Source organism: Microcaecilia unicolor, unplaced genomic scaffold (genome assembly GCF_901765095.1).
Source record: "Microcaecilia unicolor unplaced genomic scaffold, aMicUni1.1, whole genome shotgun sequence".
Lineage (NCBI taxonomy): Eukaryota > Metazoa > Chordata > Amphibia > Gymnophiona > Siphonopidae > Microcaecilia > Microcaecilia unicolor.
The window spans coordinates 1-53,196 of NW_021962947.1; the positions used below are offsets into that span (position 1 = coordinate 1).

The 53,196-nt window shown below is 42.6% G+C and overlaps 1 protein-coding gene across 1 annotated transcript; it reads left to right on the forward strand.

The window, feature by feature from the left end:
• The first annotated feature begins 1,193 nt into the window (after nucleotides 1-1,193).
• Nucleotides 1,194-44,200, forward strand: LOC115458691 (COP9 signalosome complex subunit 7b-like). The gene is made up of 7 exons (XM_030188518.1): nucleotides 1,194-1,256; nucleotides 8,472-8,643; nucleotides 19,914-19,989; nucleotides 22,437-22,525; nucleotides 33,930-34,132; nucleotides 37,653-37,758; nucleotides 43,012-44,200. The coding sequence occupies exons 2-7, from the start codon at nucleotides 8,482-8,484 to the stop codon at nucleotides 43,165-43,167; spliced, it is 792 nt and encodes a 263-aa protein (XP_030044378.1). The 5' UTR covers nucleotides 1,194-1,256; nucleotides 8,472-8,481; the 3' UTR covers nucleotides 43,168-44,200.
• The last annotated feature ends 8,996 nt before the right edge of the window (nucleotides 44,201-53,196 follow it).

A 53,196-nucleotide genomic window follows, 5' to 3' on the forward strand; every position in this document is an offset into this window, starting at 1 on the left:
AAGCCCCGCGGGGTCCTGCCCCCCCCCAAGCATCCCGCGTGGTCCTGCCCCCCCCCCAAGCATCCCGCGGTGGTGGTCCTTCCCCCCCCCCCCCCCACAGCATCCCGCGGTGGTCCTTCTCCCTCCCCCCCCCACAAGCATCCCGCGGTGGCCCTTCTCCCTCCCCCCCCCACAAGCATCCCGCGGTGGTCCTCTCCCCCCCCCCCCCCACAAGCATCCCGCGGTGGTCCTTCTCCCTCCCCCCCCCCCACAAGCATCCCACGGTGGTCCTTCTCCCTCCCCCCCCCACAAGCATCCCGCGGTGGTCCTTCTCCCTCCCCCCCCCCCACAAGCATCCCGCGGTGGTCCTTCTCCCTCCCCCCCCCCACAAGCATCCCACGGTGGTCCTTCTCCCTCCCCCCCCCACAAGCATCCCGCGGTGGTCCTTCTCCCTCCCCCCCCCCACAAGCATCCCGCGGTGGTCCTTCTCCCTCCCCCCCACAAGCATCCCGCGGTGGTCCTTTGCCCTCCCCCCCACAAGCATCCCGCGGTGGCCCTTCTCCCTCCCCCCCACAAGCATCCCGCGGTGGCCCTTCTCCCTCCCCCCCCACAAGCATCCCGCGGTGGTCCTTCTCCCTCCCCCCCCCCCACAAGCATCCCGCGGTGGTCCTTCTCCCTCCCCCCCCCCCCCCACAAGCATCCCCCGGTGGTCCTTCCCCCCCCCCCCCCCACAAGCATCCCGCGGTGGTCCTTCTCCCTCCCCCCCCCCACAAGCATCCCGCGGTGGTCCTTCTCCCTCCCCCCCCACAAGCATTCCGCGGTGGTCCTTCGCCCTCCCCCCCCCACAAGCATCCCGCGGTGGTCCTTCGCCCCCCCCCCCCCACAAGCATCCCGCGGTGGTCCTTCTCCCCCCCCCCCCCCCCCACAAGCATCCCACAGTGGTTCTCCCCCCCCCCCCCCCCCCCCCCCCCCCCCCCCCCCCCCCCCACTATGTAAGCCACATTGAGCCTGCAAATAGGTGGGAAAATGTGGAGTACAAATGTAACAAATGTGCCTCTAGTGTTCAGCAGGCACTAAAAATGCTAGCACACCTTAGTAAACAGGGCACTAAATGTTTTGTCTCTTGATTTATATCATTTATATCTTCCAAGGCATTCATAGTTCCATTCTCCTCATGTACTGCTTGAAATTAAGACCGTGTTTTTTTCATTTATAGTACTTCACAAGACTCCTACAAACAACAGAGGCTGTATAAGCTTAACGGAATCATATATCAGGTTGGTATATTTACCTTACCTTATCTTTTCATCCGCATTCATTTAAAGCATCAATATTGGTTAATAATTTTATATTCAGGTGCCTAAAATTTCTTATTTGCAGTTCACGCGCTATTTCATTTTTATCTATTTGGTGCCTAAAGCTTCCAATGTGTACTTTTTGTGCCATTTCATTTATTTATTTATTTATTGCATTTGTACCCCACATTATCCCACTTTTTTGCAGGCTCAATGTGGCTTACAGAGTGTTATGATGTAATCATTACATGATCTTAAATACAGTCGATAATAGGCTGAAGGTAGGTGATTTAGATGCAAGGTGCTAGGTAAGGTATTGTGAGAGGTGTTTTTTGATGCACCTGAGTAGTTTGAGGAATGATTTATTAAGGATGGCTTTTGTAGGCTTTGTTGAAGAGATGTGACTTCAAAGGTTTGCAAAAGCTGGTAAGATTGTCCATAGTTTTCAGGGCCAAGGGTAATGCGTTCCATATCTGTGTGCTTTTTATACGCAAGCGTAGTATGGTATGGCTGTTTGTATTAATTCCTTTACAGCTGGGGAAGTTCAGATTAAGGAATTTGCGGGCTGATCTTTTGGCGTTTCTAGGCGGTAGGTCCACTAGGTTTAACATATTAAGTCATTTTTGTTAGCAGTTCTACATCGCCCCCCATGCGTTTTCATCAGAGTAATTGATGATCAATACATAAGTATTGCCATACTGGGAAAGACCAGAGGTCCATCAAGCCCAGCATCCTGTTTCCAACAGTGGCCAGTCCACGTCACAGATACCTGGCAAGATCCCAAAAAAGTACACAACATTTTATACTGCTTATCCCAGAAATAGTGGATTTTCCCCAAGTCCATTTAATAATGGTCTATGGACTTCCTTTAGGAAGATGTCCAACCTTTTTTAAACTCCGCTTAGCTAACTGCCTTTACCACATTCTCTGGCAACGAATTCCAGAGTTTAATTACACATTGCGTGAAGAAAAAATTTCTCTGATTCGTTTAAAATTTACTACATTGTAGCTTCATCGCATGCCACCTATTCCTAGTATTTTTGGAAAGCGTGAACAGACGCTTCACATCTACCCATTCAACTCCACTCATTGTTTTATAGACCTCTATCATATCTCCCCTCAGCTGCCTTTTCTCCAAGCTGAAGAGCCCTAGCCGCTTTAGCCTTTCCTCATAGGGAAGTTGTCCCATCCCCTTTATCATTTTCGTCGCCCTTCTCTGCACCTTTTCTAATTCCACTATATCTTTTTTGAGATACAGCGGCCAGAATTGAACACAATATTCAAGGTGCGGTCACACCATGGTGCGATACAAAGGCATTATAACAGCCTCATTTTTGTTTTCCATTCCTTTCCTAATAATACCTAACATTCTATTTGCTTTCTTAGCCACAGCAGCACACTGAGTGGAAGGTTTCAACGTATCATTGACTACACCTAGATCCTTTTCTTGGTCTGTGACTCCTAACGTGGAGCCTTGCATGACGTAGCTATAATTCGGGTTCCTCTTTCCCACATGCATCACTTTGCACTTGCTCACATTAAACGTCGTCTGCCATTTAGACGCCCAGTCTCCCAGTCTTGTTAGGTCCTCTTGTAATTTTTCACAATCCTCCCGCGATTTAATGACTCTGAATAACTTTGTGTCATCAGCAAATTTAATTCTCACTAGTTACTCCCATCTCTAGGTCATTTTATAAATATGTTAAAAAACAGCGGTCCCAGCACAGACTCCTAGGGAAACCCCACTAACTACCCTTCTCCATTGAGAATACTGACCATTTAACCCTACTCTGTTTTCTATCTTTTTAACCAGTTTTTAATCCACAATAGAACACTACCTCCTATCCCATGACTCTCCAATTTCCTCTGGAGTCTTTCATGAGGTACTTTGTCAAACGCCTTCTGAAAATCCAGATACACAATATCAACCGGCTCCCCTTTATCCACATGTTCACAACCTTCAAAGAAATGAAGTAGATTGGTGAGGTAAGATTTCCCTTCACTAAATCCATGTTGACTTTGTCTCATTAATCCATGCTTTTGAATATGTTCTGTAATTTTGTTCTTAATAGTCTCTAGCATTTTGCCTGGCACCGACGTCAGACTCACCGGTCTATAATTTCCCGGATCTCCTCTGGAGCCTTTTAAAAAAATCAGCATTACATTGGCCACCCTCCAATCTTCCGGTACCACGCTTGATTTTAAGGATAAATTACATATTACTAACAATAGCTCTGCAAGCTAATTTTTCAGTTCTATCAGTACTCTTGGATGAATACCATCCGGTCCAGGAGATTTGCTACTCTTCAGTTTGTAGAACTGCCCCATTACATCGTCAGGTTTACAGAGAATTCATTAAGTGGCTATTTTTTGTCTTTAACTCCATTTTTATGTACTATACCAGTTATTTGTAGACAGTTGTTTTTGTATCATTAATTAGTTGTTGGTCTTTTTGTACTAAAAAATTAAAAAATATAAATGATTGGCTATCACTTGGAAATGGAAAAAATATGTATATTTGATATTATATACATACTGATATACTTTTATGTCTGTTTTATTTATTTAACACATTTATACCCCACATTTTCCCACTAGTTGCAGGCTCAATGTGGCTTACACAATAACATGGGTAGGCTACGGTTCAGTATAATATCATTAAACAATGTCATAGTAAAAAATTAATTGTAAGACAAAGATAATAAAAGATGATCTACACTGGCTACCTGTGAGAGAACGAATCGCATTCAAGATCTGCACTCTGACACATAAAATAATCTACGGCTTAGCTCCGGAATACATGATTCCTCTCATAGATCTCCCACCTAGAAATGCCATCACAACAGCACGCACCTTTTTACAACTACATTATCCATCTTGTAGGGGTGTTAAATACAAGCTTCTTTTTGCCTCTACTTTCCACTACTCCAGCCCGAAGACTTGGAACGCTTTTCCCCTGTACCTAAAATCGCAAGCTGACCACCTTCTTTTCAAGAAGCTGCTGAAAACGTACCTTTTTGAACAAGTGTATTCTATTAGTAATTCTGCTGTTTAGCCATCCTAATTGCTGCTAACGTTTTATCCTTATTCTACTGCTAAATTCATGTGTTGTATCTTTTAACTTTTGTAATTCATGGAAGCCACATTGTGTTTGCATTTGTGGGAAAATGTGGGGTAGAAATGAACCGTAAATAAATAAATAAATAATAATAAAACATTAGGGTCCATAAGTTTTGCTGAACAGTTAAGAAAGAAACTAACGTTTCATTTTATTCATGGTTAATCATTATTTATGTTTTGCCATCTACAATTATAATTTTTTTTGTGAAATGTTCTTATTTGTACTTGTACTCATTTCTCATTAACTACGTAAGGGGGTCTTTTACAGTGGCGTGGTAGTGTTTTTAGTGCGAGCGACTGATTAGCGTTTGCTAAACACTAGAAATGCCTATAGAAATATATAGGCGTCTCTAATGTTTAGCACACGCTACCAATGCTAGCATGCCTTTTTAAAAGGACCCCTAAGTGTTGCTACTAAGCATAGATTTTTATATACATATATAAATATATATCTTTATATAAATATACATATACACTATTGTATATGTATTTTTTTTTTTTACCTGTTGGTGTATTATATGTCCCCTTGTTATTAGCCACATATTTCAATTGAATACATTGTGTATGAATTTACTAATATTTTTATTTTACTAACATCCTCCATTTTAATTTTCTGTGTAGGCCATTTTCAAAGCACTTAGACTTATAAAGTTTTATAGATTACATGTTTTTTTGTCTTCAGATATACAGACCCCTGAAGCAGGCACTGAGGTGTATTTTCAAAGCACTTAGGGCCCTGTTTACTAAGGTTTGCTAGCGTTTTTAGCACGTGCTAAAAACGACCATGTGCTGACTCTAGAGACACCTATAGGAATACATGGTGTCTCTAGTATTTGCACTTGATAATTCTTAGCGTCCATGGTTGTACGTTTGTGAAGCTTGCCGGGTGCCCTTGGCCTGGATTGGCCGCTGTCGTGGACAGGATGCTGGGCTCGATGGACCCTTGGTCTTTTCCCAGTGTGGCATTACTTATGTACTTGTGTATGGACTGATTGGGATCACCAGACGACGCTAAGATTTCTTTGCCTGTGCATCCTGTACCCTCGCCTCTTCCCCCTCTTTCTTATATCTTTCCTGTGTGTATGGTTTACTGTCCTATTTTAAATTGTAGTTCCTCCTCCTTTTCTTCATTGTTTTTATTTAGTCTGTACGCTTCTCTGCTGAGCTTGTCAGAGTGGTCTAGCAAGTACAAATAGTTTCTCTTGGATTTGGTGCAGTATCCGAATATACCAGGGTCTTCGGACTCTCCAGCAGGGCCGGTGTGCAGTTTGCAGGAGAACACTGGAACAGGCGCCATTTTGTCAGAGCTGACTGGCAGTGAGGAACAGCCTGTGATGTTTGCGAGCCCTTGGCCCAGAGGTGGCCACTTGAGAATCACCCAATCACCTCTGAGTGGACCGAGTCCCCTCAGAACTAAGAGTGCTCCCAAGAACTGGACTAGACCACAAGTGGAGATGAACTGAGGCAGCTTTATTTGCAGCAAAAACACAGGGTTAAAAGTGTAGCCAAACGGCACAGAAAGGAAAACAGGCAGCCTAGCTATACAGTCTAACCTAGCTGAAGCAAGGCAAACATGAAACATAGAATGAGGTAAAGTGGAACAGCCTAGCTGTATAGGGAAATCATACATAAGCAGCCTAGCTGCGCATCGCACTACTTGTTCTTACAAGGGAGGGGGGAACACCCCCCTTGGGAAATAGGCTGTGGGCAAGGATATGAAACTTCTCTTGCCAGTTGGACTATTTCATAGTCTCTTTCAGGGTTGCCGGGTTGAAAAAAATTTCCCCACCCAAACGAGCCCAAAACCCACACTAAGTTAAACCCCGCCCCTGACTTCACTAACCTCGCCCCTGACATTGTTAACCCAGCCTCTGTGGGGCTTCTATTGGACCAATAGAAGCCCCAGAAAACCGCCCAATCACCACAATGCAGCTTTTTAAAAGCCGCCCAATTTCCCGCAGCTGGCAAAAATTGCCCGCAGTGGGTCGCGGAAAGCTGCCCAATTGGGCGGGAAACCCGCAGACCTGGCAACCATAGTCTCTTTAGATGAGCAGTTACTTATTTACCCTTCCCCTCACAAAGTACCACCTCATATCACCCAATCAGCAATCCTGCAAGTACATAGGAGTCCTGTGATAGGGTCCTTAGTGTCCTTACCACACTTCTGCTTAGTAACAAACAGCTGGGATGTCATGACAACGGGGGTCTTGTCAGTATGTTTGTAACAAGACGGTTGGGATGTCCTGGTAATGGTCTTTTGTCACTTTCTGGTCAGCCAGAAATTCCTGTCTTGTAACTATCAGTGGAAGCTCACAGAAACAAGCAGACCCAAAAGAAAAGACCAGAAAATCCCAAAACAACCTGCACCGCAGGTGGAGGCAAGAGCAGGACTCACTGCTCACAGAAGACTAGTGATGTCACCTAAGACAAGCAAACAGTCACTGAGGCATCTGAGCCGGATGCTCCCAAGGCAAGCAAAATAAGCAACAAAACCTGAGCCGACGCTCCCAAGGCAAGCAAGGTAAAGAAGCCGATGCTCCCAAGGTACAAGACTCAATGGCCTTGCGCAGCACCCAAGGCCAGGATCAGCCCACGCAGACCCCTCCGCGCTCCAAGCACCGCTCCCTCGTCCAGAAATACCTCACGACGTGGCCTCAGCCGCTGCACCTAAAGCATTCCCCATCATTCAGCCCATACGGTCTCAAACACAGCAGAACGCCACTCGCTGCATACAGGGGTGGGGTGGAAAGGAACTAACACCCCCCCTTGTTTGGCAGGAGTCCTGCAGAGACTTGTGCCTGCATGGCTTACCGAGCAAAAGCCCGTGGGCTAATGTTCAGGGCTTTGTAGGATTGGACCCTTTTGACTCAACTGGGATAAGTACTGTGGCCTGAAACCCAGGAGCAATGCTGGCTAAGGGATTTTACCACAAGGCCTGCAGGCCATGGACTGCCAGAGTCAGGTCTATCAAACGCAAACTTCTGCACCAGAGCAACCTATACCACCTGCTGGAGGAAGAGAAATACTGGTGAGTTCAGGCTGTACCAGCTCTTGTACTGGTGATGTCACTGTAAGACTTTGCTTTCTTTACTGCCATCTGCTGGTAGGGGACACATCACATTGGTCTGGACTGATCTAGTAAGACAAAAAGGAATATTGTTTGAAAGCAGTACCTAGTTATGGGAAGTCATTTTATAGCTATAGTCCCTTGGAAGGGTGTAGATTGCATGGTGTATGCTTCTGAATAAGTCCTTCACAGATGCAGGTAAGAGACTTTATAAGTGTCACAATTTTCCTGGTGTTGAGGAAAGCGGCCAAAGGAGAAATGTGTTTTGGGTGGTTGATTTTGGCATTTGGGAAATGTAAGTCTTTTTGTTTATGACCATCAAATGGAATAGTAAATCCTGCATTGACAGTTTCCTGATGTTTGGGATATTTCTTTAAACATAGCAATATGTTTGTTTATACTGGGTGGGAGACGTATGGAAACATGTGGAAGTACTTGGGGAGGCAGTGGTTGTTTGGCGAAGACCTTGCTTGCTAAATGGTAATTTTGGGTGGACAGTATAACAGACCATGTACCTAGGGTTGAAAGATTTCTTAATCTCAAGACCTAGTTTGCTTAGTTTATTTTGTCTGACATGTTCATTACACCAACCTAGCAAAATCTTCTTTGTAAGTGCCCTACATTTCTGTCTATGTATGACAGCATAATTCAGTTGTGATGGGTCTTTCTTCAAATGCATAAAAGAATGCACCCAATTCAGTATGTTCACAAGATGCTGATTTATTCCTGGGGTAGAGATTGTCCTCCTCTGCTTGGTTTTTCTTTCTGTCCCTACCCTTCACCTTCTCAAAAGTTTCTTAGTGTATGAGGTATTCCTTCCTATAGGGCAATCACATTGACTGCGGACATTTGCAGGCATGGAGCTGCTGTTCCTTAAAAGGATGAGTAGCTGAATTGTGTTTGTTTTGTGTGTGTGTACTGCCTTTTAGAAGAAATGCATTCAAGGTGGAGTACAGCAAGAACAATCTGCAACTCGTGGCTTTTAGATTTTCTCTGTTTTTTCTTTTTAGATAGTGTATAATGGCTGGAGAACAGAAGCCTTCCTCTAACCTACTAGAACAGTTCATTTTACTAGCTAGAGGTACGAAAGGGCCTGGGCTGACCAGTTTAATAAGCCAAGTGCTGGATGCTCCTGGAGTGTATGTCTTTGGGGAGCTGTTGGAGTTACCCAGTGTGCAAGAGGTAAGAAAATTTTCACATCTTTGATATATGGTGCAATACAAACTGTTTACAACAAGCTCCCTGACATATCTCATTATCCAGGGAGAACTGCCATGTAAAGCACACAATGTTTTAACACTGATTGAATCTGCTCCATCAGAATCTAAAGAATTATTTAAGGTGACTTCTCGTTTAACATCGGTGTCTCGGATTAAGGGTAAACTTGATACCGTCTTAATGCATGCTATTTTTTGTCAGGTTTTGCCAAAAAAGTAGCAAATATTGAGAGAGTTGAGGCTCCTGTTCAAGTTGAATGTCCACTGGAGGATATAGGTTTATGGAGGAGTTTAAGTTACACCTCAAAAGGAGCTTATTCTTTCAAAAAAAAAAATTCATTTTGTATTTTGGATCCTTGTCACTCTTCTGTAGTGAAAGCTCTGAAGGATGTAACAATTTGTCAAAACACTAAAGGCCTCTCTTACTAAACTGCGCTAGTGATTTCTGACACAGCAAATGCAATTTGAATGGGCTTTGTTACATTTGCCGCAAGGGAATCACTAGCGCAGCTTAATAAAAGGGGCCATAAGTTAACTAATAAATCTCTTTTGGAGGAAACTACCTGATATCTTGAAGAAAGCTACAGTTAAGCCAAGTCTCAACAAATCCTAGACAGTAGGTTGCCATGGTGCCTAGAAATTGTACCCTGGTGCCTGAGATCTCTTGCCCCCAAATTTTTATTATTTTTGTTCTGCTTCCGAAAGCATTTCCTACCTGCCTGCAGCAGTCCAGCTCACTGTCGTAAGCTTGAGCCACATGATGCAGGAAGCTCGAGTACTGTTGCGGTTTCAAGCCTCACAAGACTTAACTGCAAGAGTACCAAAACTTCCTGTACCACGCGGCTTAAGCTACAGCAGTGACCTGAACTGCTGCAGGTAAGTAGGAAAGTAGCAAGCTGCCCAATGGCACGATGCGAGAGATATTGCATCAAGGCTGGAGGGGGGGGGGTGAGTTTTATGAGACTGAAACTGGGTGAAGGCTGGGGAGGAGTGGGGGGCTATGTGAGAGAGAAGTGAGGACCTATGCCATGATATGTGAAATGGAGTCTTTCTCTCATTGAGTGCTGTTCCAGGAGGGAGTTCCTCACGGCCCTGGATCTCAAGGAGACCTATTTTCATATTCCTATTTGGCCTCCACACCAGTGATTCCTTCGCTTTTCAATTCTAGGGCACCATTACCAGTTCCAAGCAATACTGTTCGGATTAGCTGCTCCCCCACGCACCTTTTCCAAGGTGATGGTGGTGGTAGAGGTGGCTTTTGTTTTAATTCTTCCTTTCTATCCCGGGAAGAATTGCCCCTCTCCCACAATGGACATGTGTCCAAATGGACGAGGGGAGTCTCCCAGAAGGCTTAAAATATATTCCTCTAACATGACCTCTTTCATCTGACTCCTGATATCCGTGAATATCAGTAGATGTGTAAGGGTCCTACCCATAACTAATTTAGGCTCAGGAGGTTAAGCATCCTGCTAGTCATTAGTTAATATATCACCTGAGAATGAAGTCTCCTATCTTGCACCATACCTTCTAACAATTTGTAAGACCAAAACTCCCCCTCTCGTTTGATAGCTTGCCACCTTCTGGAATGGATGATGACAAGCTTGACGAGCTTTGTGTCACCCCTCTCCAGAGGGGGTGACAAGTGGGGAATGTATAATTATAGTACAGCAAGAGGCCCTCACTGGATGCCCACCGGAAGGGTGGAAGGCCAGATTTTAGGACTCAGGCTGTAAAAATACCAGCTTGGTTTAAAAATCTATGACTGGCTGAGCAAGGACGTGCTGTTCCTGCAAGTTAATATGCGTTCTAGTTTAAGATCTATCCACTGGAATAGTGGTGGGCCAAGCTACATAGCTTTGTACAGCTGAAAAGCACTGACTAGGCCTGATAACCTACTAATGGCCTTATAGATGAGTCTTAACAAAATCAGGTACAAATTGAATGTAGCACTTATTAAAATGGAGTTTGTCTTTCTATAAGATGAAACTGAGATCATAAGATAAAAAAAGAGGAAGTGAAACTGATATGCTAAAAATAAGATGTTCTGGCAGAAGAGAAAAACATGTTGACAAAAGAGGAAATTGCACAATAACTTGCACTTGCTAGAACGGAAGCACCTGGCCGGATAGGAAAGTATGATCTCAGAAATTGAGAAATATTAGAAAAAAAGGTACCTCACAATTGACTTGTATTGGGATCTGGGGCTATAAAAGAGATAAGATTTTGACAGAGAGTTGGAGTCCTTCCCCAACACTTCTCGGACGGCAGAGCTCTGTGCAATTGAACCCAGAATCTGTTTGATGTCTGTACTTAATTGAACACTTGGTAAGAATAAAGCCTTCTCTCTGAAATCTATCTCTGTCTTTATTTTCAAGCATTCTTCACCTTTCATTGATACTACAAACTAAGCCACACACACAACTATATAAATTACTGTTGCATTTTAATAGATGTAGATACATAAAGGACCAAGGATTCACTTAGATCCTGATAGACAGAAGGCCATGGTCATGGTCATTACCTTTGAGTTACGCCTTCTGGTGCCTGCACAACAGAAATATTACTGGGATGGAATATCAAAGGAATTTAGTCAGGCGGCCCAACAGATAGTGGAAGCGCAGACCCTTTGTCCCTGGAGAAGGGTATTCCTGGGGCGCAAAGAGGGCCTTTAAAATTTACAGAAGGAGAGAAGACAGATAGCAAGGGTAATTACCTTTATTACATCTTACCACAATAACACAGTAGGATCAGGAATACAAGCAGATAGGTGGACGGCCGGACAGCACTTCGTGTAGCAATTCAGAAGGTCTTCTGGCACGCCCCAAATCTACCCACCTTATATATTCCCGTCTCTCCATTCTAAGTAATGGGGCCCATAAGCTACCATGTTAAGTTGTTTATCCCAAGCTAGCTGACCACAATCTTGCCCAATTGGAAAGTTGACACCCCTTTTTCTTAATCATTTCCTTGCACTTGGCATGACGCATTCATTTCTCAACTTGTTTTTCTAACTTAGATTAGAGAAAATCCCATTTTGCAACAGATACGGTTTCCATCTTAATTCTCAAATTCTCAAATCATCCATTTTGTTTCCATATCTATTGACCTAACTTTTCCAGTTCAAGCCATTCTAGCCTCATTCTAGGCTTGATAACTACACTTGGCCTTTCCATCAGACCTCAGTCTGGGCTAACAACTAGGCCATACTATTCAGCAAGCTCCTAGAGTCAAGTTAGCCATCAGATTTCTGACCTAACCACAAGGAGGGGATCAGGGTGCATCCCTAACTGGACGATTGGCTCATCCGCCACAGGGATGTTTGCAGGCCACTTCCTGGGTCGTAGCTCTTCTACAGCCCTTGGGATGGATCATCGAGTCATCTCATCCCTCTCAGACACTGGAATACCTGGTAGTTCTCTTCTACACTACAGAGGACAACATGTTCTTTTTTTAAATTATTTATTTATATTTTGCAATAATATTCAAGACATACAATCTTTTCAAAACACACCAATAAGTGAAATATAATAAAGAAAAATTATAACAAGGAAAACACTAAATTACAATTGGTGATTTTAGCCCACATTATGGGGATTCAAAGTTAAACCAAAGGGACTTGGCATAATAGGAAACAATTTATTTCCGATCTTTAAACATTACTAAGCATTTACATGGAAAACGAAGCTGAAAACGTGCCTGTAAAGAAAGCACTTCCGTTTTCATTTCTAGAAATTTCTTTCTGCGTTGTTGAGTCCATTTCGATATGTCAGGAAATATAGAAATTTTACCACCAAGAAAATCTACATTTGCTTTCTGAAAATAATTCTTTAACAGCATTTCTTTGTCTTGCAAGAGGACAAATGTCACAAGTAATGTTGATCTCAGTTTTATCTCTTCCCTGGATTGCTCCAGGAAAGCCGTTAAATCTAGCATGGGCGTTTCTCCTTTCGATTGAGGCTCTTGTAAAGTTTCTGTAGTATTTTTCACCGGTAAATAAAATACTTTTTGTATTGGAGGTAACATCTTTTCAGAGTACTTTAATTGTTCCTTCAAAAGTCTGAAGAACATCTCTTTCGGCGAGATCATGGCACACACCGGGAAATTAAGTATCCGTAAGTTCAAATTTCTCATGTTATTCTCTAAATTCTCAATTTTTCTAGAGATCAACAGTTTTTCAGCCACCAATTGCGATTGAGTAGCTTGTATTTTAGAAATATTCTGTTCATTATTCAGTTGTTTAGCGGAAGAAAGTTCCATTTTGCTTTTCATGTCTTTAATCTGAGAAGAATTGTTCAATGATACTGTAATAAAGGATGTACAAACCTTATGAAGGTTTTCTAGAGCAGTCCATATCGCCTCCAGCGATATTTCGGCCGGTCGTTTCAGGGGCTGAAGCGCTTCCGCGCAAAGCAGAGATTCCGCTTGCTGGTCGGCGTCAGTCTCTGGGGCTCGCATTAGCTGGCTCTCCTCCCAATTCTCTCCCATAGCTGCTGTTTCCATCGGAGCCTGCCTCCCCTTCAGGGGCGCTGTACTTCCAGCCTCTGGAAACAATGCTCCGGTAGCTTGTAGGATTGGTGGGGTAGCAGGACCCAGCGGACTGAGCGAAAAATCGCTCTCCAAGCCAGTATTGTCCCTCGTACTGGCAGCGGATATGCCCGCAGGTGTAGACACCAAGAAAGCTGAGATAGATGTTTGCCTCGGTCCTGGGGTCTCTGTCCGAGGCAGAGGAGGTCCCCTCGGTTTCCCCTTTCGCTTAGGCATGCTCTCTCAGAATTATGGGTAAGAAAAAAGAAGATAACGCTGAAATTTGAAAATAGTTCTAGGGAGCAAAAAATCTCTGCTTCCTGTCTATTCGGCCATCTTGGATCTACTCTTCGACCGGACAACGTGTTCTTATTGGACCAGAGACGGCTCAAACGAGGCAAATTTGCCTCTCAATGCAGCCCCCCCCCCCCCCCCAAGTCTGGTATTATGTCCAGGTCTTGGGGTCCTTGGCGGCAGCACTGGAGGTGGTGCCATGGCCACGGGCCCACATGTGACTCCAGCTGTCCCTCTTAAGTCGTTGGTCTCGGAGGACTACAAGCAGCGTCTGCTATGGCAGCCGAGGGCACACCATATTCTGGGCTGGTTGTTGCAGGACTCCAGTGTAATGTGAGCAGCTCTACTAGTGTTTCCTGTGTGAATGGTGGTCATGACTGATGCCAGCCTCCAAGGTAGGGGGTGCACTGTCGCTCGCAGTACGCGCAGAGTCTGTGGTCAGCGACTGAGTCACAGTAACCCATAAACAGATTGGAACTCCGGGCTGTTCACAGGACTGTGGTAGCCTTTCGTGGCCTGGTGGAGGGCATGCCAGTTCACGTACTCTCGGACAATATGATGACGGTCAGCACTCTTCAGGTGCAAGTGGTGGCTCTTGCTTGTTACGAGGCCGTATCTCTAAATCTTTGCTGGCTTTGCACCTGGATGTTGTGGGTTTCCTTCAAGGTGTTTCCCGCATATGAAGTCCACACACACAGTAATTTTACACACATCAATAATTTCACCACATGTACACCTTTACTCACATAAAAATTTCATACAGAATGTTCTCCTATAACTGTTCTGCTGCCTTATTAATCTTCCCGCTGTCTCTTTCCATTGTTCTTCTCAATTGTTCTACTTTCTCAAGGATACTTGACTTTCTTCGCATAACTCCTCAAAATGTAATCTATAACCAAGTTGTTACAAATTGTACTTCCATCTTCCAATATATTGTAAGCCACACTGAACCCGCAAATAGGTGGGAAAATGTGGGATACAAATGCAATAAATAAAAAATAACCCTCTGGTAGTTTGTCCATGTCCAGAGTGGAGTCTTAATGTGGTACTGCCTCCATTTGAACCATTGCGTAAGGCGACGTTTAAAGATCTCGCGCTTAATGTGATAATCTATTGGCTATTTCGTCAGCCCAGGGAATCTCCAAACTGCAGGCGCTCTCTTGCAGAGATCTCTTCCTCTATTTTTTGGAAGCAGGGATTACCATGCGTGTACAGTTCCTTCCTTTCTCCCGAATATGGTTTCCTCTTTTCATCTTAACCAGCTGCTGTTTCTGCCGTCCTTTAGTGAGGACCAGTTTCCATCATTTTTCCGGCTTTTTTTCCAGCTTTTATGCTTACTGGATGATAAGCGGGTCCCCTTTCAGTATTTAGGTTTGACTAATGACTTCCACCGTTTGGATCATCTTTTTGTACTTTTTTTTTGGGGGGGGGGGGGACCTCGCAAAGGAGCAGCAGTATTTAAGGCGACCATTTGCGTGCTGGGTTAAGGAAACTATTGCTTCGGCTTATGTTATCAGTATTGCCATACTGGGGCAGACTGGGTCTGTCAAGCCCGGCATCCTGTTTCCAACAGTGGCCAATCCAGGTCACAAGTTCCTGGCTCTGGTAACCTCGTGGATGGAGGCTCAGTGGTTGCTGCTGAGGAGATCTGTCAGGTAGTGACCCGGTCGTCCGTCCACATGTTTGTCAGACACAATGGCTTGGATGTTGCAGCATGGGAGAGCATGTCTTTTGGGGTATTCCTTCTTGTTGTTCGGGTTTCGGCTTCCCGCCCTGTTTAGGATCTGCTTTGGTACATCCCACATGTCTCGGGATTCATCTGCTGCTGATTCTATGGACTGAAAACTTTTCTTGCTTGATAATTTTCTTTCCTTTAGTCACAAGCAGATGAATCTAGAGTTCCACCCTAGTCTTTTAGCTGTGATAGCTCTCAGGAGCCTTATCTTGAAGAAGTTTTGGCTGCGTTCTATATGTTATTTTTGTGGTTTCATATAGATCGTTCGTGTTTTGAATATTTGGATTCCATATGCATATTTGGGGTTGGTTGTAGGGAGGTAGCTGACCCCCAGTTTGTTTCTGTTTACAAAGCCATCCCCAAACCTTCTGAAGTGGCTGCATCAAATTCCTCCTCCATAACCAAGAGGGAAGATTCCTACTTGAGATTGTAACACAAAATTTGTGGCTAATGGATATATTGGGGATTGTTCGTATAAAATGGGAGGGCAACAGATCATATTTCTTATCTAGTTTTGTACCTGCCTAAAGTGACAGGATTTACTGAGTTAAATCTAAGTTGGGAACAGACAAACCCTCACGTTTTTGAGCATAGGTTAACATGCTAAGCCTAAATTACACTTTGGGTTTCTTTCCACAAAAACAGTAATGTATAATTCTTCTGTCTAGAAATATATTGGGGCTATTTGAAAATATACAACCATTTAGTTAGGACCATTTTAAATAAAGCCAGAAGACCCATCATAAAGTGGTAGCCCTTTCTAATTTTGCAACATCTTAGTTTAATAGTTAATTTAATATACCACCCTTTTTGCGAACAAGTCACAGTGGTTTATAGTTGTGATGTGATCTACAAAAACTTCATTTTTACTTCGTACAGGAAACTGGAGGACTTTGGAAGTTGAATTCCCAAGTAACTTGTCTCCCCTCACCCACTGAAATAGAAAACCCTCTTTCCAATCTTTCCTGGGCTATAGTAATGAGTATGGCCAGGGCCGCAGAGGGTTGGGGGGGCAAAATGGCCCGGGCCCCCTCTCTCCTGCTCCTGCTAGGACTCGAGTGATGGCGTCCCAGCAGGAGAGATGAAAAATTCCAGCGCCGCGGCCAGGCCCCCCTTGGAGGCTGGGGAGGATCCAGAGGAGCACCTCCAGTGCTGCTCTTCTGCCCAACTGAGCGTGCTGCTTTTCCTCTCAGGAAAAGCAGGCAATCGGCAGAAGAGGGCAGCTCTAGAGGAAGGTAGTTTGCAGCAGCGATCTGGGGTGGGGGGAGAGGCTGGCGACGATCCAGGGGGCTGCGGCCCTGCCCTGGGCCCGGTCCAGTATTTCTTGAGCCCTGAGTATGGCCACTATGTTTCCATAGTTAAACTTCTTAAATTCCATTAAAACTGTGAATAAAGAACTCGCTGGATCCATTAAGAATAAAAAGAAAATGTCATCTACTAAAGCTAAACTCTTAACATCCTCCTGCCACATTCTAATACTCTTAATTGTAGAGTTTTCTTATTTTGCGAGAATGGCTCTAAAAATAAGGGAGAAAGGGGACAGTATTGAGACCTTTTAAAGATTGGACTTGAAACCAAAACAGACTTAGGGGTTTAATTACTGCCAACTGTGAGTATAGTGCAAAGGACAAATTATATCCAAAGGTAAGAAGTTTGGAACCTTTTTATAAAGTCAATAAAACCTGAGGTATTTGCAAACTTATCCGCGGCAATGTTAAAGTTGCTAGGAACAATAGGAGGTCACCTGCAAGTTGAGCAGAGAAATCACTACTGGTAGACTTTTCAGACTAGCCTTCACCATAGCAGAATTAGCTACAAGGGTCACCTTGATTGCGGAGGCTTGACAGATGCTAAAGAAGGCAGGGATCCCTGGCACCCTAGAGATTGCAGATATGGTGGTGAAGATGCAGCCAGGGGAGTACCCAAGATGCAGAATGACGAGAGGCAGGAAAAGACTGGAACAGAATTCAGTGGCAGAAATGACACCTCTTCTTAAAGCTAATGTAATAGAGGACAGATGCAATAGGAATTAGACTAAAATAGTTGGACATAAGGATGCTAAGCGATCGTTTTAAGAGGGCTGATATGCTGAATAATTGGTTTATAGGTTGATGGTTAACCGGAATTGATAGTTTGTGTTTTTCTTCAAATGTCCCAACCATTTTTAAATCTTGGGAATGGGGTTGACTCCTGGGTTTGGCAGCCTGAGTATTGAGGTTGCAGACCTGGACATGGGTTAGGGAATGGGAGGGAGAAGGGATTAAGGTGACAGAATAAGATCTGCAGGAGGGAATGTGGGGAGGTAAGAATGTAAGTATGGAGTGTGGGAGGTAAATGAGCTATTGAATGAGACTGGAGAAGTGAGTGTATTAAAATCGACAGATTTTAGTTTAGTTTGTGGGAGTGATTAAGGCCTTTGACACTGAAACTAAAATTCTTTTCTTTTCCACAGAAGAAAAAAGTTGTCTATATATGGAAATAAGATTGGCTAAGGCAGGAGACTCATTTTAGGAGGAGAGGCAAAGATTTCTCTATTATAACTATGTGCCTTAAATGTGGAGTATCAAAAAGGGAAGGGGAGGCAGCATTAATCTAGCATATTAGAGTGTAGATACAGGAGGTTAAAAAGGATTTGACTGAATGGTCATTGGTGGTGAAAGCTCGATATAGATCAATCAAATGGTCATTTACCCTACTTACAATGTACAACAAACCCCTCTCTTCACCAACCTATCTCTGCAGATAGGGCAGCTACAGCAGAGGGAAGTCGTGTGTTGGGAGGGGACTTTAATCTAATCCTGCATTGACAGCTCCCAGTAAAATGAAGGTAGTGGGTGGGGCCCAACCAGTACTGCAAAAGATGATAGACTGTGGTAGTGTGGGTGGCAGACTGGCATGGAGCCTCAACAAACATGGCCACCAGAGGGTTGCAAATAAAACAAAAACGCCTTATTTGTTCAAAATAAAACTTGTTCCCATCAAAGACAAAGTAAGTTGAGAATTGAAATATGTTTGACAATTTAAAACATAATCTTCCTGCACCCTGTTCTGACAACTCCAGAGTCTGTATGACTAGTCTCCACAAGTAACCAAAAGTAGCTTTAACCAGGCTTCCAAGGATTAGTAACTTTCAGGTTACCAAGGTAAAACTTGGCCTGCCTGACCTACAGGGGGGAAGCAAGAGAAGGGAGAGTACGGGAAAGAGATGCTGAACCAAGGGGATGAAGGACGAGGGAGTGAAATCCTGAACACACAGCGGAGGAAGGGATGGGAAACACATTGGTGTGGCGGAGGAAGAGAAGAGGGAAGCTGGAATAGAGGGGAGAAGATGGGCATGGAGGGAAGCATAGGGACAGGAACAAAAAGGGGAGATGCTACATGCGGATGGACACAGAGGAGCAATGCCAGACATGGGAGGGGATATATGGACACAGAGGGAAGACGTTAGACATGGTGGAGAATAGGAACGCAGAAGGGAGATGCTGGACCTGTAGAGGAGCATAGAGACACAGGTGGAGGGACATAGAGTGGTGGTGATGAGTCCGGGGAGATGCACAGAGAATATGCTGGACAGGGAATTATAGGGGATACAGAGAAGAGATGCTGAACATGGGGAAAGATAGGTACACAGAAATGGAAGACAGATGGTGAGCATGGAGAAAGAAGAAACATCAAATGGGCAGGAGACCCTGGTGAGTGAGTTGAGAAGAGAGAGGGAAACAAAACCCACAGCCTGGGACCAACATGATTTGAAAAATTAAAATGAGAACAAAAGGTAAAAATTATTTTGCTATTTTGTGATTAGAACGTCAGATTTGAAATGTGTACTCTACCAGAGCTGGTTTTAGTTGTGGCTAGGGCCCAAGGCAGAAATTTGGGAGGGGATCCCAAAGCCCATTACTATGTCGTACCTTCATCAGCTTCCAGCAGGCTTAGGGGGCAGTTGTCCTAGTTTCACTCCCCTAACACTATCCCTGGCATATGTGATCTTTATATTTTGCATGGTATAGGAGGAAATGCATCTCTTTCTATTTCTTTGGTGTGGCTTCTTGGGGTTTTGGCTTAATATATGTTACATAATAGCTGACCAAGAATGAATTTGACATTTGTGTTCGATGTGTGTGAGCGAGGTATTCTGTTAGCATGGATTTTTTTATGTAGCATTCTGTAGTAATTTGGCTTGTTCAGTTTTCCTGATAGTGGAGGGGGATGTTTGTGAGAGGAGACAGGAATGTTGTTGATCCTTGTTCTGTATTGTTTGTGATTTTATAAAATGACTGTTGTACAGAATATTGTTTCTTTTTATACTTTTAATAAAATGATTTAAACAAAAAATCATAGCTGTTCAAGGCTTGTGCAGATGGGATCCGACAGAGCTTGCGGGGATGGGGCAGGAACAGGGACACATTTTTGTCCCAGCGTCATTCTCTGTGTTGCAACATCCTCCTCCAGCCTGTTTAGTTTGCTTGTTCAGGAATGAATAGGTGGCTTAGTATGATGTCAGCACAGGTAGCTGAATGTCTGCCACTGACTGTCAGCACCAGCATTGAGGATCTGCAGACTTGAGACTTATCTTATGGGAACATATGATACGATCTACTCTTTAAGACCCCTTTGAGAATGTGGAAACTGATGCTTGATTGTTTTTATATCACTGAAGACTTTATTTTTTTGTCTCCTAGCTTGCTCAAGGACCTAACGCTGCATACTTTCAGTTGTTGAATATTTTTGCATACGGGACATATCCGGATTATGTAGGTAAGGGACTAACAGGCTCCAAAGCAAACCATTTTTGTATAGAAATAAAACATGTTGATGTCTGGCTTTGATAATATGCTCTGTACTGTGTGGCAAGGCCAAAGGTCAGATGATCAAAGCGCCTTAGTTAGTGATATACCCAGATATTACCCAATATCTGTAGTGGTCTCATGCTACTTCAAAGCAGGTTGTCTCTGTATATTGTGTTCATCTTGGTACTTCTAATGTGCCATTACAATACAGGAAGGGGGTCAGTGTCATGGCTTTGATACTGCTAAAGTGGTTTGTATGTATTATATGCAGATACTTTGGCCGTCCCTAGTGTACCTGGAGCAGTGGAGGGTTAAGTGACTTGCCGAGGACCAGAAGGAGCTTCAGTGGGCCTAAAATTATAGTTGTGCTTTATAATTTTGGCTTGTTTTATTGAGCCATTAATATGCAGCAAGGGATCATAATACTGTGATGACATTGCAGGTGGTGCTGCACCAAAGCTGAGAATCCAGGCATGCCTTTTGCTACTCATTTAGTAATCCTAGTAAGATGATGCAGTCCCTGGCCGCTAGTCACCGTGCACTCTTTTGGGCATGTGGGATTGTTTCTGCTCATACAATTATTATACCTTTGACCATGTCTCACAATCTCCTTATGCTCATTCCTCAATCTCTTCCTCTCCATCCTTCCTACTCCTTACCCCTCCCAATCTCTTCTCCTTTTGCTCATTGTATCTTTGTTTACCTCTCCATGCTCAATTTACATATCCTTAAAACTCCACTACCACTAAGACTTTGTAATTCTATTTACTATGTAAGCCGCATTGAACCTGCTATGTGTGGGAAAGCGCGGGGTACAAATGTAATTAATAATAATAATACAGTACCTATGGGTGTTGTGTTTATCAATGACACAACTTGTTTGTTTTATCTTGTGGGATCTGAGTGGTGCTTTTAATACCTATTTAATGGTCTTGTGATATATCAAACATATAAATGGCAAGTGACCGACTCACCCGCAAATGCGCAGTAGAGATTTCCCTCTCTATCCCGCGCCCCGCGTCAAGACGTGATGACGTCAGAGGGATGGAACAGAGAGGGAAAGAACACTGCGCTGAGGAGTGGACCTGGAACACGGAAGGGGAGGGAGGGAACCGCGAGGTCACTACGCCCCCCCCCCCCCCCCCCGATGCCGCAGCCAACCTGGGCCTGGCCTCTCCCTCCATGAACTTACAGGCGCCGAAGCGCAGGCAGGCAGATCGCCTCCCTCGGCCTCCTGCCCTGCCTGTGTCCCGCCCTCGCCGACGTTACGTCACACGAGGGCGGGACACAGGCAAGGAAGAGAAGAAGGCCGACGGGAGGCGATCTGCCTGCTGCGATTTCGGAGGTGAGGCACTGGAAGCTCATGGAGATGAGAGCCCCCGCCCATGGGATGGGGGCTGGCGTTGACCCCAGGAGTGGGGAGCGGTAGTGGCGACATCGGGGGGAGGGGCGGCGACAGCCCATCTGGAGGGAGGGAGAAAATGCTGGACATGGATGCAGGTGAGGGAAGGAGAAATGCTGGGCATGAATGGAGGTGAGGGAAGACAGGAAGATATGGATGGATGGAGGGAGGGGATAGAGGAAAATAACTGGATGTGAATGACAGGGGAGGACAGGGGGTAAAAGAGAATTGCTAGTCATGGTAGGAGGGCATGGAGAGAGGAGAGCTATGGACATGGATGGAGGAGAGAGCATGAGAAGTGCTGGACATGGATGAGGAGACGGGAAGACAGGAGAAAGATGCACATGGATGGAGGGGAGAGGCAGGGGATGGAGGGGAGAGGGCAGGGGACAGGAATTTTGCCAAACAAAAATCTCGCCCGTTAAATGGGCTTAACGGCTAGTGTGTGGTGTGGTGTGTGTATATATATATATATATATATATATATATATATATATATATATATTATATATTATATAATTATATAATATATATATATATATATATATATAGTATATATACAACAAAGCAGTGGGAATCAAATGCATTTATTGGAACAATACCCACGTGGGCCACGTTTCGCCCTCAGGCTGCGTCAGGGGTACAAAACTATCAAAAGTGTATGTAAAATATATCATACACACTAGTAGTTCCAAACTCTAGTTCTATTTACCCTGACGCAGCCTGAGGGCGAAGCGTGGCCACGTCGGGTATTGTTCCAATAAATGCATTTGATTCCACTGCTTTGTTGTTTTTATCTACTGTTTTGTAAGCAGTTTGTGTGCCTTTTTGTTTTTTTGTGTGTGTGTGTGTATATATATATATATGTGTGTGTGTGTGTGTATATATATATATATATGTTTGTGTGTATGTGTATGTATTTGTATATACTGGTATATGTGTGGTGTGTGTGTATACACACATATAATTTATTTTTTATTATATTTTTTGCTTCTGGGATTGTTTTCAAACAGCAATGAAAGACAACCTACCTGAGCTGACTGGAGCACAGAAGAATAAGCTGAAACACCTGACCATTGTTAGCCTGGCCTCCAGGATGAAGGTACCTGATTGTGCTTGAGATGTTTAGAGTAGGCAACCTTGCTGTAGCAGGACTGGAAACATTCTTTGACATCTAGGCACAAAGTAACTTTTTTTTTTATAGGAATAGCTACATGTTGTTGTGTTTTTGACTGCTTTTTCTGTAGTGTGGTCTCATAACAGTAACTTGTTCCAAACTACTACAACAGAGGCTTCCTGACCATGGAGGTTGACTCTGGCCCCAGCTCCTGAGCAAATGGTTCTTTGGTTGCAGCAGTGGGTCCCTATTCAGCCTTGGTTCCTATTGCAGACTCTGCACTATGGCTTGGCACTAACTCCTTGGCCCCTCGTGCAGACTCTGAATTTTAGCACCTCTGCTAAGGTGCCTGGGGTTTTCTCCAATGTACTACAGGGAATGCAAAAGTTCAACTTGGGGAATTAAGTGTGATGCTGAGGGTTGTGTATTGATAATGTGCAAACTATGAAAAAGCTTGTAGTAAAATTCACAGCTGTCCAGAATAAAAGGAAAATGAGGCTTTCACTTTCCATCCAAAATTTAAGGCATGCTAAATCAGTGTTGAACCACTGGCATGGGGTTATATGTAAATGCAGGAAGGGGTGACCAAAAATGCTGATGGCCTCCAGTGTTTGTGTTGTCATGTGTTATTGTCATACAGAATCACATGATTTGACTGCAGAAGTTATCTTGATTGCATCAATAGGGGTATGCTACTGTCATGTGCAGTTCAGTTATGCCCCCATTTTGCTCTGAACATATACCGCTCATATTTTTCTGTTTAACTCACACTAATAGAGAGACAAAAGTAGAAGATGGCCCAGAGGGATAATGTTACTGGAGGCCACACTCAAGTTGATAATATATTTGATGACCCCGACATAGCAGTATTTTGGTGACTGTGTCAGGGATTCTAGCCTTAAATAACATAGATACAAAGAGCTTTAAAACATGTATCCATACATTTAAATATAGAAACCCATGCATATAAAAACATCTATGTAAATCAAGAAGGACCTTAAAAAGAATTAGAAAAAAAAGCATAGTTCATATAAAAAGAGTATAACTTTCAGAAGAACATACTGCATACATATATAATCTCATTTGGAAAAGATGTAAAAATAACTTTAAAAACAAGTATTATTCCTATTTATGAAGCCAACCATACCTAGAAAAAATCATTATACCATCACATATAAGACCTGTCATAAGTATGTTAGAAGGTGAAATAAGTCATTTGAACTACTTGTTTTTTTTTTTTTTTTTTTTATATAAACACAGTACAACAGTGTTCGCACAGAAATATCCAAAACTTCCAAGTGTGTGTACAGTATCTCAAAGAAACCACAATTTGAGCCTTCAGGAGCATCTAACCGTAAATCACCGGCATGGCTCACAGTACATACTGCATTTTCCATTTTTATCCCCCCCCCCCCCCCCCCCCCCCCTTCACACTCATACTTCATGCTCACTACTTTAGCCCCACCATAACTCAACAAGGGCACTGTTGCCTTTTTTTTTCCCCCTGCTGGTCCTTATGCACCCAAGTATCCTTCTGCTTTGACTGTTGCCCTTTTCTATCTGTTTGGCCCATCTTAAGATCATCAGAACAATCACCCCCAGAGTCCTGCTCGTCTTCATACACAGAAGCATTTCACCCCCTATATTGTACTATTCCCTTGGATTTTTGTAGCCCGAGTGCATGACCCTTCATTTCCTAGCATTAAATCTTTGGTCCTATAATTGGCAACTTTCTTTCAAACTTGGCTAGTCCTTTCTCATGAGCCACCACACTTTCCAGAGGTGTCCACCCTGTTTACAGAGTTTGGTATCATCTGCAAAGAGACAATCCTTAACCAGACAGTCCTTCTGCAATAGCCTCAGAACGATGTTAAAAAGAGCCACCCGAGGACCGATCCATGCAGTACACCACTGATTAACGTTCCTGTCCTGCTTGAGGACTGCTTTGTGTATCCCACAAGGTCCTGGATTGACCTGTTGGGTAATGCTAAGGAAGAAAACTCTTGTTTTTGCCTGCTAATTTTATTTCCTTTTAGTCCCAACGGTTCAATCCAGATGCCCACCCTTGACTTCTGTGTTTTACAGTTCTGAAATCGTATCTGTTTGGATGACTTTCAACTTTTTATAAAGTTTTAAATATTTTATTCTTCTTTTGGCTGTTGTATGCAGAAAGGAAGGAGATGTTTCAGTTTTTTTTTTATTCTGGTTTAAATCTTGTTGCTTTTTCTTTGTTATTGGAATATTGAGTTGGCTAATCTACACACTGCCTACTAGTGCTCAACTTGATTTTGAGTCCTCTACCTCCACCTGCTGGCAAGACAGGCATAACCCACAAGGCCTGGATTGATCTGTTGGGCCTAAAGGAAGAAAATTAGTAGATAAGAACTAGTTGCTCCACACTGTCTCCCCTCTCACCTTACCTCCCAATGTTTAAATCTCTCCCTATATTTTCTGTAGAGGCTTTTTTTTTTTTTTTTTATATATATAAAGAGTGCCACATTTTGAACAGGTATTCTGTTTTCATCTTGCACCACAAAGCCTGTACTAGGTTCAAACTGCATGGTGTTCTCAGTCTTGTGAAAAGGGGTTTTGGGCAGCAAAAGTGCTGTGTGATACAGATCTTAAACAGAATAACTGTTAGAGAGAGAGATGCCAGTAGCAAGTCTGAGGAAAATTTGGAGGGACACTGTATACTGGGGAGTTAGAGAGCCACACTTGGTATCAATAGGGGTCACCACTGGCCCTTTAACGTTGCAGTGAAGAACAGTGCTTTAGCTAGGGTGGTTCACGGTTATCTGTGTGTTTGTTCACACCTTTAAAAAAAGATGTAGTAGATTGGTGAGGCAAGACTTCCCTTGACTAATCCATGTTGACTTTGAGTTACATAGTCACTTGAGTGCCCCTGGACTTCGTGATCTAATGGTCCCACGGATTCTTTCGCAGCCTTTCTGGTTCTGATGTACCTGAAAAAGTTGTTACTGTTAGTTTTAGCCTCTGTGGCAAGTTTCTTTTCTTATTCTCTTTTAGCCTTCTTTATTAATTCTTTGCATCTGGCTGTCGCCAAGTGGCCCCAGCACTATTATCTCTCGCACCAAATCCTGCATTCCACTAAGGACTAGATCTAAAATAACTCTCGTACTTGTGGGTTCCTGAACCGAAGGTTCCATGAGGCAGTCATTTGTTTCATCTAGGAACTTTACCTACCAGCATGTCCCGATGTGACATTTTATCCAGTCAGTATTGGTGTGATTTATTGTGTTGCCAAATTTTGTTAGCTTCTCTAACATTTCATCATCTATTTCTCTGTTCTGGTTAGGTGGATGGTGTTGTACCCCCCACTACTATTCTCTTCCCCTTCACACAGAGAATTTTGTACATAAAGATTCCAGAGTGCTTTTTGTTTCTGAAGAGCTTTTCATTCTGTCTGACTCATACCCTCTTTAGTTATTCTGAATAAATTGTACCCTAATATTTATTTTATTTATTACATTGTACCCCCACATTATCCTACCTATTTGCAGGCTCAATGTGGCTTATAGAGTGTTGTTATGACATAGTCATGACAGGATCTTGTATACAATCGTATTAAGCAGAAGATGTATGAGGAATTAGAGAAGGAGGTGTTAGGGTGGTGTAAGAGTATCCCATTGGTTATCCTTATTCTGCCATTTCTCTAAGATGCCTTTTTGTCTTTTCAATGCCAACCATTCTAACTGTAATCCGATTTTTAGGCTTCTACTGTAGCATTTTTATATAAACATTTCAAATTATATATATATTTTTTGTTTAGATTTGTAAGCTGCTTAGTAGTTGAAAGATCACAAATTATCCCTTTCAACTCTGCTTTTCTTCACTTAAAGGCACCTGGGCTTCTTTTGCTTTTGTTGCAACCTCTGTCAGGATGTCCTAACTTCCTTGTTTTTGGTATTACCCGTCAAGGATAGCTAAATATGAAGCATGATCCTGAGCAACCGTTGGCTTTCCCTCAGGTTCTAATGTAAAAGCTGTTCCTATCTACTTTTAAAAATGTAGACCTTTTGGAATAGGTCATCATCTCATACATGCATTGAGACTCTGGAGCTCTGCCTCGTGGGCCCTGCATGTGAAACAGTGAGCCTTTCTGAGAATGCTACCCTGGAAGTTCTGGATTTCAACTTTTTACCTAAAAGCCTAAATTTGGTTTCCAGAACCTCCTTCCCATGCTTTTCTTAGGTCATTGGTACTCTCATGTACCAAGATAAATACAGTGGAGGAAATAAGTAATTTGATCCCTTGCTGATTTTGTAAGTTTGCCCACTGACAAAGACATGAGCAGCCCATAATTGAAGGGTAGGTTATTGGTAACAGTGAGAGATAGCACATCACAAATTAAATCCGGAAAATCACATTGTGGAAAGTATATGAATTTATTTGCATTCTGCAGAGGGAAATAAGTATTTGATCCCCCACCAACCAGTAAGAGATCTGGCCCCTACAGACCAGGTAGATGCTCCAAATCAACTCGTACCTGCATGACAGACAGCTGTCGGCAATGGTCACCTGTATGAAAGACACCTGTCCACAGACTCAGTGAATCAGTCAGACTCTAACCTCTACAAAATGGCCAGAGCAAGGAGCTGTCTAAGGATGTCAGGGACAAGATCATACACCTGCACCAAGGCTGGAATGGCTACAAAACCATCAGTAAGACGCTGGGCGAGAAGGAGACAACTGTTGGTGCCATAGTAAGAAATGGAAGAAGTACAAAATGACTGTCAATCGACAAAGATCTGGGGCTCCACGCAAATCTCACCTCGTGGGGTATCCTTGATCATGAGGAAGGTTAGAAATCAGCCTACAACTACAAGGGGGGAACTTGTCAATGATCTCAAGGCAGATGGGACCACTGTCAACCACGAAAACCATTGGTAACACATTACGACATAACGGATTGCAATCCTGCAGTGCCCGCAAGGTCCCCCTGCTCCGGAAGGCACATGTGACGGCCCGTCGGAAGTTGCCAGTGAACACCTGATGATGCCGAGAGTGATTGGGAGAAGGTGCTGTGGTCAGATGAGACAAAAAATTGAGCTCTTTGGCATGAACTCAACTCGCCGTGTTTGAGGAAGAGAAATGCTGCCTATGACCCAAAGAACACCGTCCCCACTGTCAAGCATGGAGGTGGAAATGTTATGTTTTGGGGGTGTTTCTCTGCTAAGGGCACAGGACTACTTCACCGCATCAATGGGAGAATGGATGGGGCCATGTACCGTACAATTCTGAGTGACAACCTCCTTCCCTCCGCCAGGGCCTTAAAAATGGGTCGTGGCTGGGTCTTCCAGCACGACAATGACCCAAAACATACAGCCAAGGCAACAAAGGAGTGGCTCAGAGAAGCACATTAGGGTCATGGAGTGGCCTAGCCAGTCACCCAGACCTTAATCCCATTGAAAACTTATGGAGGGAGCTGAAGCTGCGAGTTGCCAAGCGACAGCCCAGAACTCTTAATGATTTAGAGATGATCTGCAAAGAGGGAGTGGACCAAAATTCCTCCTGACATGTGTGCAAACCTCATCATCACTACAGAAGACGTCTGACCGCTGTGCTTGCAACAAGGGTTTTGCCACCAAGTATTAGGTCTTGTTTGCCAGAGGGATTAAATACTTAGTTCCCTCTGCAGAATGCAAATAAATTCATATACTTTCCACAATGTGATTTTCCGGATTTAATTTGTGATGTGCTATTTCTCACTGTTACCAATAACCTACCCTTCAATTATGGGCTGCTCATGTCTTTGTCAGTGGGCAAACTTACAAAATCAGCAAGGGATCAAATACTTATTTCCTCCACTGTAGCTCCTCCCAAGCGCTTTCAAAAATCTTATTTAGATGATATGCGAGGTCTACCACTTTTTGCAGTAGTCTGGCAAGTTACCAAGTGATCCTCATGTCCACCAGCTACCCAGCTATCTATATACCTAATGATTGAATCGCCATCCAGAGCCACTATTCTAACCCTTCCCTCCTGGGGACCAGCCCCTGAAGAGACAGCCTTGGTGGAAGAGGATATTGCATCACTTGGAGGGCAGGCCCTAGCTACGGAATTACTTTTCAAAAGAAACTAGGTAGTGGGATGTTCTTGCTTTGGCAAGATAATAGCAATAATCAGATGGAAGAAGGGTATCGGAAACAAACTTCAATAGTCTAGACCTATGGATATAATTTCAATCATTTACCCTTTTCCAGTGGTAAATACTGACATTTTATATTCATGTAAACAAGTGTTCATAAGACTATGCTTTTATTTATTTTATTTTTTTTTGTGTGTTAATCATGTCCATCAATCTGTGTCCAGTATGATTATGCCATCAGAAGAATGGTAAACAATTGAAATTATAGCCATAGGTCTAGAATATCTGAAGTTTATTCTTCAATAAGTCTAGTGACCTCCTTACATTTTCCAAGTTATTAATTTCCGATACCCTTCTTCCATCTGATTTATTGCTAGTAATTTTGTCTTTCTGATGCTGGAAAATCCCACTACCTAGTTTCTTTTGATTGGTCTGTCGTAGGTTTAAATGAAAATCCCCTTTGTTTTTGCTTACAGATTACTTCTGCCAAACCAAGGTGATGCTCTCCATGCAGGTGGCCTTCCTCCATTGAAGTACAGAGACTGCCATACTGGAGGTGGGACTGCTCTGCTTTACCCCTGAAGGCCTCCTCTATATACCTCTCTGCTTCAGCTCATCCATGTCTGCCACTCTAGCCTCCATAGATCGGACTCATTCCCTGAGAGCTAGGAGCACTTTGCACCGAGTGCATATGTATGACCTCTCGCCAACTGGCAGATAATCATACATATGGCACTCGGTGCAAAAGACCAGATAGCCTCCATTTTGCTGCTGGACTGCTGTCTGTATCTTAATATTGGCGAGTTGTTGAGTTACTAAAAATTGCTACAAGAACAGGGGTAATTTAAACTAATATAAAGTCTCTTAAGCTTCTTAGGTATTTATATGCTATTTATTGTTTTCATCAAAATCAACTGCAAGGATCTAGAACCAGGCAATAAGTTGCTGATGAAGATGTCCAAGTAAACCTTGAGGTGAAACATTTTCCTTATTGGCTTGACAGAACCAACTATACCTGAATGTAGTTTGCCTTGAATGTGGTTTTGGAAAGGCAAATATTGTACTTGGCGTTGCTGTCCATGCCTCCCAGCAAACTCTGCTCTGAGGCACGCTTGCAGCCACTTCTAGTATTACAGCACCTGTCTCCAGCAGTGATTAACAAATCAAAGAATGCCATGCCAGATATGGATGTTTTGTCTTCTACCTATAGATATGGGGAATCTGTGCTAACAGTTGCCGGCCTTCACTGACTGGGGAAAATAATCTTTTGTGAAAATGCTTTGCCCTTTGGGAAGGGTTAATATTGTAACGTTTAGGTTGTGATTTTGACTGAGATTTGTTACACTAGGGGATATGTTATTTTTCTGGGATTTAGAAAAGAATTATTCTCTTTGAGGTTTTAAGGAGATTTTCATGTTTGACTTGTCATTGTTCTGTCTTTGTTATGCATTTAATGACATATTCAGTTTGTATTATACTTTCTATATTTTGCTTATTTTTAAAGTCTGCTATAAACGAACTGTTGGTTTGATGAGCAGAAACGTCTTAAATATATAAAAGCCAAGATTGACTGAAGTTTGCTGCGTTTAAGGTGGAAATTGTAGCTGCCTGGGAGAGTAGAAAGGCCTCCGCCACAAGCCTTGTCCCATTATCCTCTTAGTCTTTTGGAGCTGTATCTGTACATAAGTACATAAGTATGCCATACTGGGAAAGACCAAAGGTCCATCTAGCCCAGCATCCTGTCACCGACAGTGGCCAATCCAGGTCAAGGGCACCTGGCACGCTCCCCAAACGTAAAAACATTCCAGACAAGTTATACCTAAAAATGCGGAATTTTTCCAAGTCCATTTAATAGCGGTCTATGGACTTGTCCTTTAGGAATCTATCTAACCCCTTTTTAAACTCCGTCAAGCTAACCGCCCGTACCACGTTCTCCGGCAACGAATTCCAGAGTCTAATTACACGTTGGGTGAAGAAAAAGTTTTCTCCGATTCGTTTTAAATTTACTACACTGTAGCTTCAACTCATGCCCTCTAGTCCTAGTATTTTTGGATAGCGTGAAACAGTTGCTTCACATCCACCCGATCCATTCCACTCATTATTTTATACACTTCTATCATATCTCCCCTCAGCCGTCTCTTCTCCAAGCTGAAAAGCCCTAGCCTTCTCAGCCTCTCTTCATAGGAAAGTCGTCCCATCCCCACTATCATTTTCGTCGCCCTTCGCTGTACCTTTTCCAATTCTACTATATCTTTTTGAGATACGGAGACCAGTACTGAACACAATACTCCAGGTGCGGTCCGCACCATGTAGCGATACAACGTCATTATAACATCCGCACACCTGGACTCCATACCCTTCCTAATAACACCCACATTCTAGTTCGCTTTCCTAGCCGCAGCAGCACACTGAGCAGAAGGTTTCAGCGTATCATCGACGACGACACCCAGATCCCTTTCCTTGATCCGTAACTCCTAACGCGGAACCTTGCAAGACTAGCTATAATTCGGGTTCCTCTTACCCACATGCATCACTTTGCACTTGTCAACATTGAACTTCATCTGCCACTTGCACGCCCATTCTCCCAGTCTCGCAAGGTCCTCCTGTAATCGTTCACATTCCTCCTGCGACTTGACGACCCTGAATAATTTTGTGTCATCGGCGAATTAATTACCTCACTAGTTATTCCCATCTCTAGGTCATTTATAAATACATTAAAAAGCAACGGACCCAGCACAGACCCCTGCGGGACCCCACTAACTACCCTCCTCCACTGAGAATACTGGCCACGCAATCCTACTCTCTGCTTCCTATCTTTCAACCAGTTCTTAATCCATAATAATACCCTACCTCCGATTCCATGACTCTGCAATTTCTTCAGGAGTCTTTCGTGCGGCACTTTGTCAAACGCCTTCTGAAAATCCAGATATACAATATCAACCGGCTCCCCATTGTCCACATGTTTGCTTACCCCCTCAAAAAAATGCATTAGATTGGTGAGGCAAGACTTCCCTTCACTAAATCCGTGCTGACTTTGTCTCATCAGTCCATGTTTTTGTATATGCTCTGCAATTTTATTCTTAATAATAGCCTCCACCATCTTGCCCGGCACCGACGTCAGACTCACCGGTCTATAATTTCCCGGATCTCCTCTGGAACCCTTCTTAAAAATCGGAGTAACATTGGCTACCCTCCAGTCTTCCGGTACTACACTCGATTTTAGGGACAGATTGCATATTTCTAACAGTAGCTCCGCAAGTTCATTTTTAGTTCTATTAATACTCTGGGATGAATACCATCAGGTCCCGGTGATTTACTACTCTTCAGCTTGCTGAACTGACCCATTACATCCTCCAAGGTTACAGAGAATTTGTTTAGTTTCTCGACTCCCCCGCTTCAAATATTCTTTACCGGCACCGGTTCCCCCCCCAAATCCTCCTCGTGAGACCGAAGCAAAGATTCATTTAATTTCTCCGCTACGGCTTTGTCCTCCTGATCGCCCCTTTAACACCATTTTCGTCCAGCGGACCCAACCGACTCTTTGGCCGGTGTCTGCTTTTAATGTATCTAAAAAAATTTTTACTATGTATTTTGCTTCCAACGCTAATTTCTTCTCAAAGTCCTTTTTTGCCCTCCTTAATCGCCGCTTTGCATTTGGCTTGGCATTCCTTATGATCTATCCTGTTACTTTCAGTTGGGTCTCTTCTCCACTTGCTGAAGGATTGTTTTTTTGGCTCTAATGATTTCCTTTATCTTACGGTTAGCCACGCCGGCTGACGTTTAGTCTTTTTTCCCTTTTTTCTAATACGTGGAATATATTTGTCCTGAACCTCCAGGATGTGTTTTAAACAGCATCCACGCCTGATGCAAGTTTTTACTCTGCGAGCTGCTCCTTTCAGTCTTTTTTTCACCATTTTTCTCATATTTTGTCGTAATCACCTTTTCTAGAGTTAAACGCTAGCGTACTTGATTTCCTAGTTTCACTTCCTTCATGCCAATATCAAACCGATCATATTATGATCCTGTTATCAGCGGCCCTCGTATCGTACCCCCCTGCACTAGATCATGAGCACCACTAGGACTAAGTCTAGTATTTTTCCTTCTCTTGTCGGCTCCTGAACTAGCTGTTCCATGAAGCTGTCCTTGATTTCAATCAAGAAATCTTATGTCCCTTGCGTGTACAGATGTTACATTAACCCAGTCTATATGCGGTAATTGAAATCCCCCATTAGTATTGTGTTGCCCAGTTTGTTTGCGTCCCTGATTTTCCTTTAACATTTCCGCATCCGTCTGTTCGTCCTGGCCAGGCGGACGGTAGTACACTCCTATCACTATCCTTTTCCCCCTTTGCACATGGATTCAATCCACAGTGATTCCAAGGAGTGTTTTGTTTCCTGCAGAATTTTCAATCTATTTGATTCAAGGCTCTCGTTAATATACAAATGCTACCCCTCCACCATCCGATTCACCCTATCACTACGATATAATTTGTACCCCGTTATGACAGTGTCCCACTGGTTATCCTCCTTCCACCAGGTCTCAGAGATGCCTATTATAATCTAATTTTTTCATTTAGTGCAATATATTCCAACTCCCCCATCTTATTTCTTAGGCTCCTGCATTCGCATATAGACATTTCAAACTATGTTTGTTGGTCCTAAGTACATCATGCTTAGTACTTGACAGTATTAATTGGCAATCTTTTGGTCTGATTTTTATTGTTATTAAAGATACCGATCTACTACAATCTCTTTTGCAACCTCACTATCAGGAGACTCTATCTTTCCTGTTATGGTGATATCTTTGAAAGATACCGTATCCCGAACCATGCTCTTTTGAGCGCCTGTCGGCCTTCCCCCCCATTTCTAGTTTAAAAAGCTGCTCTATCTCCTTCTTAAACGCCGATGCCAGCAGCCTGGTCCCACTCTGGTTAAGATGGAGCCCATCCTTTCGGAATAGGCTCCCCCTTCCCCAGAATGTTGCCCAGTTCCTAACAAATCTAAAGCCCTCCTCCCTGCACCATCGTCTCATCCACGCATTGAGACTCTGGAGCTCTGCCTGTCTCTTGGGCCCTGCCGTGGCATAGGTAGCTTCAGAAAATGCTACCCTGGAGGATCTGGATTTCAGCTTTCTACCTAAAGCCTAAATTTTGCTTCCAGAACCTCTCTCCCACATTTTCCTATGTCATTAGTAGTCTTAGCTTTTGGGGGAATCCAGAAAGGGGACTTTTTTTTGTTTTCCTCTCTGTGCTGTAGGAATGACATGAGTGCTCTCTTTCAGTGTATTCCTTACTCTATGCTGTTGAAAGATCTGGATATGCGGAACTTGAGGGAATTGGAAGACTTAATAATTGAAGCTGTCTACACTGACATCATCCAGGGTAAATTGGACCAGCGCAACCAGCTGCTAGAGGTGGACTTCTGTATTGGAAGAGATATGCAGAGGAAGGACATTCATAGTATTATGAAAACGCTGCAAGAATGGTGAGGCAGTCATAGATCATCTTTCTTGCATTTATAAATGTGTTTTAAAGTACATTTTTTTCCACAATCTCGCTAACGTCATGAGTTTTAGTCATTGGGACAGAACTGTTATCCTCTTCAATTGTCCCTTCCAGCACTGAGACTTGCACATAGTCTTTCTACATTGCAGGAGCATCTGCTTTTTTTAGTATTGTGAAAACTCCTCCCTCCCTATGTGCACAGATCTCTGTAAATGCACCTGAGTTGTTCAGTACTTTCTGAGAGTCTGAAAGTATATCCCAGTCCTTCCCAGCAACACTCTGCCACCTTTTTCTCCTGAGAACCCCTCCTAGCTCACACATATATACAGCCCTGTAAATGCACTTCAGTCTGTCCTTGCATTTCTCATTAACCAAGTTTGTTTGTTTAGATTTTGCTCACATCTTTTTCAGTAGTAGCTCAAGGTGAGTTACATTCCGTGTCTGTGGAGTCTCACAATCTAATTTGTACGTGAGCAATGTAGGGTTAAGTGACTTGCCCAAATAAGGAACAACAGTGGGATTTGAGCTGGCCACCTCTGGATGTCAAGAGTGGTGCTCTAACCACTAGGCCACTTCTCCACACACACACAAGGTCGTAGATTTCAGTGCACTACATGCCTGATCTCCACACAGAGAGACTATCCGTTGTAACTCGGTTCTGACCTGTGGTGGTCTTTTCTGCTTCCACCCTTGAGACCTCTGAATAGAGTTTGAGCTGTGCTGTATCTAACAATTTCTGGCACTGGAGCAGAGAATGGGAATTCTGCATAACTCTATGGACAGCAGTACTATTCAGTCTCTGTCCATACAGTTATTTGGATATATTTAAGTCGGCAAAAGGCTGTCCAAACTTAATCTGTATTGCTATATGGCTATAGATAGCAGCTGTTTGTCTATAGAGCCAGTAGTGGTTCAGCATTGTTGGCTAGCTAGCTAGCGGCATTAAATATGTAGAATAGATTTAAACACTTTGGTTGGTGTTTTTAATGAAACGTTGACTGTGTCATTTGAATACTGAGCTGTGTAGTTTGAGATATGGAAAAATTCCCACCTCTTTCAATCCTCATAATCTCTGACATGGCTTAAAAAAAAATCGGTGTGGATAAGACATCGAACATAAGATTGCTATGTCTGTGCCCCACTCATTTAAACCTTGTTTTCCCTTAGAAAGTAGGCCGGAAAGGAAGGTAGTAGTATGTCTGTACAGGTTATTGGTGAGACTTCATCAGGAGGACAGTGTCTGAACACCAAGCATTCCAAAGGATAGAGTGGAGGTAGCCTTGGAAAGGGCAACCAAACAGTACAGACTGTACACTATGCCCTACCAGATGAGACTTAAGGGATAAATATGTACTAGAAGATGAGTTTACAGTGCTTTGTAAAAGTCTTTAACATTTTGTACAGTTCAAAATGGAAGTAGAAGCTGTTTTTGTTAATCCATATAATCTTTTCATTATTTGTTTATAACTCACCTATCTTTACATCACTAACCCCCCCGGTTACTAAGCCGTGCTAGCGGCTGTCGTGCGCTGTCTGTATTGCCGCATAGCAACTGCTACCGCAGCTTTGTAAACAGTGGGGGGGGGAGGGGAATGAGGAGAACAGCACATGCTAACAATTTACATAGGCCAAGATGCACATTTTTGCCCAAAGAAGTCTAAGAACTGTATATCATAACCTAACTTCTGTCCCATTTTCTCGTCTCAGCTCAGATCTTGGCTTAGCGGAGTTTAAAAAAGGTTTGGACGGCTTCCTAAAGGAAAAGTCCATAGACCATTATTAAATTGGACTTGGGGAAAATCCACTATTTCTGGGATAAGCAGTATAAAATGTTTTGTACTTTTTTGGGATCTTGCCGGGTATTTGTGACCTGGATTGACCACTGTTGGAAACAGGATGCTGGGCTTGATGGACCTTTGGTCTTTCCCAGTAAGGCAATACTTATGTACTTATGTACTTTTCCTCTCCTAAATCGAAACCCTCATTAAAAAGCATGCTAAATAACTGGGTCTTCAACTTCTTCCAAACCCCATGATATTAGGCTTGTACCTCTGCTACTCACAATAATCAAGTATCTTTTCAACATATTTATAAATGATCTAGAGAAAGGATAACTAGTGATGTAATTAAATTTGCTGATGACACAAAGTTATTCAAAGTTGTTAATCACAAGAGGATTGTGAAAAATTACAAGAGGACCTTACGAGACTGGGAGATTTGGCATCCAAATGACAGATGACGTTTAATGTGAGCAAGTGTAAAGTGATGCATGTGGGAAAGGGGAACCTGAGCTATAGTTACATGATGCAGGGTTCCACATTAGGAGTTGCGAACAGGAAAAGGATCTAGGTGTCATCGTTGAATATACTTTGAAACCTTCTGCTCAGTGTGCATTGGCAGCTAAGAAAGCAAATAGAGTGTTGTGCATTGTTAGGAAAGGAATGGAAAACAAAACGAGGATATATATGCCTTTGTATCACTCAGTGGTGCAACTGCACCATTAATACTGTGTTCAGTTCTGGTCACCACATCTCAAAAAAGATAGTTGCATTAGAAAATGTACAGAGAAGGGCGACAATGGTAAAGGGGATGGGATGACTTCCCTATAAGGAAAGGCTAAAGCTTCTAGGGCTCTTCAACTTGGAGAAAAGATTGTTGATGTTATGATAGAGGTCTAGAAAAATGAGTGGAGTGGAACGGGTAGACGTGAGTTATTTGTTCTTTCTAAAAATAGTAGGACAAGGGGGCACACAATGAAGCTACAAAGTAGTAAATTTTAAAACAAATCAGAGAAAATATTTCTTCACTCAACGTGTAATTAAACTTTGATAAGTAGTAGTAGTAGTTTATTTAAGGTTGACATTGTCTTTCTAGCCTGCCCCCTCCCCAGGAATGAGGACTGTGCTAGATGGAAAGGGTAAGGAGAAAATTCCCAGGTAAATGCAAGTGAGGACTTGACTCCATACTCAAAGCCAGTTTTGGTAGAGCTGGAAGCTGACATGGCCAAGTGCCAAACCTTTCTTGCTTGCATATTTTAATTGTTCTCAGATGGGTTATTGTTACCATGGGAGTATTAGATGCAGTACTGTCTATTCGTGATGCAAGATAGATAAAAATCCTAAAGGGTAATGGTTTTGGGTGGGCAAGGAGTTAATGGGTTCCTGCCTCTTGTTCCATTCCCACTGCTGAATGTGAGCCCTCTACGAATTTTTTTTTTCCCATGGGTGCAGAACTCCTCTAAGGTTAAACTTGTTCTGTATCCCCACTACTTCCACCGAGTGTTATGAAGCAGAGCTGTACACACTCTGGGATGTTCCCTTCAGACTTGGGCTTTTGTACATCACTGTTGCTGGCTAATGACAGAGCCTGTTATCTTAGTGTGTGTGTTGGACCCTGGTGTATATAAGCTTCCTGAGTACATTATGAATATCTGCATCAATTATCTGTGGCTTGTGTTGGGGAAAAGACAAGGAGATAAATGATGTTTCAAAATTTGGCAGGTGCGATGGATGTGAAGCCGTGCTGGTAGGAATCGAACAACAAGTACTGAGAGCCAATCAGTATAAAGAGAACCAGAAGCGGACTCAACAGCAGATGGAGACAGAGGTGGGTGATGTATCTTCCAGGCCACACTTGGCATCACCTTCAGTCCCTGAACTGTAGCCCTGTGATAAGACTCCTTAATCCCGATGTAAATCCTTGATGTGTGGGGCAAGATTTCTTAAAACCAGCAATAGCAGTGTCCCAGTGTATAGGGAACATTTCTCAATGGGCTACTTCCTTTTTTCCTCTTATAGTGAGCTGAGGGATATTTAAATGTGTTGCAGTCTCTTGACAGGTTTTCAGTCCCAAAAGTACAACTTACCATGACAAATGTCTCTCTCCTGGAAAGTAGTGTAGTTGGATAATAGAAATGACGTGACTATGGAGTAACTTTCCACTTGGTGCATAACAGCCTGGGATCAGTCTCCCCAGTGGTTTAATCCTCAGATGTGTAACTTACATTGCTCATCTATAGGGGAAAAATTTTGTTTGCAGTAACTAACCACAACTCAAGGGGATGGGTATAATTGAAACTCAGTAAGTTGTAAGAAACAGGACAGTGTTTCAGGATCTGTCATCTTTGCTTGCTTGCATGTATTTACTGTTCCATTGTGAAGGGTGAATATAATTCATTAGACCAGTGGTTTGCAAATGTGTCCTGGGGAACTCCCAGTCAGATTAGATTTCAGGATATCTATGTTGCATGTACATAAGATTGGAGGCAATGCATGCAAATTAATCTCATACATATTCATTATGGATGTCCTGAAAAAGTAGCTGACTTAAGTCCCCAGGACAGATTTGAGAAGCAATGCTTTTAGACCCGTTCTTAACAGAACTCTCAGGGTCCATATTTAAATTTAGCAGGTTCACTGTGTGCCTTTCCCACCCCCATATATTATATAATTGCTTAATGTGCACACAATCGGGGTGCACATCTTGTGTTCATTGTAGTATCTGTCTATTTTTCCTGATCTGAAACAGTTTCTTTACTGTATTATAAAGCAGAAGTGATGAATTTTCCCTTCTGTACTCTTGTCTTTCATTGGCAGGCTTTAGCAGATAAAGGCTGAAAGCCTTACCTCCTCCACATACTGCACCTTCTGTACGATTCAAAATATGCTATACTGCCATTTGGAAGTACTGTTAACTGCCATTTACAATACTAAAATGTGTAAAACAAAGGTAGGAAAAGAAACGTCATGCATGGTATAGAGGTGAAAAGCAGTGCAGCTGTTGTATACTTCATACCCTACTTGAATCCCATTATCCCGGCCCAGCATCAACTTTTAGGCCCCTCTGAAATATTTCATCTACAAACACATCCAAGAATAAAAATGTTTTGAGACCTTTCTTAAGTACCCGAGATGATTCTAGTCTAGGAAATAAGGCAGGTTATTTCAGAGAGAGGGACCTGCTACACTAAATAGAATAAGGGATTATGTCTATATAGATATACCAAAATGATGGGCTCTATCGGCGGATTCATCTTGTGGTACCAGTGCTCTGAACAATAACTACGGTGTCAGAAGAGGAGAAGGTGGCATACGAGAATAATTTTATATCCAACTATTAGAATCTTAAATGAAATTCCTTGAGGGACAGGAAGCCCATGTTCATCTTTTTAATACTGGAGTAACGTGTGTCTGGGGAGTTGATGTGAACCCAAGCTGTGTTGGAGTTGCAGAGCTTGAGGATGTGTCTTCCTGTATTTTGGAGACTGAGAGGAACAACTGGGGCTGAATAGACGCGTCTACTGTTAGTACAGTTCATAGCTTCCAGGAGAAAGCATCCTAGGCATGTACATTGAGAGCCCATGGTCGAAGGTGCCGTGGGGCAGCGTGAACAGCAGAGAGCCATCAGAGCATCACCTCTTCTGTTGCTGCTGATAGGAAGTAGTGTCAGTTATGGAATTAATATTTTAAAAAGTGCTGACAGCATAGCGTTTTCAAATTTGAAATTAAACAATTTGTCTTATAAAGAAAACAGAAGCATCCATGTGAATGCATGTGTGTTTCAACATCAAGTTATAGGTCAGTGACGGAAACACTTTCTATGTCCTTTCCTTCTTATAACTCTATTCCCTTAAACCATCATTTCTCCTGATACTAACCACCTAGACAGAGACATCTAGTGAATGTTTGTTTCTGATACACACACTGGTCCACCAGACCCACTCACCCTTTCATTTCCAATTTTTGCACATCATTACTTCCCACTACATGTCCAAAATGTTGGCTCCATGATGGTGTTACGAATGAAAATGGGATCAAGGATAAGAAGGCTGAAGATAGAAACAGAGAAAAGTGCGGGCAGATAAAGACCATGTGGCTTAACCAGTCTGGCCATCTATTCCATCTACTCTCCCTTTCACTCCCTTAGAGATCCTAAATACTTGTCTCAAGCTTTCTTGAATTCAGATGCTGTTTGTCTTTACCATTTCCACCAGGAGGCCATTCCATGAATTCACCAGCCTTTTATTAAAGAAATGTCCTCAAGTTACTTCTGAGTCTATCCCCTTTCACCTTCATCCTTTGCCCCCTTGTTCCAGAGCTTTGTTTCAGTTGAAAGACTCACCTCCTGTGCATTTATACTGTATAGGTATTTAAATGTCTCTATCTCCCCTCTCCTGCCTTTCTTCCACAGAATCATATTGAGATTGTCTGTCCTCAATGTTTTATGACTAAGACCACTGACCATTTAGTAGCCACCCTTTGGACCAACTCTATCCTGTTTATCTCTTTTCGAGGGTGTGGTCTCCAGAATTGTACACAATATTCTAAATGAAGTCTCAACAGAGTCTTATACAGGGCCCTTTTCCTACTGGCTATTCATATTCCTGTGCACTCAAGCATCCTAGCTCTCGCTTTCACCTTTTCTACCTGTTAGGCCACCTTAAGATCATCACATATGATCACACCCAAGTCCCACTCCTCTTTTGTGCACAAAAGTTCTTCACCCCCTAAACTGTACAATTCCCTCAGATTTTGGCAGCCCAAGTACACGATGCTGCATTTTGTTAGCATTAAATCTTAGCTGTCAAATTTCAGATCCTTCCTCTAGCTTCACTGGATCCTTCCTCATGTAATCTACTCTGTCAGAGGTGTCTGCCCTATTGCAGATGCAAACCTTACCAGACAGCCCTTCAGCAATATCGCTTACCAAAATTAAAAAAAAACCGTCCCAAGAACCGAACCTTCAGCACACCCCACATGTAACATCCTTTTCCTCAGAAAGAGCTCCATTTACCACTACCCTGTGTCTTGTTGCCTTCCACTCAACCAGTTCCCAACCTGGTCAGTCGCATAGTGCTCGTATCAAGGGCACTCAGGTTTTTTTTAGATTACATTACATCACATCACATCAGTCTGGTGTTCCGCAACATCCTCTACAGTTCCGTGCAGATCACAACAAAACACCAGCACATGTAGCTGGCAATATGTATCAGCTTACATAGCACATTTAAACTGCAAGTTAAGCCATAGTTTTCTTAAGTAACGATGCTTAAGTTGCTTGCGAAACAACAAATAGGTATCGCGCGAACAGTTGCCAGGAGAGAATTCCATAATGAAGCAGCCTAGTAAGGAATCGAGGCAGAAAGCTGCTTAAAATACTTGACCAGCTTAATTGGAAACCATAAAAAAAAACTTGCCCTCTCAACAGCTGCCTACCTAATAAAGGGAAAAACTTACCAAATGAGAAGGTGCATCCTCTGCAAAGTCAAAAAGACTAATGTATATAATTTAAAGTGTGATCGTGCAATAACTGGTAACCAATGCAACTTATGAAAATATGGTGTAACAGGTTCATTCCTTCTGAAGGAAAAGGTAGCCCTAATTGCCAAATCTTGTATTGTTTGTAACCTTTTCATTATTAATCTTGTACAGCCTATATATACGATGTTACAGTAATCCATCTTTGAAAGCAACAATGATTGCACTATTAATTGAGAAACAGGCAGTTCAAAAAAGCTTTCGTATAGAACTTTCAATAACAAAAAAGAATGCTTCAACTCCTTTATTCGCCTGATTAATCATGGTCAATTGACGATCCACTTCTATTCCTTAAACTCAAATTTAAACTGAATATTTCCAATAGTAAAATTTTCCTTTCCCCAAACATCTTTAGGAGAACCTAAATATAAAAATAGTTTTCTCCTGATAAGTTTTAATCAAAAAGCTGCTGCCTTCTTTCAATGACACCAAAACATTCCTGAATTGTATTTAAAATATCCTTGTATTCTATGGGAGCTGGTAATAAAATAGTAATATCACCTGCATAAATATTAAAAAATATATATATTTTCAATTGTTCAAGCCCTGTCCCTAAGGGCTGTAACAAAACATTAAATAGCGGCGAAAAGGGAGACCCCACAGAACCCCACATTCCGGAACCCAAGCATCCAATAAAATGCCCTGCATCTTGACTCTATAATTTCTGTCTTTAAAAAAAAAAAAACCCTGAACCAATAGTTGTCTATTCAGAACCGTGTCAGTGTTTGCTAAAATCTAAATACATCTAGCGCTGTCCCTCGATCCAGCTCTGTTCACCCAGTCAAAGAAATTGAGATTTGTCTGACAAGACCTGCCTCTAGTGAAACCGTGTTGCCTCAAGTCCTGTAATCCATTGGATTACAGAAACTTCACTATTCTCTGTTTTAAAAGTGTTTCCATTAATTTATTTACCATAGAAGTCAGACTTACTGGCCTGTAGTTCCCAACCTCTTCCTTACATCTGCTTTTGTGGAGAGGAACCACATCTGCTCTTCTCCAGTCCTCCAGGATCACTCCTGACTCCTAGAGAAGCATTGAAAAGGTCAGCCAGCGGAGCTGCTAAAACTTCCCTAATTTGCTTCATGATCCTAAGAGAGCAAGGCATTGAGGGAAAAGTAGGAGAGAAACAGGGAGAAGAAAGGAATTGAAGGAAAAATGAATGAAAAAGTAGTAACATTGATGAAGAGAAGGAACAGATGGAAAGAAGAAAATACCAAATTCAGATTTTTTTTCAAATTTATTCATTATCTTGCATTTAAATTTTGCTACATACTTTTGTCCCACTGTGACTGTTGTGCAGAGGTTTTTCCTTATATAGCAACCTTTTGGCCATAAACTATTCCTTGACTATAGAAAGAAGGCAGAGGTAAACAGGCCCCAAATGTTGTATGACTCTGTGCTTTCTAAAGTGAGGCTGTTCTGTCTGGGAGTGCAGGCATGCTAGAGCATGAAAGGGTAGTGGCGAGGGGAAGATGGAGTTGATAGAATATGGATCAGTTCTGAAGTTGGCCTGTAGCTGAAGATACGTTTTGTTTCTGCTTAGGTTACAAACATAAAGAAGACATTAAAAGCAACAGCTTCCTCAGCACAAGAAATTGACCAGCACCTCACGGACAGGGAGGGTCCTCCACTGACCGAGCAGAGGCAGCCTACCAAGAAGATGTCCAAAGTGAAAGGCCTGGTCTCCAGTCGCCACTAGAATGGGCCGTCATCCTCCTCAGTTGTTTACAGACAGACTGACTGCAGAAGAGTGGTCCTGCATGATCCTGTCACTGGGTTCTGGAGGAGACTTGAAAGGTTCTGTTTAGGCAAACCAAGACTGGCATGTCCTAATTCAGGGCCACCGTGGTGAGGACCTGGAGAAATATGGGCTCTGGGGTTTGTTTTCTTTTGTGAATTGATTGTACTGTAGTGATTGTGGCCCTCTGGCCCCACCTTGGAGCATGCAGTGCGGTCATTACCGCTTTGTTCTTCATCGGAGCGTTAACAATGTTTTTGTCTCCTCAGGAAGAGCTTGTGAAATGATGGCACTTGGTAGCTGAAGGAAGTAGATGTTCACCAGACGTGATTAGGATTAGTTGACCACTCACAGACCTTACCAGAGAGTTTAGGACTTCTAGTTTAGCCCTTACCAGGCAAGAATAAGCCACAATTCAGTCATGGCGGAATATTCCACTAAGGAAAGCTACTCACACAGTTTTACTTCAGTTTACTTAGTAATTGAGTGAGAACACCTTCAGTGATTATTTTCCATTACAGCAGGCCTCGCCGTACCTTTCCCAGGAACCAAGTCGGTGGGAAATTTTCATTGAGAGCTCCATTCTTGTAACTTTCTGAGAGACTGTTCTGCGTACAGCTGACCTTGCAAGAACATTTTTATTCCAACTTTTCAAGCATAGAGCATTCCTGTAGGAACCCTTCTGGCAAACAGCAGCAGAAGAATAATATTGTCCCTGATCCTCCTGCAGATCCATGTAAAAGTGAGGCTGGATAATGCTTACATGTACTCTTTAATTTAAACAGAGAAAAGAGACAGACCTACCTCAAGAACAGACAGTCTGTGGAGAGAGAATGTAGCATGGGATGCTGTGCTGTATCTCCTGTGCTAATATCCCGTCCAATTTGAATTTCAGTGTCAGTTTGAAAAGTCTTGGTGACTACTCTCTAGGGCAGTGGTTTTCAACCCAGTCCTGGGGGATCCCCTGGCCAGTCGGGTTTTCAGGATATCCACAATGAATATGCAAATGAGAGATTTGCATGCACTGCCTTGTAAGTATGCAAATCTCATGCATATTCCTTGTGAATATCTTGAAAACCTGACTGGCTAGGTGGTCCCTGAAGATTGGGTTGAAGAGGACTGCGGTAGGGCATCAGAAGTTGAACCCAAACAGCAAAAGAAATCAGCCTTTGGTTTGTGTGGGCACCATACCTGGAGCTTGAGTGCTTTTAAGGAATAGCTCCCCCCCCCCCCCCCCCCCTTAATGAAATAATTCTCATCAGTTCAGTTTGTTAGATTTAGTATAGCAAAAAAAACAGCTGTTAAAAGATGCCACATAGTGCATGTACCTCACTCTCTACCTCTTGTAATATCATTGCTAAACAAATCCCACACCTGCTCATCCTACTTCATTGGCCGTACTGTGCCCTTGTGAAGGATAAACATTGTACTACTTCCCCTTATCCAGAAGACAAAACATGTTCCACATATGCGTCTTATTAAAACTTGTAAGAACTGCAGGAGTATTTCTATATCTTCTTTGTTCTCCTTTTAGATCAATCAATAGCCCTTCTTCCAATAAGTCACTTTAACCATAGGACCTTTGGGGTGCCTCTGTGTAGTTGCTCTTTCATGTTGTACTTAGCATGTAAAAATGATTTTTAACAAATAAGCTGCCCTGCACAGACACTGTCTAACATGCAGGCTGATGTTAGGAACCATAGGATGCTCAGCCTGCATTTGCCAGCATCTACACAGAATACAGATCCCTCGCTTTTTATTCCATTGTCCCCTCTGCAGTAACTTGCACTTGACCTTGGGTTTTATGTAGTAGGCTGAGCAGGAAGGTCCTGCAACAGCCATATATAGGCACACCAAAGATACGAATTTTTGTAGTGTTTATTGAAGGCTTTTATTACTATAGGGACACGTCGGAAAACACAAAATCTGGTCTGTTAAGAACATGGTGTCACAGTGAGTACTTGTGAGGGAGCTGGTATTGTTCTCGCTATACAATTCTTTTGTGTTACTGTCCTTCCCATTAGGCCCTAACTTCAGACAGAACCTTTGGACAGGAAGTGCAGTGAAGACACTTCTCTCTAATGAAATGGACTTAATTACCCTTTCAGAACGTGAACACATCCTCTTAATTTTTTTTTTGTTTTTTTGTTGTGATTTTCCCAGTTTGCTACTTTTTTTTTTTTAATGTTGATATATGTTTTGGTAAACATAGACATCTTATGTATTCTGTCCTTAGAGAAAATGATACTAATTCTAAGTTACAATTCTGGCAGGCAAGCACATTTCAAGATGAAAACACAATAAAATAACCAGCTTGTTGTATTGGAGTGTTTAGTGTTTCCAGATTTAAGTGTTTTTGTTTTCTTGGTATAAATGTTAAATTAAAAAAATGAGCATTGGTTATGGAACATCTGTCATTATTTGCATCTTTGATAAGTAAGGTAAAGTATAAATACATGCGTGCATTAAAATACTTCATCAGCACTATCAAAAATTCAATTACAGTGCAAGTTCCAGTTTAGTTCAGTAACTTAAGGGACTGTTTACTATATGCCTTGGGCTCATTTTATTCCTGCAGCAGATGGTGTGTGCTAACCATTAGTAAATGACAGCAGGTAGAAACCTAGTCCACCCAGCTTACATTCTTTTGTGCTCTTCTATGACATGTGGAGGGGTATTTTTGATATATCTAAATCTGACTTTGGCCTTTTTGGGAAATATGTCCAAAAAATACAGTAGCGAACATGCCATTTTCAAACCAGAAAAATGTCCAACTTTGTTTCGAAAATGGACATTTGCTAGATGTTTTTGTGCTCAGTGCGTCTCTTTTAGGACCATTTAGAACAACAAAAAAAAAGTCCAAGGAAAAAAAAAACCACACAAAAACAAGCCATTTTGGGGGGGGGGGGGGCAGTATTTCTTAGTAGACTGGCCACACATACATCCCGGCGCTGCAGTGGACTTCACATAAAAGGTACCAGGTACACATCTTTTTTTTTGAAATTTGAAAATGTTTATTAAACACAACATAATGGAAAATTACAATGCTTGCAAGTGCAGTCAACAGACTGCTCTGATATTCCAAACGATTAAAGTCCAACATCAACTGTAAATCACAATCGTTTTTTGATAATTTTCTCCCTACCCACCCATCCTCCCTCCCAAATCAACTCCCCCCCCCCTCCCCTGCTTCCACCTTATTCCATCTTAGCTAAGTCGCTTGTACAGGTAATTCACTATTCCATAGTCTTTACCAGGTACATATCTTACTGTTACCCCCTTAAATTATATGGGGAGCCCTCCAAAACCCACCAAAAACCTAGTGTACCCAACTGTACTTGACTTCAATATCCCTTGTGGCTGCAGGTATCACCTATATGTAGATATGGTAGGTTTTTGGTGAGTTTTGGAAGGCCCACACTTTCCACCACAAGTGTACCAGTTAAAGTGGGCCTGGGTCCCCTTTACTACAGAGCACTGCATCCACCAGCAGGCTACGTTAAGGCCCTGCTTGCTGCTCTAATAGGACTGGCCATAACATCTGGGTGAGGTGGGAGGGGGGGGGTCATTCCTTAATACCTCCAATGGGCATCTAGTAATTTAGGACACTTTTTTGTGACTTAGTTCTAGACTAAAATGTCTTACTACCACTATTTCAAACTTTTAACCCTGGATAATTTTTGCTTTGTTCCATTATAGCAGAAAATATCCAAGTTATGAAAATGCACAAATCATGCCCCCATCACACTTCCTTGTGATTTGCAAATACCAAAGAGAACGTCTCAGATCTGAGTTTTGAAAATCGTGGTTCTGAAAAAAACGTCAAAATGCCACTTTATACCATTTTGAGACATTATTTTTTTTTTTTTTTAAATGAGCCCAATAATTTCTCACACTTGGACCAACACCATCTTCCCCTAAAATCTGCCCTAGTGCTGGTCTTTACTATAGTCCACTGGTTGGCCGTTTCAAGACCAGTACTTAATTCACCCCCCACCCCAAGGTTCTCTCCATGACTTCTTAACACAATACATAGTAACATAGATGACGGCAGAAAAAGACCTGCATGGTCCATCCAGTCTGCCCAACAAGATAAACTCATATGTGCTACTTTTTGTGTATACCTTACCTTGATTTGTACCTGTCCTTTTCAGGGCACAGACCGTGTAAGTCTGCCCAGCACTATCCCCGCCTCCCAACCACCAGCCCCTCCTCCCACCAGCGGCTCTGGCACAGACTGTATAAGTCTGCCCAGCACTATCCCTGCCTCCCGCCACCGGCTCTGCCACCCAATCTCGGCTAAGCTCCTTAGGATCCATTCCTTCTGAACAGGATTCCTTTGTTTGTCCCACGTGTGTTTGAATTCTGTTACCGTTTGGCTGTGTTAATATGTATTAACACAGCCACCAAAATTAGTGAGACAATGCAGGTTAGACCTAAGAAGCCCAGGCCAGGATCCCACAGATATACAAAGCATGAACACAGCTGTTGAGTCTTTCCTTTGGTTTTGTGCTGTGAGCATTGTGTATTCACTTAAAAGCAGTTTGGACATGGTGCTGTCTGTGTCTCTATTTGAGAAGGGTGAGGCAGTTTGAACAACACATTTCCCCAACTGCTATGTTTTAGTGTGTCAATGTTTCTGTGCTGCAGAAGCTGAAACTTCCTTGTCCCAGAGAAATGCATTGGGACCCTTGGAGGAACCAGGGGTTTTATTTCTCGAGTCATTTTCTAGTTTATTCATGGCCATTTTGAACTTAATATGTTTCTTCTCCAAGCCAAATTTGGTCCCGTTATGTTAAATTTTCAGATATTAGATGTATGCCTCTCTCTGTAATCTGACTAATCCAACTGGTCTTGTTCTGCCTGCCAATGGACAGATAGTAATTCTTGGACTTGTATGCAGGGTTGGCCGTACCGTTGATCTATGCTCTTCATAGATTGTTAGAATTTTCTGTTCTGCTTTTCAACCCTTACATGTAAGCAGTGAGTCTCTGGACATGGCCCCACATCCATTGAGTTGGAAAGAATACAAGGGCAGAGTTATGTTTTGGATATCATAATCCAAAAGTGCAGCATGTCCACAAACCAGGAATGAGACTGGTGTGTGCTCTGAGGCATGGCATATATGGGATATGAGGACTATGATGGGGGGAGGAGAGAATGTTTCTCAATTCTGCGAGCTTTTGCACATTCATGTCCTGGAAAATCAATGTGTCTAGTTTTTTGTCTTGTTTGCATGGAGTTAATCCTGTTCTTAGAGCCCATTTTTCTATATCTTTACTTTGGGGTTTTTTTTTGTATTTGTACATATTTGTATCTTATTGAAAGACCAGCCATTTCTTGTTTTTGCTGTTTCAAGGTAGTGTCCAGGGTTTCTCACCGCAGCGGCTTAGAAGATCTGGAGACTACCTTGAAACAGCTACGAGTGAAACATGAATTTGTATTGGTGACAGTTGGTCTCCACTACTGATTCTCTGTTTAGAAAGAATGGAGAAGCTAAGTACTTAATATATTGAAAAAAAAAAACAACTCTTAACTCTGATTAAAAATGTTTGATAAAAATTATAAAAATGTGGAGAATAAAATATGGACTAAAAAGAAAATTCTTTAAGGATGGATTGAGGATTACGTACCCTTTCTATTGAGTGCTTGGCTCAAATTTTTCAGCCAAAATGGATGTGTGTACGTGAATCTGATAGATCCTACAATAACTTCATTGATCTTGCTGACAAAAGTGTAATACTGAGGACATTTAAGAAGTTGGTTGTGCATATGATTGATAGACGTTGTTTATCATAGTACTGCTCTGTGTTATGAGCAGTGCAGTTAGTGTAGTATTCTAGCCCTTGGGAGATTGTGCAACTTAAGAGAATTAGTTAAAAAAAAAAAAAATAATAATAATAAAAAAGAGGACAAACAGCCTTGTTTCTCGGGTCAGTGGGTTCCTGTCCTTTGGGTCTTATGCCTTGTGCACAGCAGGTAGTGTAGGAGAGACTTTCAGCACTTCCCAGGGGACTTGTATGGGCCAACCTCTGCCTGTTTTATGATGCTCAGCAGCGCTTAAGCAGGGTATTGGTAATGCTACCACATTCATCTCAGTGTTGAGATCGTTTATTAGGTCCATGTAGAGTAGTCTGGGCTTCAGTTGGTTTACTGCTGAAGTTCTCAGGGCCTAGAGCAGTACTTCTCCCCTAATGTGCCTTGGAGAGCTTCCCTGTGGCAGCAGGAGATTTTGCCTTCCCCAACCACGTTTAACTGGATGTTAAAACAGATAAAGAGAGAACTGCTTTATGTATCCTTTCTCTAGTTTAACTTCTGCCTATTGACAAGGGCACTAACCGGATATAGTCAGCAGTGCTATCAACCAGATAGCACTGGCTGTTTATATCCGGTTCATGCTCTTGCCAAAACAGCTGAATATATGCTGTTTTAGGCCTGAACAAGCGATTTAAATGGCCAGGAGCCTCTCCTGCCCCCTTTAAATTTCTTTAAATATTGACCCCCCCCCCCCCCCCCCACTATGTAATGAAGTTAGTCTTGTCTTTCTTGAGCTGATATAATCAACAATACCATATTTACATGAAATACCTACAGAAATTAAAGGTTAAAAAATAATGATTGGCAGAGGTTCCCCCATGGGTGGAGAGTGATAAAACCTGGAATATGATGAAAGGGGGGGAATACCTTTATTCACCTGTATAATGAGGATGGTAGGTCATGAATAACTGATTGTGACACATTAGAAGCAAGTGCTTTGATTTTTAGATGACTTTATTGGACATACTCTGTGCAGCTGCCATTAGTTGGTGTATTCACTCTTTGCATGGCTTTAAGTCAGATTCTTCTCTCTTCACTTGAAGATTAATTTATTGCTGTAAAGAAACAAAAAAAAAATGGGGAAACTTTGTATTACAAATAAAAGATGAGATATGGAGCCTGATACATCATTTCCATGAAGCCAAGTATTGCCGTTGACACAGATCATTCGTAGTTGAAAAGAGAAAAAGTTAGGATTTGAGGAAGAGATTCCTTTGCTTCATTTGCCTATCAAAGGAATGACATTCAAAAGCAGGTGCTGACTATATAAGTTGCTTTTTAAAAAAAAATTGTCTTCACTCACAGAATGCATAGATTCTGGCTAGTCTAGTCACTGAATTGTTTACTCGCTTCATTATCTCAAGTTTAGATTACTATAATGGCCTTTATGGGAGTTGAGTTCAATTCCTAGATCAGGTCTTTCCATTTCTCTGGTTGGTGGTGTTGCAGAGAAAGCACTCCCAACTGGAAGGGCATGCTGGCTATTCCTTAACAGCAAGAGACTAACAGCTGGTTCACTATAGATAATTTGCAGAGGAAGTCCTGATTACTGGAAACTAGTGAAAGAAAAGCTGCACTGGATCAGGCCTACATTTTCATGCTAAACCTACAAAATATGTAGACTGGGATGATGATGAATTCTTATCACCCCTTTCAACAAAAATAAATACATTTAGGACCTGCTAGAAGGTGGTGGGAAATGGTAATTTGCCAGTACCATAAACCCTCAATACTAAATGTTTCTCTGGTCCAGATCCCCCTTTCCTCTCGAACAAAAAAAAAAAAGACTGTACTTATACCCTCATCCTCCCTGTCCACATTAGTGAGATTCTGGGTCTAGTACCTAACCATACAACCCCGCAAAAAATGGCTTTCAAGCAAATCAGGCAGTATGCTATTCTTATTTATTTATTTTTATTTATTTGTTAAATTTGTATCCCACATTTTCCCAGGCTCAATGTGGTTTACATAGTTCCGTTAACGGCGTTAGCCGATTCCAGTCTGAACAAATAAGGTATAACGAATACACAAGGTGATGTGGTAGAATGAGGTACATGTATGGTAGGAATAATTGGGGGGAACTTAGAAAGGGAAAGGAAGAGTCAGGTAATGTCCATTACGGTCTTTGTTAATGTTGTGTCGCAGGTATCCAGGTGTTTTTATGTTGGGTCAGTGGGGTATGCTATTCTGTGATGCCCCACTAACATAGTAACATAGTAGATGACGGTAGAAAAAGACTGGCTCGGTCCATCCAGTCTGCCCAACAAGATAAACTCATATGTGCATTTTTTTGTGTATACCTTACCTTGATTTGTACCTGTCTTTTTCAGGGCACAGACCGAGTAAGTCTGCCCAGCACTATCCCTGCCTCCCAACCACCAGCTCTGGCACAGGCTGTATAAGTCTGCCTAGCACTATCCCCGCCTCCCACTACTGGCTCTGCCACCCAATCTCGGCTAACCTGAGGATCCATTCCTTCTGAACAGGATTCCTTTGTTTATCCCACGCATGTTTGAATTCCGTTACCATTTTCATCTCCACCAGGTAATGTATTTTGTGACCAGTAGAGGTACAGGTAGATATCATAATTTCCTCCTGCCAGCAATGACTGATGGTTTCACAGAAGGGCAAGCAGAGATGTGGGAGGGGAGAAAGGTTTACTGGAGGCAAATATTTGGGGTCGGGTTTTTTTTTTTTTGTTTTGTTACATTTGTACCCTGCGCTTTCCCACTCATGGCAGGCTCAATGCGGCTTACATGGGGCAATGGAGGGTTAAGTGAATTGCCCAGAGTTACAAGGAGCTGCCTGTGCCTGAAGTGGGAATCGAACTCAGTTCCTCAGTTCCCCAGGACCAAAGTCCACCACCCTAACCACTAGGCCACGTGTTCTCTTTCAAGAGGACACGTCCTCCTTTTGGACTCTTTCAGATGTCCTCCAGATTTTCTTTTTCTAATTTTTAGGAAAATATCTTATTCTTTTATGTGCCTGTGACCAACACACCTACCCACATACTGAGAGAAATCATTTCTGGTCAATCAGTCAGTCTGGAGGACAGTAACATAGTACATGACAGCAGAAAAAGACTTGCACGGTCCATCCAGTCTGCCCAACAAGATAAACTCATGTGCTACTTTTTGTGTATATCTGACCTTGATTTGTATCTGCCATTTTCAAGGCACAGACCGTAGTCTGCCCAGCACTAGCCCCGCCTCCCACCACCGGTGCTGCCACCCAATCTCGACTAAGCTTCCGCGGATACCTTCCTTCTGAACAGGATTCCTTTATATTTATCCCACGCATGTTTGAATTCCGTTACCGTTTTAATGGAATATAAAAATGCATTGGATAATTTATAAAGGAATCCAGTTTAAAAGGAATGGATGTACAGAACTTAACGGAGATTGGGAAGCAAAGCCAGTGCTGGGCAGACTTCTATGGTCTGTGCCCTGAAAATGGCAAGGACAGATCAAGGTCAGGTTTATATACAGTATGAAGTATCACATACTGTGTATAATGAGTTTATCTTGTTGGGCAGACTGGACAGGTCTTATCTGCCATCATCTACTATGTTACATGGGGCTGTTAGAGAGAAAGAGGCATTGCTGATCTCCTCTCTGTTTCCCTGCTAGTTGAATCTACATAAGAACATAAGATTAGCCATATTGGGTCGGACCAATGGTCCATCTAGCCCAGTACCTTGTTTTCCAAAAAGTGGTCAAGACAGGTCATAAGTACCTGGTAGAAACCCAAATTGTGGCAACGCTCCATACTACAAATCCCAGGGCAAGCAGTTGCTTCCCATGTCTGCCTCAATAGCAGACTATGGACTTTTCCTCCAGGAATTTCTCCAAACCTTTTTTTAAACCCAGATAGATGCACTAACCACTGTTACCACCTCCTCTGGCAAAGAGTTCCAGAGCTTAACTATTCGTTGAATGAAAAAATGTTTCCTCCTATTTGTTTTAAAAGTATTTCCATGTAACTTCCTTGAGTGTCCCCCTAGTTTTTGTACTTTTCGAATTAGTACAAAATCGATTTACTTCTACTCGTTCTACACCCCTCTGGAATTTTTAGACTGTCAAATGCAGCACAACTTTAAGCATATGTCATGCAAAGACTTTCACACATATCTCAAAAGCCAGCCAAAGTTGTTGAGGGAAATGCGCTCTTCTG

What these genes read in the sequence shown, in the direction of transcription:
- LOC115458691 (XM_030188518.1), top strand. Translation starts at nt 8,482, where the DNA reads ATGGCTGGAGAACAGAAGCCTTCCTCTAACCTACTAGAACAGTTCATT. An exon ending in GACATATCCGGATTATGTAG is followed by an intron (nt 19,990 to 22,436) that starts GTAAGGGACTAA and finishes GTTTTCAAACAG; the next exon opens with CAATGAAAGACAACCTACCT. An exon ending in ATGAAAACGCTGCAAGAATG is followed by an intron (nt 34,133 to 37,652) that starts GTGAGGCAGTCA and finishes AAAATTTGGCAG; the next exon opens with GTGCGATGGATGTGAAGCCG.